This window comes from Martes martes (genome assembly GCF_963455335.1).
Source record: "Martes martes genome assembly, chromosome: 6".
Lineage (NCBI taxonomy): Eukaryota > Metazoa > Chordata > Mammalia > Carnivora > Mustelidae > Martes > Martes martes.
In genome coordinates this window covers 34,358,878-34,430,966 of record NC_137893.1, presented here as the reverse complement: position 1 = coordinate 34,430,966, position 72,089 = coordinate 34,358,878, and the positions used below count along the sequence as shown (strand labels likewise).

General features: G+C 36.3%; 1 protein-coding gene across 1 annotated transcript; it reads left to right on the top strand.

The window, feature by feature from the left end:
* The first annotated feature begins 19,231 nt into the window (after positions 1 to 19,231).
* UFL1 (UFM1 specific ligase 1) lies at positions 19,232 to 52,791 on the top strand. The gene is made up of 19 exons (XM_080806100.1): positions 19,232 to 19,418; positions 20,655 to 20,800; positions 21,769 to 21,797; positions 22,735 to 22,832; positions 23,402 to 23,516; positions 25,297 to 25,427; positions 32,099 to 32,157; positions 34,697 to 34,843; positions 36,105 to 36,280; positions 37,469 to 37,648; positions 39,527 to 39,647; positions 42,118 to 42,234; positions 45,658 to 45,775; positions 46,924 to 47,090; positions 47,171 to 47,301; positions 48,848 to 48,928; positions 49,425 to 49,510; positions 50,046 to 50,226; positions 50,828 to 52,791. The coding sequence occupies exons 1-19, from the start codon at positions 19,342 to 19,344 to the stop codon at positions 51,044 to 51,046; spliced, it is 2,379 nt and encodes a 792-aa protein (XP_080662226.1). The 5' UTR covers positions 19,232 to 19,341; the 3' UTR covers positions 51,047 to 52,791.
* Positions 52,792 to 72,089: the final 19,298 nt, after the last annotated feature.

Sequence of the window (72,089 nt, the reverse complement as noted above, 5' to 3'; positions counted from 1 at the left end):
ATGTCTACGAGATGCTTGGCGAGAAGTTTCTTGGCCCCGATCTCATTTTAGTCAGGCCTAAAATATACCTCATCCTAATTCTCATTGCCTTCCCAAACAGTACAATGTTAAAATAACAAAAGGAAAATATTGGCAACTTATGAAATCTTTAGTAGCAAAATGGAATGTAGCAACTAAGTTAAACAGGGTTCTATATTACCTAATGCTCTTCGTAAACTCCCCCTGAGGGGTACTCAGCGGTTAGCAGCCTCCAGAGGAGACGCACTTGCCAAAGAACTGGGTGAGATGCCAAGGGCACTGGCATCAGACCAGCTCTTGACTTCCTTTGACGATGGGCACTTCCCAGACCAATGTTGGGGATGCCCTTTCTTCTCAGCCTCTGAGTTTCACAATTCTTAAAATTATGCCTTACCTTGTTTACTTTTCCACTTTATTTTACCTTTTATTGTTTCAGATCCTCTTCATTTCTCCTCGTTTTTCTCTTGTTTCAGGATGTCCTGGACCAATGTATTTTTTTTTTCCAATGCGGAACCTGCTGGGAGTAAAATCAACAAGGATCTCTCATCTATACTTAATTTTCCTCACAGCAGGTGCTGTGATACAGCAGCAATTCTAGACAAAAATGTGGTAAGGCTTTTGTTGCTGCTGCCTTGCTAGTTACCAGAAAATCAATAAATGATTAGAGCACTTAACAGAGTGAATGATTCCAGGAGCATTAAAATGATGATGGAGGAAATCACTTAAAATTCATACATGTTCTTGTTCTTTGGCTGTCAAGATTCCAAATTAACATGCATAGTAACCAACCAGTTTCTTAATATACTGTTTAAAAGAGTTTTAAGGTTGATTTTTTGGTTCCATGCTTTGCAAAGAGGAAAACAATTTAGAATTTGTGGCAATCAATATAATCGGATAAAAATAAAGAAATTCAGTAAGAGTTCATTTGTCCAGTATTTGTTCAGGTAAATAAATTTTTTGGATAGCTAATGTTTACTCTTTGTAACATAAAAACTTTAAAATTTATAATCACTTCAACTTCAACAAAAGCTTTCAAAATTCCTATGCACAATTCCTTCCTTCTTGAAATCTGAATATTAAATAGAATTTCATATTTTTCTTGATGCAAGAATTGCAGTTACTCATTTGCCCTTGTTCTAAATATGCCTTTGGTTATAACTGGTTTTTATAGCTTCCATCTTCCCGCGCCTGGCAGAAAATGCCACAACTTCACAAACTGAATATAGCTCAAATTTTCAAGTCCACATTCAGGCACTCAACACTGATCATCAGTCCTTCTCTTGTTAATCTTCCTGTCCTCCCTACAAAATCTAAACTTTTACTCATGACCTCGAGCTTTCGATTCCACTACTCATTCTCACCTCCATCGGTCTTCCTATTACATTGAGAAAATTGAACTACACATCAGTCACGATCTTGTCCCTGCTTAATTCATATTTCAACCTCAGCTTCCCTTCCTCAAGGCATAAATGGGCTCTCTTCCGTCAACCTCTGTTCTCTATTCTTCTGGTGTGTTCAGGATTTCTGTCAACGATTTGCCCTGATTCTTTCCATCTAAATCTGGTTTTGATATTGTCTTAGAAGCATACTTAATTTAAGTCTGTTCCATCTTAATGAAGAATGAAACAAAGCAAAACAAAAACTCCCATGGATGCTGTACCAAATTTCAAATTCTCTTTTTGTTCATACCGATTCTCACTCATGATGGCTTGTTTCTTAGGTGTTTTGTAATTCTGAATTTTGAGCTCTGGTAATCTAAACCAGTGGAAATAATGATAGGATTGGAGTTAAATGTGGACTTTTCTGGAGAGCAATTGTATTTGTTTCTGCCAGATACCCATGACCACATTATTCTAATTCCTAGGATTGGGATTATATAAATCTGAATAACAATTCCACAAGAGGTCAGTGTTGTGTTTTGGAATTCTTAAGAAATTCTTTCTTTTTGCCCTAGCCAGAACCAGAACCAAGGATGAACAAGCGACCCTGTCATGTATCTTTGCTGATGGGAATATTTTCTTTTCTAGCTTAACTTTTTACTGAGAAAATATTCCTTTGAAGGAACTGACTATTGCAATCATTTTGCGCAGGTACAAGGTTTTTGAGCCATGAGAATACAAGCCTCTTTGCATCAGAAAATACCTTCATGCAGCCACAAATCCAGTGTTGGCTTACCACATCAGATTCCTGCTTTTTCTTTATTTATGGACAATGAGGAATTCCCTTATAAATTTTAAAAAGTTTTTGCATTATGTCCAGCACATTTTGTAGTAGGAGATTGAGTCCTCCATAGTGCTAGGAGCAAAAATTCTCAGGTTTCTCGAACAGTAAGATTGAAGTCCTGTCTATCAAGATAATGTCAGACTGAATCGTTGTGATTATAGGGAGCTCCAAAATACAAAGTTTTCTAGACCTACAAAACAAAACGTTTATAACTTATTTCGTTAGAAAAAAGAATCAGTCCAAATTTCCTCACCTTATATTAACGAAAGAGATAAAAACAAAAATCGACCTTGCAACCAACTATGGGAATTATATTTAACACGATTTCTATTTCCAAGAGATGAGGGAAATTTAACCTTAAAAATTTAGGCAAACTGCCTAAGGTTACACAACTATTAAGAAATAAATCTAGGGGTGTTTGGGTGGCTCAGTCGGTTAGGCATCTGACTCTTGGTTTTGGAACAGTTCGTGATCTCATGGGTTGTGAGAAGGAGCCCCAGGCCAGGCTCCACACTCAGCAGGGAATCTGCTTGAGATTATCTCCCTCTGCTCCTCCCCCACTCATATGCGTGTTCTCTCTCCTTTTCTCTCCAAAATAAATAATTAAATCCTAAAAAAAAAAAAAAAAGAAAGAAAGAAAGAAATCTAGGATGCAAACACAGAGCTCTCTTTTTTAAGAGCCCACAATAAACAACAGATTATATTCTCCAAAACTTCTAACAGTGTAGTTATTGAGCAGCCACTATAAAATAACTATATTTGAATAAAAATGAAAAATAAAAGTCACTTATGCGTCACAAGCCTCATAAACAACATTCTGTAGCCTGCCTGTGTATGTGTAGGTCTGAGTGGTCATAAGCGACAGGGCAAATCACAGGAAACTCCATCCATGTAAAACTGAGACAGAGGCTAGACACCCAGTTGAAGTTGCAAAGGAAAGAATTGAAAGATAAGAGAGAAGCCAGAAAACTCTTTAATGTGCTGAAAGTAACTGTCCACCTAGAATTGTACACTATGGTAACTAACCATCAGAGTAAGAGTGAAATAAAAGATATTTGCATTCATTCATTCACACATTTTTTCCCCCAAGGATTATTATTGGACACTTACATTTATCTAGACCTAGCGACATGGTGTTAATGAAAATAAAGTTTTTGCTCTCATGGTTCTGAGTTCAGAAGTCTGAAATGAAGTGCATGGGATAAGAATAAGGATGTCAGCGGGTCTGGTTCCTTCTGGGGTCTCCAGGGGGAATTCTAGGCCTTGCCCCTCAGGCTTTCAGAGGCTGCTGGCATTGCTTCACTCCACTCTGCCCTCTCTCTCACTGCTCTTGCAATCCTTTTATAAGGACTCAGAGATTACATCAGGCCCACCCAGATAATCAAGGGTAATCTTCCCATCTCAATAGCATTAACTTAATTACAACTGCCAAGTTCCTTTGTCATGTAAGGTAATACTGGTTCTGAGGACTAAGATGTGCACATCCTTAAGGCGGACATTATCCATCCTACTACAATACACATGCATTTCTATTGGATTTTACCTTGCAGTACAACTATTAATGTATAAAATATTCATTATGTTCAGCATTAGAAGATAAGCCAATCAGTGTTTCTAAATTGTTGTATCTACTTATACTTCCACCAGCTGTGTTTCACATACACACCAATACTTGGTACCATCAGTCTTAGTTTTAGCTATTCTGGTGGAGGTATATTGTTTTATCATTACCTTAGTTTTCATTTCATGTCATTAGCAATCTCCTAATAATTAATGAGGTAGAGCACATTAGCCCATTTCAAATGTTTAATTGTAATTTAAATACTCTCTTTTGAAGTACCTATTAAGTCTTTTGCTCATTTTCCTGTTGGGTTGTAGTATTTTTCTCACTGATTTGTATAAGTCCTTTATATTTCTTGCATACAAGTTCTGTGTCAGATGTATGTGTTGAAACTATTTTCTAACACCCTGTGTCTCCAAAATCTATTGTTATCCTTGATGAAAGTTTTTGATTTTAATGTACTTCAATTTGTCATGGTTTTCCTTTTGGTTAGTCTTTTGGGGGGAGAATGTATAAGGAATTTTTTCCTACTCCAAAGATGAAAAAAATGTTTCTTTATGGTTTCTCTTACAAACCAACATTTCCAAAATATTTCCCTGGTTGCTTTGTGGGCAGTAGTCTTAAAATGTATTAATTATGTCAATTAGGAGATTGCTAATACAGACTCTTGGTCTCAGTCATTCGTCTGGATTTACTTTTTAGATTTTGCTGAAATTCTTGCTACCACTTTCACATGATAGACATTAAAATGCAGGAAGAAGCAATACAAAAATGGTGTTCTTCCCAGATTTGTCAGCTCCTTCAAATGAGAGCTTTCCCCAAAGCTTCACCCAGAGACAACTGTAACACCTCCTCAACTACTTCATTTGCAAGAGAGGTAAGGAATTGTCATTTTTTAGCTCACTACTATGTCACTTCAGTATAATAGGGTACAATTTTTAACAGAAGAGGAGAGAATGCATCATTGGGAGGTACTTAGCAATATTTACTGAGAGGATAAGAATAGAAGCAGGACGATCAGGTAGCAAGCTGTTCCCATCACCCATCTGAAGAGGACTAGAATGCTGGTGGGAGATGTTGCAAAAGTGGTCAGATTCTGCAGCCATTTTGAAGATCAAATGGGATTTGCTGATGAACAAATAAAGACTATGATAGTTTCACTACTGATGGCTATTTTCAGAGAGTATTTCTAATGGATCTATGTCATAATGAAGGGATTTAAACCAAGAAAGAAGGAGCAGAAGGAAGATGAAACTCGGGGGGGGGGGGGGCGGGGGGGGAGGAATGTTATGGACTAATTGGAGAATAAGATAATGGAATAAACTTTAAAAATTATATAGGTGGAAAAAAATTAAAGTTTTCTAAGATCCTTCTATTATTCAAGAGGAGAGCAGATAAAGGCTATTAGAGAACGGGAGGGAGAAAATTACATGGCCAGGGATAAAGAAGAGAGGAAAGTGCCTTTCAGAAAGACAAACTATTAGGTACAAATAGTCAGAGCTCTACAGGAATCCTGCAGATTTTGAGAGGGACAACAATGTGGCATGTGGCTGGATCCCAGCCTTCATTAAGGGTGCTGAGGAAGATTTGGATATTGCTGGAGCAGTAAATTGGGGACAGGACGTATAGGGTTATTTCAGGAGATTTTTAGGAGTCTGTACTTCATTGTTTTGACCAATGCAGAGCCATTAAGTATTTTTAAAAGCATGTATGGCATGAACCATGCTTTCAAAATAATTATATTTTAATATAAATACGTTATAGAAATGTAAACTGAAATTGGCAAAACAGGTAAGTGACTACTGTAATAATCTAATATATAATGTGACAATCTCTCACCTCCAGGCACTGTGCTATATGAATGTGTGAGTCCAAAAATGAATGACATTGACCTTAAAGCCAGGAAACTCATAAGACAGGTTGCTGGTGTTTGAAAAGAGAATTGAAACAGGTGAAGCATGTCAGAGATTAGAGGCAAAGGATCTTTGGGGTTCGAGAAGTGCTAGAAGATGTCCCTGGTGGTTGGTTTTTCCATACCTTCTAACCACTCCCTAGCACGTGCGTGCACACACAAACACACACACGCACATATATACAATGTCCCTTTCCATTGTCTGGCTGTGTGCCATTGAACAAATGCCATGAGGAAGAAAAACCACTTTGGGTTTAGAACATGATTTCATGCTGTATGCTTAGAGAATTTCACATTTGTTGTTTAAGAAAGCAACATATCACATTTCTGAAACCAAGCTAAACAAATAATTAGTAATACTTTAAGGACTTCAGGGGGTGCCTGGGTGGCTCAGTAGGTTAAAGCCTCTACCTTCGGCTCAGGTCATGATCTCAGGGTCCTGGGATTGAGCCCCTCGTCGGGAATCGCTGCTCAGCAGGGAGCCTACTTCTTCCCTCTCTATCTGCCTGCCTCTCTCCCTGCTTGTGATCTCTCTCTCTCTCTCTCTCTGTCAAATAAATAAATAAATAAAATATTTTTAAAAATACTTTAAGGATTTCTAAACACATTTCTTTTTTGTTATTGTTGTTTTTAAGATTTTATTTATTTCTTTGAGAGAGAGAGAGATCACGAGCAGGCAGAGGGGCAGGTGGAGAGGGAGAAGCAGGCATGATTCCATGAACCTGGGGTCATGACCTGAGCTGTAGGTAGACACTTTAACTGACTGAGATACCCAGGCGCCCCAACATGTTGCTTTCTCTACCAAATTACTCAAAAGAAAACCATCATAGACAGAAGAGAAATGTGTGAAGCCTCCACATCATAGAAGTGAAATGTGTGACTTTTCATACTGTAGCTATAGGGCTGAATCTCAATTCTGTCTCTAGTGTTAGAATCAAGGTCTCAAATAAAACTATGTACCGAGTCTTTTTTCTCTCATATCGCTATCGATTCTAGTGCATATCATTTGCTTGAAAGATGAATGTCTCATATTGCAAAGAACACAGATGTGCCTATCTTTCTCAGTCATAATGATGAACAACTCCAGTAAGCAACTATTTTGTGAATGGGTTTTTATGGGATGCCAACTCATACTGCAAAACTAATTCATCCTTCTGCTAACAACAAACATTCACTCAAATTTCCCCCACCCACCTGCCAGAATAAGTATGATAACACATACAAGATTTTAGATAAACAATGTATTTACCAAGTTCTGAAGCCATGTTCAATCATAGCAATTTTATAGATTTTCATGAAGAAAATCCATTAGACTTTGCTATATTACAGTATATCACAATCTAGAACATTGTACTGTTACAGAATTTCAAAGAAGCAATCTTGTTATGAATGTGGTTTGACCTCAGGAAAAGCAACTGTAAATTTCTAACTTTACTTATAAAACATGCATATCTTGAGGAGTTGGGTATTTCATTACTGACCCTTTGTTTACTGTCTGATTTTTTAAAACTTTATAATGAATACTTCATGAAGTAAAATAAGAGGTTTTACTGTCTGTTGGTAAAAGGTTGGCAAAAATTTTTTAAAAATCTCAATGTTTTCTATTATATTTGGACTTCAGTCTAAATTCTGGGGTCTCTACCAAATTAAAAAAAAAAATCAGATAAGCTTGTGAGGCATTAGTACTTGCAAAATGGATAGTCTTAATTATGCCAACTACTTCACCCTTCCAAGATAATTAGTGTATAAACAACGCTACTTTTGTACTTCATGTCTAAAAGAAAAAAATTTTCCTTGTGATATCCAATCTTAGCCCATCTTTATTGGTTTTCTATGACTGCTATAAGAAATGACTACAAACTTGGTGGCTTCAAACACCAGAAATACATTCTCTCCTTTCCTCATCCTGCTTCCGGCGGCTACAAGCTTTCTTCAGCTTGGGAACATCACATTCCCTTCTCCCTTTCACACATGATTATGGTAAGGGCCCACTCAGGTAATCCAAGATAAACTTTTCCTCTCAAGAGACCTAACTTTATCACATCTTTTGTCATACAAAGTCATATTTATAGGTGCTCTTGGGTGGCTCGATTGGTTAAAACTAACTTGTTTTCGGCTCAGGTCGTGATCTCAGGGTCATGGTCTGATCCCTAAGCTCAGTGGAGAGTCTGCTTGAGATTCATTCACTCCCTCTGCCCCTCCCCACACAGGTGGGCACACTCTCTCCCTCTCTTTCTCTCTCAAATGGATAAATAAATCTTTTTTAAAAATAAAATAAAGTAATATTCATCAATTCCAGGAAATCGACCTGGATATCTTTTGGTGCTATTTTTCAAAAGACCACACATCAACTATCTGTGATTTTATCTCATACTTTTCTGCATGTCTGGAATTTTCTCCCCTTGATTCCCACCCTCCTGCTGCCTCCTCCCTTTCTCTCATCTTTGATTATTTCCCCTTCAATAGTTCCTTCCCCTCATCATATATCCATGCTGTGTTAGTTTGCTAGGGCTGCTATAACAAAGTACCACAGATTGGGTGGCTTAAAAACCAGAAATTTATTTTTCCACAATTCCAGAAGCCAGAAATCTGAGATCAAGGTGGGAGAAGGCTTGGTTTCTGAGGACTCTCTCCTTGGCTTGTAGATGGTTGTCTTCTCTCTCTCTCCTCACATGATTTTCCCTCTGTACATTTCTGTGTCCTAATTTCCTTCTTTAGGAGGACTCCAGTCATATTGGATTAAGGCCCACCCTAACGACTTCATTGTACCCTGATTATATCCTTAAAGACCCTAGCTCCAAAAACAGTCACATTCTGAGGTGCTGGTTTTAGGACTTTCACATATAAATTTGGAGAAAACACATTTCACTCCATGACACAGTCCATTCTTTCCTATTCTGGAAAAAAAACAAGAACATAAAACCCTCCATCTAAAGAAATACTCCCTCAAAGTATCAACTGTATCAAATATTTACTTCCCATCAAATAATCTGTGTTTCTCCACATTTCTTGGCCTTCTTGCTATAAGGTGTAACCTTGGGACTAATTTTGGGGAAGCTGTGCCACAGCTCTAATGGACCAATAGAGGCTTATACTATGAAATGTGGACATAAAAAATAAAAGTAATTTCATTTTAGGGTCACCATCTTCTAAGACCGACAACAAATGAATGATAATGTTAGTTTCACAGAAAGCAGTGTCCGTGATACTCTCAGCTCCACTTTGTTCTCATGTCCTCAGCTTTCATCAATGGAGGCTATAATAAATAGCTTCACAAAATCCACTGTGACGTTTACTGTAGGAAAACTATTTACTATAGCACATCTCCAAAAACCTTTGCTTCCCCTGAGGGTCTCTCTTCAATTTTGGCCAATGATAATCCTGTAATTGACACATTTGTTTTTGTTTTGCTTAAAAGCTGTATTTGGGGGGGCACCTGGGTGGCTCAGTGGGTTAAGCCTCTGCCTTCGGCTCAGGTCATGATCCCAGGGTCCTGGGATCGAGCCCCGCATCGGGCTCTCTGCTCAGTAGGGAGCCTGCTTCCCTTCCTCTCTCTCTGCCTGCCTCTCTGCCTACTTGTGATCTCTCTCTGTCAAATAAATAAATAAAATCTTTAAAAAAAAAAAAGCTGTATTTGGGGTGCAAGTCATACAACTAAAATGTAAGCTCAGTGAAGGTAACAACCAGTGAAGGTCGTTCAGGCATCCCCTACGCCCAGTATAGGTGTTTAATAAGTATGTATTAAATAAATGAATGAGCCAACTTTATAGAGCTATATGGCCTGAATACCTGCAATATTTTTTCCCCAGATCTTGACTTTCTATGTTTACTTATATTGTGGGGGGGGTAATACTTTCTCTAAATTATGAATATAAGTATTGTAAAAGTTATGAAAATCTCTTTAATAAACATTTAGTTGAATGGATTATCTCAGTTGATTATGTTGTTTCCACAGATCTGATACTTTTAAATGATGAAATGCCAAGAACAGCCCTAGCAAGAAATTTCATATATTCATTCTACCTCAGGTCAGCTGTCATCACAGAAGGGGTTGAAGCATCAGTTCTGAAAGGGTCAGTCAGGGACAACTGGTGTCCCTACAATCTTTCAGGGGGTCTGTGAGGTGAAAACCATTTTCAAAATGGTATTAGGTCATTATTTGTCTTTTTCATACTTATTTTTTCCTGAGTGTATAGTGAAGTTTTCCAGAGACTACACGATATGGGATATCATAATAAATTAAGAAGCTTCTATTAAGCTTCAAAATGAAGGACACAATCTGAATATACCCCAACACCAAACATTTATAGTCATTAACCAAAGTTTAAAGTTGTCCTGATTTCCAGAAGTGCTGACTCTGACTTTAAATAAAACTTAGGCTTTCTTCATATCAGCATGACTTTATAGCTTCCTAGTCAGTCAAGGAAGCAGACAGGCAAACCAATCAGTACATAGAGTGCTACAACCCTAAAAGGAATGCGAGTTTCTTTTAACAAATCACAACAGAAAACAATACACTCCCTCATTCATGCTTTATAAACCACTGAAAGCCACACTTCCACCACTTTTAGTTTTGAAGTCTCCCTGCTTATGAATAGTTTGTTTCTTCTCAATAAAATACTCATATCAAATAAAGTTCTCTGAATTTTCTTTTAATAAGCAAAACGTTAAAAAGATTTGGAAAAACATAAAACAATGCCACTCCTCTCACTAAATTTTTTGTTCTACAGATCAATTTTCCAAAAAAATATATTATTTATGTTGTCATTTTATTGTAGTCATTTTCAATAACTCGTTTAGTTCTGCTTTAATTTTAACACAGGAAATATTAATAGTTATAACCCATATACAAAAGCTTTTTGAGAGATCCTCAGACTGTTTAAGACCACAAAAGTTTCCTGAGACCAAACAGTGAGAACAACTAGAGAAAGAATGAACTCTGTCTTTTAAGAAGCTCCTTCCTCTCTGCTGTGGTAAAACAAAACTGAAAGCAAATGCGTCCCCTTTCACTACTTTGGATCCTTAGTCCCAGGAAACACCTATGATATCACAATTAAGTATCACTGTGAGATACAAAAAAGTGCTCAGTAGAATAAGAGGAATATGAGTGACGGCCACACAATTTATAGATTCACAGATATAACCCCAAAGTATGTTTTCTCTTTTTGTTTCCATCCTACGTTTACTCTAAGTCCAAACCAGAATTATTTTTCGCCTGGCTCCCGAGAAATTGGGATCTGTATCTGAATCTCCTGGTGCAATTCCCCGTTCAGAGAGGCATCGACATAATCCACGGGTGATCTTTATATCTCTGATGCCACTGCCCAGAGGTCTTTTTACATCAGGATATTTCTCAGAGGTATGGCCTTGCTCTAGAATGGGGAATATATTTCATAGCAAGTGCCAACTCTGATATATTGTTAGCAGTTGGCTGGAATATTGTTTGAGAAAGATTCTCGGGCATTTCCAGGCTTAGCAAGACAAATGCCGTAATTGATTAGAGGTCTACTGTGGGCACCAAAAGGAAGAGTGTGAGCTTATGAGCTTTGTATTTGCTGACCAAATGAAATCAATTGGAATTGCTATGGTCAAACAGATGTAACCAAGATATTCAGTGTTTAATCCATGTAAAAATTACGTGGGAATGTAGTTACTATGATGAATAACAGTTATCGGCAGCAATAATATCTCTCATAAACAAACTCAACCTGCTTAAAATATGAACACAGATTTTAAGATTCAAAGAAACAAATTAGAGAGAACATAAGAATTACCTTAAAGATTTATAGTAACATAGACTGCACCTATATACCTGAAGACATTTTTACCTCGCACATGAACTAGGATAAATGCCAACTACCCTTGATTTTTGGCACTTTTAGGAGCTTGATCAGAAATTACTTTCAGAAACAATCTCCTCAGAATGGAATTCAAAAAGGTGACTATTAGGAATGCCAGCTGTGGCTCTTAACAACTTCCAAATGTTGTCACTGCTGCTGCTATAATGTGGCATCTGTTACAAGTCCTCAGTTTCTTTATAACATACCCTCTTGGTGTAATTAATGACTAATACGTGGAGGAAGAAGAAGAGGAGGAGGAGAAAATCAAGAGAGAAGGAACAAGAGACAAAGAAGAAAGACAACTGACAGAGAAAGACAAATCCTCTGCGATCTCACTTAAATGTGGAATCTAAAATAAAAACAAACTCATAGATAAAGAGATCAGATAGATCAGATAGATAGAGATCAGATAGTCAGTGGCCAGGGTGAGGTGTTGGAGGTGGGCGAAGTAGGTGAAAGTGGTCAAACGTACCAAGAGGAAGAAGAAAGACTCTCAAGTCATTCCTGGAGATTTGAGCCAGTGTGACTTTTTCCTTGTTTGGCAGGAAACCCAGATACTATATATTTGTTTAGAATGTGTCCCTGTTGACTACTAACTCTACATACCATTCTAGACACCACTGCCTTAGCAGTGACACAAACTGCCCACATATTCCTTTACATCCCATTTGGTTAATAAAATAGAAGAATTTCAGTTCCTTTGAGAGCAACGCCCAAGCACTGACAAGAACACTAACTTGTTCCTTTGCGCATTTGCCTTTGTCATTTTGCCTGGCAGTTATATTGTGCAAAAATGCACACAGGAAAGCAAGTGATGCCTGGAGCTAATAAGTCTGACTCTAAATACAGCACTGTGAAGAAATTGGGGGGTACAAATCCAGAAAAGACTAATATAGAATTTGTTCCCTTGGAAACAAATGAATACTTCATGTTTTGGGAATAAATATATATATTTGCGGAGGAATTTTCACAAAATATGGCTCTAAAATGAAATGACAATAGAGTCACAACAGTAGTGAGGAGTAAGGGGGGGCATAAATTCATAGATAATTTTATGCTTTATAAAGTATTCACATGCATTTGACTCCATAGGTCAGGATATAAAGATTATGTACCAATGATAAAATGATGTGAACCAGAAGAAACACCTGTTATTGCTTTACTGATAAAGATGAAAGGTCACAATGAGCAGAAATTTGCTCTCTCACCCCCCCCAAACAGAACCTACAAATATGAAAAAAAAAATTTTAACCCTCATTTTGGAATGAGGAGAAAAAGAAAAATATAGGAAGGCAAAAGATATTCTAAAATAAGATAGCAAATAGATGGCTTTTTGTAGGATCTTGATAAAGAAAACAGTGATTATTATAAAATAGCATGAGTTCTTTAAGTCTTGAAAAATTTGCTCCCTCTAAGACTGATAAATCTGAATTCTGGAATTCCATAAAAGTTTTATTTTTTAGTCCCTAAAAGCTGTCATTCCATGACTTTCCCCTTAGACAAAAGGAGAAATATGATATTTAAGACAATCACACTCAAAGATACATGTTAACTCTACTTTATAAAATAAATGAATCAGACTTTTAGATGTCCCTAAAGTCCCCTCTAGCTCTAAAATTTTTTGAGTCTAGGATACTAACATACCAGTGTCATCAGCTTATCACAATATATATCCTTATTTCTCTCTTAATCAATTTTATTATTAACTTAAATAAAAGCTTAATTATATTTTTTAAAATATATAAATGACAAGTGATGTCAGAAAGAACAAAGTAAAATGGTATTTAATTTTTTAAATAATCTCAATTGGTTAGAACAGTTTATTCTTCTTGGTATTCTCAAGGCATACCACAAAGCCTGGCAGATAGTCAACCTCAAATACTATTTGTTGAAATAATGGACAAAGGAATGAATGAATCAATCCATCAATCAATCAAAGTTAACAAGGTGAAATTAAGTTTTTTAGGTACAGAGTAGAGTAGACCTAGTTTGATAGCAATTTAGATAAAGATCAGTCAGATAGAGTGCATTACCAGATCCATTTAAGCCAAGAGTCCAATTAACAGAAACATAACATCTAGGGAAATTAATCTCACTGTTATCTGCTCTAGTCAGATTACGTGCAAAATACTACATTCCTCTGGGCATCACCTTCTAAAGGTGATATCGGCAAACTACAGTTCCATAAGAGAGGGTGGCCAGGACATCTAGAGGTCTGGAACTTTAGTCAGGAGACATAATCAAAGGATCTGAGATGCTTAACTTGAAGAACAAAAACAGGAGGGACATGTTGAATATCTGGAGGGTTGTCATGGGAAAGATATATTAGTCACTCTGTGGACCCAAGGAAAGAATGTGGAAGCTACAAAGAAAGAGATCTTGCTTTAGACAAGGAAGGAATTTCTAACTGCTAGATCTGTCCCAAAATGGATTAACATACTTTGCAAAAAAGGGAATACTTCATCACTTTAAATGGTCAAGCAAAAAGTGCATGATCTGCCAGGGCCTCGCAGAGAAATTATTACTGTGGGTGGATATTAGCATGAGTGATCTGAAGAGCCTTTCCTGCCCTATAATGCTGCGATTCTCTGATTCCTGAGTGATTGCTGCCTACCTCTTCAACATCATCATAATCTCTCTCTTCACTGACTTATCTTCTATTCATGCAACATCTGATCAGGTCTCTTTGTTCTTGCTCCAGTTATTTTGTTCATGAGGTATCCTACAATCTGACTTCCATTGCTATCAGAGCAGGAAAAAAATCCCCTCTTAAAAGTCATAACCTCTTTGCTCTACTAGCTAATGGGCTTGCATCTATTTTCATTATTTTTGACTCCGTAGAGGTATTAACTATTCCATCCCCTATACCTTCTTGTTTCCTTTATTGCTAGTTCTTCAGTTTCATCTTTTTCCTGACCTTTTTGCTTTTCTTCCACCCGTAAATTATAGTGGTTTCCTACGGTATTAATGCTTTTTATGTATAAGATTTTACTGCCATTTTTGATGGTGGTATTAAAGTTATTGTTAAGTCCCTGACTACAATAAGATAACATCGGTAACATAATTAACACAATGTCTTTGTAATTTCTCTGCAATGACTTGACAATATACATTTTGCAGTTGTTTCGGTTTATTTTCCTAGTTGGGGTAGAGAAAGCACTTCAAATTTTATTATATACTAGTAAACAGGGGAAAATGCTTCAAATTTTATTAAAAGAAAAGTTTATATTGGAGGGACTTTACAGTATCAAATCTTATATTATCAAAGAAACCATCAATCCACATTATGTTAGAATGTTTTATTAGTCTTTGAATTTAAAATGAGTCTGAGGACTAGATCATGGATCTAGTGTAGCTGAAAAGACCATGAGTCCCTCCCACATAATACATGTCAAAATTTTACTTACGTTTGTAGACACAAGCTGCTAGAAAGGTTTGTTTTTTTTTTTTTTAGAGAACTGAAGCTCTGTTTTCTAAATCTACATGAAGTTTGTTCTTGAAAGGAATCTCTCATCTCTTATTCAGCGGCCACTTGTACTGTTTACCATTACCCTATTCATACATTAGATCACTTAAAGCTCCTCTACTCTGTACCACAATGTTAGCCAACTTTGAAATGGTCCCCATTCAAATTCTTATTCCCCCTTCAAAATAACTGATACTGCTGCAGTTAAGGTATATGGCTGCTAAGTTCAGGTAGTTGTTTTGAGTCTTAGGATCTCAGAGTAAACAAACGTGCATTTATCAAAGGTCGAAGTCAGAGTTGTCCCACAGAACTTCTGGTGAAGGTGAAAATGGTTTTCTATACTGTCCCATAAGATAACTATGAGCTACATATGACTATTACACATTTGAAAGGTAGCTATTGTGACTGAGTAACTAGTTTTTAAATTTTATTTAATATTTTAAACACTATTTTTGAGGGCAACTTTAGGTTCATAGAAAAATTAAAAGGAAGGTATAGAGATTTCCCATATAATCTCCACACTTACACATGTATAGCCTTTCCATTATCAAAATCCCCCACCAGAGAGGAACATTTCTTACAACTTATGAACTTACATTAAGATATCATAATCGCTCAAAGTTCATTGTTTACATCACGACACATTCTTGGTGTCCTACATCCTACTGGTGTGAACATACATATAGTAACACGTGTCCATCATTATAATACCATACAGAGTATTTTCCCTGCCCTAAAAATCCTCACTGCTCTGCCTGTTCATTCCTCCACCCTCCCCAACCCCTGGCAAGCACTGGTCTGTCTACTGTCTCCATAATTTTGCTTTTTCCATAATGTCATAGAGTTGGAATCATACAGTATGTAGCCTTTTCAGATTGGCTTCTTTCACTTAGTTGCATGCATTTAAGGTTCCTCCATGTCTTTTCAGGACTTGATAGCTCATTTCATTTTAGTGCCAAATAATATTACATTGTCTGGATGTATCACTATTCATTTATCCATTCACCTACTGAAGGAAATCTTAGCTGCTTCCAAGTTTTGGCAATTATGAATAAAGATGCCTTAAATATCTGTGTGTAGGTTTTTGCATAGACATAAGTTTTCAACTCATTTGGGTAAATGCTGAGGTGTGCAATTGCCAGATTATACAGTAAGAGTATTTTTAGTTTTGTAAGAAAGCACCAAACTGTCTTTCAAAGTGGCTGTACCATTTTGCATTCCCACCTGCAACAAATGAGAGTTCCTATTGCTTCACATCCTCATCAGCATTTGGCATTGTCAGTTTTCTGGATTTTGGTCAATCTGATAGTTGTGTGATGGTATCTTATTTGTTTGCATTTCTTTGATGACATGATGCAGAACATCTCTTTGTATGTTGTTTTGCTATCTGTATACCTTTTTTTGGTGAGGTGTCTCTTAAGGTCTTTGGCCCATTTTTTAATTGGGTTCCTTGCTTTCTTACTGTTGAGTTTTAGGACTTCATATATTTCGATAACAGTCTTTTATCAGATATATCTTTTGCAACTATTTCCTCCAAGTTTATCTTATATTTTATTCTCTTTACTTTGACTTTTGAAGAGCAGTTTTTAATTTTAATAAAGTCCAGCTTATCCATTCTTGCTTTCATGTGTTGGACCTCTGGTATTGTATCTAAACAGTCATTGATATACCCAAAGTCATCTAAATTTTCTCTAGTTATTTTCTAGGGGCTTTATCATTGCATTCTACATTTAGATCTGTGATCCAAATGTAATTTTTATGAAGGCTGTAAGTTGTGCATCTAGATTCCTTTGTGTGTCTGTGAATGTCCAATTATTCTAGCAACATTTGTTGAAAAAAATCTCTTTTCTCCATTGTATTGCCTTTTTTCCTTTATCAAAGATTAGTTGACTATATTTATGTAGGTCTAGTTCTGGTCCCTCTATTCTGTTTCATTGATGTATTTGCCTATTCTTTCACCAATACCACATTATCTTGATTAGGGTATCTTCATAGTAAGTCTTAAAGTCGGGTACTGCCTGTCCTCCAACTTTTTGCTCTCCTTCAATATTGTATTGGCTATTCTGGTTATTACTTATATAAACTTTACAATAAGTCTGTTGATATCCACCGATTAATTTTGGGGGGATTTTGATTGGGATTGCATTGAATCATAGATCAGAGGAGAACTGACATTTTGACAATATGAGATTCCCTCCCCCCTTGGTCTTCCTACCCATGAACATGGAATACCTTCCCATTTATTTAGTTCTTCTTTGATTTCACTCATCAAAGTTTGTAGTTTTTCTCATATAGATCTTATAGCTATTTCGCTAAATTTATGCCTAAGTATTTCATTTTGAGGGGTGCTAATGTAGTCTACATTGTGTTTTCAATTTCAAATTCTACTTGTTCATTGTTGGCATCATTTTATTTAATTTTAATTAAAATTTAAATAGCTTCATCTTGCTAGTGGCAAGCATTTTAGTCTAGTCTCTAGAAAATACAATCATAAATTATTCCTTTTTTAGAAATTATTGCCTTCTAAGAATAAATGTAAATGTGGTTGCCTGGGTGAGTCAGTTGGTTAAGTGTCTGCCTTCAGCTTAGATCATGAACCTGGAGTCCTGGGACTGAGTCCCATATCAGGCTCCCTGATCAGCAGAGAGTCTACTTCTCCCTCTTCCTCTGCTCCTCCCCTCACTCCAGCTCTCTCTTGCTCACTCTCTCTCTCAGATAAATAAAATCTTAAAAAAAAAAAAAGAATAAATGTTATTATTAAACCAAAGTAAAATGTTGCACCAAAACATTTACACTGATTTATTTATTAAATATATATGAAATATATCAGGCACTATGTACCAGTTGTCATACTAATGCTATGGAACATTGAGGAGTTCAAACTATTTAAAAATGTAGTAAGTAAAAATGAAATGCAGTTTTGCTTGCTATTATAGACACCTGAATAAAGAATTGTGGAGACACTGCATACAAAATAACTATACGAATTTAAAAAGATTTCATTAAAGAGTTTTATTTTAAAAAAGAGTTTTATTTAATTTCATTAAAGTTTTATTTTATTTAATCTGGGACATTATGGAAAAATAACTTACAAAATAAATGGGAGTATGGTGCAGTGAGGAATAGAACAGGCATTCCAGAATGATATGGAGTCCTGAAAGGGTTTGGTGTGTCTAGGCCAGTACTTCACATGTGGTGTGATGCTGCCAAAAAGTAGAATCCAGGCTCATGGAGACTTATATGGTAAGGAAGAAGTTTGAATGCCAAGTGGTCACATGGTACACTATACCTCCCTACTGCATTACAGTGAATACTGAGTACATTTTTTAAAAATTTGCTTTATTAGTTTTATAGGTTGTTTATGGCAAAATCATGTCTGCCTTACCAACCAAGGTATTCCATGGTATCTGATAGAGAATCAGTAAGTCTTTGTTATATGAATGAATGTTTCTGGTTGTTCCGAAGCTTGATACTCTTTGGAACCACACCACTCACTCTCTTCCAAGTTACCTTGACTTCTGTTCCACCTCTTGGTTGGCAATCACATGGCCAGATGGTGTGGCTATTTGGCGGCAGTACTTAGTAACAGGTTTCGTGACTGTGTTCTCTGCATTTTAAATAAAGCTGGGAACCCTACTGGACAAGTACGTTTGTGGCACTGGATCTGAGTCACCCCAAATAAGATACTGAGATTGGAAAAGAACTGAAACAATCCCCCTTCACCAACTCTATAGGGCATGCAGTTAAAAGGAATGACAAATTTTTCTTTTAAAGTGAAGAGTTTGGTATGAAAGTAAAAGGGGACAAGAAATTTACTCCAGATTAAATACCTTTTACTGGTATCTATGCAGGGGAAAGCAAAATAAACGTGCCCTTTGCCTTCTCTATTTCATCCATCACTGTACATACGTATCATCGTATGTTTCTATTTCTTCACTGCTTGATGCAGCCAAACTTCCCCAGAAGAGAAATAGGAAAGAGTAACATTCTAAATCCAGAATGAGATGAAAGCAATCCCCAGCCTTTATGATACCCGAATTAGTCATCTTTACGCAAAAAAAAATTGCGTACCTACCTTCAGTACTGTCTCCCAAAAGCTAAAACCTGTAGCTACACAACACAGGGAACGCCCCGCCCGTGCGAGATAGGCGGGGCTGCGGCTCTTCCGGGCACGCCCCTGCCGGCGCGGACCGCGCGCCCTCGGTGTCTGCGTCGGGGGAGGAGCCTCTTGTCCCTCCGCGCGGCCTGTTCCGCTTCGGCTCCCGCTGCCTCTAGGCTGACGTGTCGGCAGTTCTTCGGCGGCTCGGCGAGTGGGGCCGTGATGGCGGACGCCTGGGAAGAGATCAGGCGGTTGGCGGCTGACTTCCAGCGGGCGCAGTTCGCCGAGGCCACACAGAGGTGCCGACCCTCCCTCTCCGTTACGGAGTCCAAAATAGCCCCTGGCAGCCACGCCGAGATCTGAGGCCGGGGATCCCTGGCTCTGGACCCCGCACCTTCCCACCCTGTGTCACCATTTCTGCCTTCTCCTATCTCCCGTAGCCTGGATTGCAGTTCCAAGTATACTTCTCGGCGGTGAAGCCCGAAAGCTTCTATGCCCCGAACCCCCCAGCCATGCCCAAGCCAAGAGCTGGCGCGCCCCGCCCTCTCGTTGGCCGAGGCTGGTGACTTCTAGCTGTTTTAAGAGTGTCCCTCTGATCCTTATTTACCAGTCAAGTCCCTATGGCATCATGGCCTATTATACATTACCTGACCTAGAATAAGCCGGAGATGAGAGGCTAAGGCCAAAATACAGTACTTAGCGAATGTTATGTTGACTCTTTTGAAACATTTTGCCTTTTTGTGCACCAGAAGAGTTGTGCTAGGCCAGACCCATGGTCCCATCTGTCATTTTTAAGGACTCCTTGGACACTGGCATTTCTTGCAAACCCTCTAACCTTGGGGGGATGTGTTCTGGGCTCCCTAACTGCTTTTTATGTTACAGAACACATACACAGTGTTAACAGAATGCTATCTATCTGTGGACTGTCTCTCACCTTTGATGTTTTTGTGCCTTCTGGGGCCTGAAGACCTTAAATCCTTTAATACGGTATTTTGTAGCTCTGAGAGCAAACTAGGGCAAGTACTTAAGTGCTTGGATAACAGTTGCCATCATGGTTTTCCTAGGCCATATCCTGCCTACGGACCAATAGTAGTAGAGAAACAATCACACACTTAATTTAAAAGAAAATTCTGGTTTTTTTTTTTTTTTTTAATTGACCTTAAGCTGTAAATTGAACTTAAAAGAGCAGGATTTTTTCCTATCTAAATTATATATCCTCACTTTTCTATTCAGATTTGAAGAGTAGAAGCCGGTCCAGAGGAGGGAGCAAACTTGAAATTCTGTAATAGAATGGTTTGTACCAATTAGGTACATGATTTAAGTTTATGTAAACCTGCTTGCTCCCAAGAATTGTTGTTGTTTTTTTTTAACTTACCTAATCAGTATGGTTATTACTAGTAAGAGATACAGATTTTGTAATATAGAACCTAGTGACTATTCAAACTTTTTTTTTTTAAAAGCCCGTTTTCATGCATTGTTAATTTTGTTAAGCATAAATGTATCAAGTGCATTTTAAAATTTCTTGTGTCTCTCAGGTTGTCAGAGCGGAACTGCATTGAGATTGTGAATAAACTGATTGCTCAAAAACAGCTAGAAGTAGTTCACACACTTGATGGGAAGGAATATATTACACCAGCTCAAATTAGTAAAGAAATGAGAGATGAGCTACATGTCCGAGGTGGTAAGTAATTCCTTACTTTTCTTCTCTGGTTATTTGGAAGAGAAAAAACAACTTAAAACATAGATAATAAATTATTTGGAGGGTATAGGACCACCCAATTATATTATTATTATAATAATATTATTTTTAGGAGTTATATTTCCTATAGGTGAATTAATCAACTTTTTCCATTCACAGTTCATGAGTTTATTGCATGACTCAGGGGAGGTTACTTAGCTATCTATTATCAGGTGGTAATTATGAAAGGAGAACAGAGATTTTAAAGGATTATAGATTGTTGAAACATGGGGCTATACTACCACACTCTTTTTAAAAACTTACTTTATGTATTTGGAAATTAGCAAGCAGTATGGTGCTACACCTGTTGTAGGAAACGCTATTACAAGCACATGAAGTTTTTGTCTTTTTAAAATTTGAACAAACTACTGAGCTAATTTGAATACTATTTGATTAAAATAGAAGCAACTATGAAAACAACTCTTCAGTAGATGTTATCAGAAATACCCTTGGTGCTGATTCATTTTCCAGCATAATATTAATAAAATATTAGCTATAATTTGGAATACTTAGCAGATTTTCTTTTGCCAATAGGTGGAAATGTACTCATTCCAAAAATTTTTTAAAAGTTCATCTGAATTTAGTTGTATCCCTTTGGTCACAGTAGATAAATTGTGATGAGAGGTAAATCTTAAGTCTATAGGTCTGGCCAACTTGTGTATCAGTTGATGTTTGTTACTGGCCTGATGTGACAGATAAAACTTCAAAAATAAATTATTGCCTGTGCCTTCAGCCATAAGTAATAATTCAGCTAATGGTTTGTATTTGAAAACATTAATTATTGTGGCTTTATGTCCTTTGTAGAAGGAGGACTTCAACTGCCCATAATGTAAATCTGTTGACATTTACAGTTTTGGGCTTGTGTGTACTTACATGTAAATATGACATTAATAAATGTCTTTTCTTTAAAGGTCGAGTGAACATTGTTGATCTGCAACAGGTAAATTTTAAATTTATAAAATTTTTTCCTTTCTCAAGTTTTTGATAGTGTGACTTAAATATTCATTAATGCTGGTATCGTATTTGTATAATGTTTGTGAAGAAATAGTTTTATAGTCCTCAGTAATAAATTTAATCAATTTAATAAGTTCTAATATATTGAATGATTTAATAAATTCTTCTTTCTGGGGCGCCTGGGTGGCTCAGTGGGTTAAAGCCTCTGCTTTAGGCTCAGGTCATGATCCCAGGGTCCTGGGATCGAGCCCCACATCCGGCTCTCTGCTCTGCAGAGAGCCTGCTTCCTCCTCTCTCTCCCTGCCTGCCTCTCTTGTCTACTTGTAATCTCTGTCAGTCAAATAAATAAATAAAATCTTAAAAAATAAATAAATAAATAAATAATAAATTCTTCTTTCTCAGTTACTTGCTTATTCTTTACCAGATAAATTCATAGTTGTCATTTTATGTAGTCATAAAGTTAATGTAATTTGGAGAGGAAAATAATTTTCATGTTTATATGCTTTTAGTATATGAAAGGAGTAGAGAAATATTTTTAAAAGTAGAAGATATTTCTAGAAAATATAAGTGTTCATGTCATTAGCAAGGTACACTATATACAAGAGGCTGGAAAATCTTGTGTAAGTGGTGCCTGTTGTATGAAAATACAGCTTCTTAATGCAAACTTTCCTAGCAAGTGAAAATATATTGTTCAGAAATGAAAGTTAGTAAGCAATAAGCTTCTAATTTTTTATTTGACTGAGACTTTTTCACAATATTTCAAATTAATTTGAAATTCATCTAAGAGAAAGTAAGTTTCTAAGAAGATAGTTCTAATAGTAACTGTATTTATAGTTCTAATATGTAATATTATAGTTCTAATATGTAACAAACTCAAGAAACAATATGAACTTATCATTAACAGAATTTTATTTATTTTCCAGGTAATTAATGTGGATCTGACTCATATTGAAAGTAGAATTGGTGACATTATAAAATCAGAAAAACATGTTCAGTTAGTGTTGGGACAACTGATAGATGAGTAAGTACAGTATTTAAGAGCACTTTTTTGTATTTCTTTATTTTTTTTTCATGTTTAAAGTTAGAACAGTTTAGTGTTTAAATTTAAATAATTTAGTGTTTAAATTTAGAACAGTTGTGACCAGTTTGGCATTTTGTTTAGAACTCTCATAGTGCTGATTCTCATTATTAGGATCATTGTACTTAATAAATACTTGATTGTATGGAGTACTTGGAAATAATAAAAAGTTAGATTTTTTTTCCTGTTATCTTAAAGCAGCACAAAACATAACTTTTATGATCTTTCCTATACGATCTTAACTCCGAAAGCAAAACATTCTTCCAAAAATATTAATGAAAAATGACTGAAGGAATTTACATTGTTAAAAAAAAAACCCCAGCACTTATCATTTGATTGACCTTACATATTTACATGGATAAGAAAAAAATAATCTTGAAAATATGAGTCATGAATCAAGTTTACCTAAACATACCCTATTCACTATTTTGTTGGCATATTTTATTGCACAGAAATTAAACATAAAAGAGGAAAATCATTACTTGTAATTTTTTTTTTTTTTTAACTATTAGGAACTATTTGGATCGGTTAGCAGAAGAGGTAAATGATAAATTGCAAGAAAGTGGTCAGGTCACCATATCAGAGCTGTGTAAAACCTATGATCTTCCTGGAAACTTTCTGACACAGGTATTTTTTCTTAATAGTATAATATCTTTTCAGATAAATAAAGAATTTTAATTGGAAGAAAAAAACTAGATTTTCTTATCATTACTTAATTTTTTGCAAGTATTTGACTATTGCTGTTGTAGCAGTTTATTTTGGGAATACTTCTGAACATTTATGGCTCTGATGAGATAATTTAGAAATGATTATTTCTTTGTTCTTAAAGTAGTTTGGTATTTTAGAATTACAGACATTTATTTTGTACAATGGAAAGTGCATGGGCTTTGGAGTTAAACACACTTTGATTTGAATTCGTTTATGCCACTGTTTAGTTATTTAGTGTTAGGAAAATTATTTCAACTCTTTGGTGCTTCAATTTACATATCTTTGAAATGAGAATAATTAGCTTTTTCATAGACTTAGTAAGGTTATACACATGGTGTATCTAGTGCGATGTCTGGAACAATGGAGGTACTCAATAAATGATTATTTTGTTTTGTATTTACTGGAATAAGAGAAAAGCCAAATCTCTTCTTAGGTATATATCACTTTAAGAAAATTCAGCTTACAAAATTATACAAACCATAATTGCATGAGACTAATTTATAATACAAACAGATTTACTCACCCATTTTGAGAGAGTGATTTCCTATTATGGCATCTAAAATACCATTTGAATACAGACCTATTTTATATAGCATTTCAGGAGCCTAAGTTCTATTTTAAGTGAGCAAATATATTTTAATCACAAAAGGTCAAAAATACATTTTTAAAACACATTTTAAGAGTATCAGAACAGACCCAGATGATTTCTTAGAAAACTGTACTGTTGACACATTCTGGAAATGTGTATGTTTTCTTAACATTTTTCAGTTCTACTTTTTCTGAATATCACAGGCAGTATTCTAAAAGCTCATTAAGAAATTGTTGAAATGCATTTTTCTATATCAGAAAAGTATCAGCTACTCCCCTGAGTAGTTCTAACTCATCTTGGGATGTGAAATATGTCCAGACTTATTTCAGATGTACCTGACCCCAGCCCTAGTCCTAGAAATACTCTCGGGATTACCAGGGAATCATGTTATCTGCTAGTATAGATCTCTGGGCACAGATAAACTTGTTAATATTTGCGTCAGAGAAGAGAACTTTTTAGGTCTTAATGTTTGCGTAGGTTTCAGAATCTTGGAATTACATTTATTTTACTCAGTGCTCAAAGCTCCAGATAGGGTCTTCTTGAAGACCCATGTATATATGTTGGCTGCCTTTATGTTTTAGGCTGCCTACATCTAGAAAATTGGTTAAGCAGTCACTTTTATTTTACATAAGAAATAGTCCTTTTTGGGACACCTGGGTGGCTCAGTGGGTTAAGCCGCTGCCTTCAGCTCAGGTCATGATCCCAGGGTCCTGGGATCGAGTCCTGTATTGGGCTTCTTGCTTGGCAGGGAGCCTGCTTCTCCCTCTCTGCCTCGGCCTGCTTGTGCGCTCGTGCGCTCGCTCTCTCTCTGATAAATAAATTTTTTAAAAATCTTAAAAAAAAAAAATAGCCCTTCTTAGCAAGTAGCAAAGCCTTTTAAGATACCAGCTATTTGACTCACTGAATTCTTGGTTTTGCTCTGACATGAAGTTTCCTAGATCCTAAATCTTCATTTTAGCTTATAGAGCCTCTGAATTTGTGTTTGTTGAAATTTTCAGTCATATGGGTAATACAACATCAACTAGCAGCATGACTTTATTAAGACTATACAATTATATATGTATAAGTTTGTTCTTTCAAATTAATGAAAATTTGCATCTTTACCCCCAGGCACTAACTCAGCGACTAGGTAGAATTATTAATGGACACATTGATCTTGATAACAGAGGAGTAATATTTACTGAAGCTTTCGTAGCTCGACATAAAGCACGCATCCGTGGACTCTTCAGTGCCATTACCCGGTAAGCCTATTTCATTTTTTTAAGCCTGTTTTAAAATAGGTATATTTTTACATATCTTTGGCCACGGTTTGCTTTTTTTTTTCCCCTATGAGCTTTTTCTCTTTTCTTTCTTTTTTTTTTTTTGTTTTTTAATTAAAATCTCATTCAGGACTCTAATTTTTTAGACATATAGAAGGATTGGTTCCTTCTGTGAAACAGGAATGGGGATTCCAGAGCCCTAGAATGTAGCCAGACTCTCTCCAACCCACATCTCTTTCCACTGCCCATGTTAATCACCCTCATAACCCCAGATGTGGGTCTACAGAACAACTAGAGGAGTATATGAAGTCATCCTGGGATCATGGAAGGAGCATGCCGTTTAAAGTCAGAAGTCCTCGGGCCCTAGCTCTATAATACAGTAACCATGTGAGCTGCAGCAGATGAGTCTGCTTATCTAACTCCTAAGTTAGATAACTAACTCCTCAGTTACCTAACTCCTTTGAACCTCAGATGGAACTAGATGATTTTAGACTAAATGCCATCCTATTATTCATTGTTTTGAATATAATTATTCATTGTTAATGAATAACAATGTTCATTTCAAAATCACTTGAACTTTTCTAAAATAAGAATTTCTGAAAATGGGGGCTCCTGGGTGGCTTAGTTGGTTAAGCGTCTGCCTTCAGCTCAGATCATGATCCCAAAATCCCAGGATCAAGCCCCACACTGGGCTCCCTGCTCAGCAGGGGTCTGCTTCTCCCTCTGCCCTTCACCCTACTCATGCCCTCTCTCTTGCTCTTGCTCTCTCTCAAATAAATAAAATCTTCAAAAAAAAAAAAAATTCTGAAATGTGTGGACCCTGAGTGACTCTCCAGTATGGAGGACATTCTCAATTATGTCCCCTCTCTTGTGACATTAACTATCTCAGTGGCTTTTGGGTCCAAATTTCTCCCATTTTAAAACAATCAAACCTCTCTCAACCCCATATTCCACTCTGTCTACCACCTTGTTTGTCCCTTTCCTTAAAGTAAACCATCTCAAGAGTTGATGTCTTCTCAGCTCACCCATCTGGCCTTTACCAGTTTAAAAAGTAATGATGTCAATATCATGAACTTTAATGGATACTTTCTGACATTGTTTTCCTTGACTTGGCAGCAGCATTTAACTTCAGTTAAGTCTTAAAATGTTCCTCTCCTTTTTGTTTTTGTTTTTAACATAACATTTTACTGCATTCTTCTTACCTCCTTTGGTTGTACCTTATAAGTCACCTTTTCTGGGTATTCCTCCTTTCCTAGCCTTTAAAGTTTTGTTTCAGGCCATCTTTTATTCTTAGTCTAGCACTGTCTTCCTAGGTGACTTTATCTTTCTTTTAAATTTCAGACTCATATTACCCACACAGATCTCTACTGAAATGTTTTATAAGTCCTCTAATTCAGCATATTTAAACATATTTAAAATAACTCATTGTCCCTGAGCCCCACCCTACCCCACCTGAATTTATTCTTCCACTTTTGTTTCCATTTTACTAGTATATGTTATTAATCCAGTTGGTTTTGCCACGGTCCTGGGAGTCATCCTTTACACCATTCTTTGTTTCACTTTCCCCTTTTCCAGAACACAAAGGCTTTTGAATTCTGTGTTCTAAATATTTATGTATCTTTATTTATGTGACATGACCATTCTTCCCACTTCAGTCCATTTTTTTAGCTGGACTATTATAGTAGCTTTCTAACCAGTCTCACTTCCTCTACTCTTACTACTTTCTGGGACATTATTCTTTTGTCCTTCAGCAAATCAAAAGCATTTATTGAGCACCTAATATGTGCAAGGCACTGGTATAAAAGACTAGGTTAGAGAAGAAAGTTTGCAAGTTAATGCAACCATTTTCTTTTTTCCTTTTTTTTTTTTTAATCATCTCACAATTACAGAAAAATTGCAAGAGAACCTTTTTTCTTCTGTCCATTTGAGAGGAAGTTCCTTCCTAACATGTATCCCATCATCACAGATACATTAGTCTGTGTCCTACAGACAAGGGCTTTGTCCTATATAACCACATAACTATAATACAAACATCAGAATATTGACATTGATACATTCCTTCTGTCTAGTCCTCAGAGTTCATTCACATTTTACCAGTTTCCAATAATGTCCTCTACTGTAAAAGGACCCAGTTCAGAATCACATATTGCATTTAATTGTCATGTCTCCTTAGTCACCTTCAATCTGGAACACTTAAACATGGTCTCTTTTTTACTTTCATAACCTTGACACTTTTGTTAATACTATAGGCCAGTTATTTTATAAAATGCTCAGTTTTTCTTGTCTGCTGTTTTTTTCATGCTGATGTTCAGGTTATGCATCTTTGACAGGAATGTAACCAAAGTGATTCTGTGTTCTTGTTATTGAATCCTAGCAGGGAGTAGACAGTTTAGATTTTTCTAGTTACTGATGGTATGCAGCGTAACTTCTTAGTAAGGAGATATCTGTTAGACTTGCCGTAAAGCTACTTGTTTTTCCTTTATAATTAAGTATTTGTGGGGAGGGCAGTTTGAGATCTTATAAGTACCTTTTTTTTTTTTTTTTTTTTCTTTAAGATTTTATTTATTTATTTGTCAGAGAAAGAGAGAGAGAGTGAGCACAGGCAGACAGAGTGGCAGAGGGAGAAGCAGGCTCCCTGCGGAGCAAGGAGCCCGATGCGGGACTCGATCCCAGGACGCCGGGATCATGACCCGAGCCGAAGGCAGCTGCTTAACCAACTGAGCCACCCAGGCGTCCCAGTACCTTTTTTTTTTAATTAAACTTTCAGTTTATTCATTTGTTTAAATCAGTATGGACTCATGGCTCCCTATTTTTTTATCCATTGGATTAAAATCTATTATTATCATTATTTAGATACTTTTAAATTGGCTCTGATTTAGCTATTGGCTCACCCTTCACGCTGACTTCTGTGTCCTTTTAATATGACCCCATCATTCTTGGAGCACGTCTCTTCTTTCGGGTACAACAAGAAGTTGTAAGCTCAGCTCATACTTTCCTTGCCCCAAACCTAGAATCAGCCATTTCCTTAAGGAACCCTACCTGGTTCTTTTTAGTTGAGTATACTATTTAGAAACCAAGATCTGGACACTTAAATTGGTTATTGCTATTTGGTTGTCACTGCTCCCAAGCCCTCTCAGCAGACAAGTTAGGGAATACACAGACACATTAGTATACACCCCTCTATTTGCCTATATTTTTGTATTTTTTATCAAAAACCATGAGTTCACACTGATACTTCCAGTTCCCTTCCAAGCACCTAGTTAGTTTTGTCCTAGTTTTCTCCTTTTCCATATTTGCAGCTCCCTTCTCTGGCCCTCAGAAACCTAGTTCCCATTATCCTTAATATATACTTGGCCCTTGAACAACACAGAGGTTAGGGTCACCAACCCCCACACTGCAGTTGAAAATCTGGGAATAACTTTTGACTCCCCCAGAATTTAACTACTAACAGCCTACTGTTTACCAGAAGCCTTACCAGTGACAAATAGTAGAATAATGCATCTTTTGTATGTTATATGAATTATATACCATATTTTTACAATAAAGTAAGCTGGAGAAAAGAAAATAATAAGAATATCGTAAGAAAGATGGGACACCTGGGTGGCTCAGTCAGTTAAGCATCTGCTTGGGTCATGATCCTGGGGTCTTGGGATCCAGTCCCATGTCATCGGGCTCCCTCCTCAGCAGGGAGTCTCCTTCTCCCTTTTCCTCTGCCCATCCCCCCCACTCGTGCTCACTCACTCTGTCTCTCAAATAAATAAATAAAATCTTAAAAAAAAAAAAACCAGGAATATCATAAGAAAAAGAAAATACATTTTCAGTGCTGTACTATATATATATTTTAAAAATCTACATATAGGGGCGCCTGAATAGCACAGCTGGTTTTAAGCATCTGACTCTTGGTTTCCACTCAGATCATGATCTCAGGGTCGTAAGATCGAGCCGAGCACCAGGCTCCATGCTCAGTCAGGTTGGACTTTCTCTCCCTCTGCCCCTCTACCCTGTACTCATGCACTCTCTTACTCTTTTTCTCTCCAATGAATAAATAAATATTAAAAAAAGAAAATCTACATATAAAGTAGACCCATGCAGTTCAAATCCACATTGTTCAAGGGTCAGCTAAATTTGCTTATTTGAGTGATTCCCCTTTATGTAACTGATACCCCATTGCTGCTGCAGCTCTCATCCCCATGTGGATGCCCTCCTTTGTCCACATAGGCTCTGACAGCCTGTGCCCTCCTGAATCAAGAAACTGGTTACAGTAGTTGTTTCTGGAGAACTGTGTAGCTGAGTGATGAGAATGAAGGGGGATTCAGTTTCGTACCTTTTTTGTACTGTGTGTGTTTATTACTTGATCAAAAAACAAGAACAAAACATAATTTCCTATTGACAGTTTTTTTTTCTTTGACTAATTATTGTAGTGAGTGTAGTTACCATCAGGTTTGGCAAATAATATTTTTTCTGACTCACAGTAGCCCTGAAGAGGTATTACTAAAGCGTGAGGGCAAAACAAATTCTGAGCCTCAAAGGATTTTGCTAGGCTGTGTGGCTTCCAAATAGTTCCATTTATTGTTCCACATCATCATATTTGTCTCTTAAATGTAAGGAGCCCCCCATCCCCACCACTTTTCTGGTCTAACTTTAGAGAAATCACCTTCATCTCTGGTTTTAAAAGGGTTTAGATCATTGTTATAGGTAGCCAGAAAGAAGAACGGGAAATACTTAGAACAGGGACATATATAGGTATACTAAACTACACTGTATTCCAAATTGAAATAAAAATTCAACAGCCAAGTTTTACTGTACAAAAGAAGCTAGAAATTTTGTGCAGTTCAATTACATGTTTACTGAAAACCCACAATAAGTTATATACGCAGAAATTTTAAGTCCTTCAAGGAGCTCTCCACATTTTTGTAGGGATGTGTTCAGATAGACGGGAACAGAAAACAAAAAACAACATGAGAAGGTTGTAATAATTATAATATAAGTAGAGAGCAAACTTCAAGCACCTAAATGGACCTGATTGGTTTGGGGGCTCTAGATAATTTAGCTGAAATAGTAGGATAAATTAACTTAGTAAAAAACAAATAATCTGCATGAAAATTTGGTAAAAATAATAATTTAGCCAAAATTCCTAAGCATAGGAGTTTTAAATATCAATTCATATTCAGACAAATGTTTCTGCTCTCCCAAGTTTTTTATAGAGAAAATTCATAACATCTTAAATAATCAATTGAGTACTTGGAATAACTTAAAAGTCTCTTAGTTATATGCATAAAAATAAAAGCATAGACTATAAACCTAAACCAGAAAACAAGCATAACTGGCTTAAAATGAATAGGGAAAAAAAATATAGTCATAAAAAGAAAGTCTGTGTTGTTTTCTTTATAATTTCCCTTACTTAAAAAAAAAAAAAAGGTAATTGGGGTGCCTGGGTGGCTCAGTGGTTAAAAGCCACTGCCTTCAGCTCAGGTCATGATCCCAGAGTCCTGGGATTGAGCTCTGCAACTGGGCTCTCTGCTCAGCAGGGAGCCTGCTTCCTCCTCTCTCTCTGCCTGCCTCTCTGCCTACTTGTGATCTCTGTCAAATAAATAAATAAAATCTTTAAAAAAAAAGATAATTATTATAAAAGAAAAGCATTCACAGGGATCTACCCCCCAAAATGAAGAGATATGTCCACACAAAGGCATGGAAAAAAAAATGTTTGTAGCAGCACTATTCATAATAGCCCCAAACTGGAAACAATCCAAATGTCCATCATCTGATGGATAAATAAACAAAATGTGGTATCTCCATACAGGGAATGCTATTCAGCAATAAAAAGGAGTGAATACTGATTCAGGCTTCATCATGCATGAACCTCAAAATGATGCTAAGTGAAAAAAGCCAGACATAAGAGACCATATATTGATTCCATTTCTATGAAATTTCCAGAAGGGCAAGTATGTAGTTGCAGAAAGCAGATCAGTGGTTCTCTAGGACTAGGGGTAGAGCAAGAATTAACTACAAACATCTGTGCAGGAATTATTTGGGTGATGGAAATATTCTAGACTTGAGAGCTATAGTAATGGTTCCTCAACTTCACAAATTTATTAAGATGCTTGAATTGTATGTAAATTATGCCTCATTAAAGCTGGGGTTTTTGTTTTTGTTTTTGTTTTTTTTAAGCAGTCACTATAGAAAATAGTGATAAACAAAAAGGAGCATTTTAAGTGGCTCCCTTCCAGTCATCCACCTAATCTGGGAGAATATCATTCCAGATTCCTTTCACTACATATATAATTTCACTTTTCTTCAAAAACAGAATCAGATAACATTCACCTGGCTATTCCTAGGTGGAGAAAGAGCCTCCCAGAGAGAAACACTAGAATAAAGAAAAACATAAAATAAAAGCTGATCAGATATCACTAAATCTGAGATGGGAGTTTGGTGAGAAAGTGAATTGATCCTGGATTGTGAATACAAATCAATTCTCCTAGAATTTCAGTAGTGTAATTCTGATTAATGTTGTAAAATCTGGTGTTATTTTTGCCTTTATTTTTCTTTTAAATTAATTGGTGTTTTCCATAAACTAGTTATCCTAGTTATTTTTATAATTCATAAATATGTGTAACTCTAGAATGAATAAGGTCTTTTTCTTTCTTTCCATAAAGGCCTACAGCAGTAAATTCTCTCATTTCAAAATATGGATTTCAAGAGCAGCTGCTTTACTGTGAGTTTGCTTTAAATTATATGTCACTTAATTAGCTGCTAAATAGACTATTAAAGTGAAACTTAACTAATTTTTCACATTTTGACTTATTTTAACCTTAAAACTTATATAACTAAAATATTTCTCGTTGAAAAGCTTCTCTATACCAATTTTCATGTATATATCTGTTATATCCACCAAACATTTAGTGTTGGCTACCCCAGAGGAATAGAATGAAAAACAAACTCTGTGTGTGTGTGTGTGTGTGTGTGTGTGTGTGTGTAAAATACTGCTATGCATATATATTTATAGAGAGATATTTTAAATTGTAGGGTTTAGAATAATTTTCACTTTGTTTCTTACAGATTCTTGCTACATTTTCTAACATGAAAGTAAATAGTGTCTGTCTAAAAAATTTTTACAGAGGTGCTAGGCTGGTTCAGTCAGTGGAGCATGTGGCTCTTGATTTCAGGGTCATGAGTTCAAGCCCCACATTGGGCATAGAGCTTAGTTAATTAATAAGTAAGTAAATAAAATATTTTAAGAAATAAAAACATTTTACAAAGAGGATAATACCAGTAAAAATATGTTCTTAGCATTTAAACAACATGATAGTATCTCCAAAATAGTCTTGATTCATTACCTATATTATGTGTGTGTTTGTGAAGCTGTTACCAGGTTTTGAGGGTCTTTTTAAAAAGTCTTGGTGGAATAAAACAGTTTTAAAAACAGTGACTTAATCTTTTGGCTCAGATATCTGTGCAAATAGAAGAATTAAAATGAAGGATAGAAAAGAAATTCACGTTTAAAACCAAAAGTTAGTTTTAATTCCTTATATTTTTCAGAATATGGAGTTAAATTTTTTTGTTTAATAGATTTAAAATTAAAAACGTAACATATATTAGAACCTATGAATTGGCGATTGGTGGGATTTCATGTAGTTTTTCAAGTAATAATTGATAACTTGATAACTTTTAATTTAGCACAGATTTGTGCTGTACTGTCAAGAAATTTATTTGTTGCAGTCTGTTGAAAAATCTAGACTTTTCTAATGTATCCTAATTTACTCAGCACCAAAATTTTGTAACTCATATAAGCTAATTTTTATTTCTGGTAAAGGCTGATTTTCATAAACATTTCTTTGCCAGTCATGTATTGACTGTGCTTTCTAATTTGCTTAGAAATAACTCCTTCCTATCTGCTTTTGTCTTTTTCAGGGTATTTTGGTATTTAAACAATGAAATGTTTAGTTAAATATTATGGTTTAAATAAAAAAGCATGTATTTTATGTTAACAGCAGTACTATCCAGATCTCAGATTGGCGTTAGCCTTTTGATGATGATGAGGGTGATTAATGATGATGATGTGTGGTGGTGGTGGTGATATTTAGTTAAAATTTACTGCGTGCTTATCATATGCCAGCTACTATTCCAAGCACTTGACTTGAATACAACAATTCTTGGAGACACTTGCTATTATCCCTATTTCATGGCTGAGAAAATGGAAACATAAGTAAAATGACTTGCCCAGTTTTTGTCAGGGAATAGGTGACAGAGTTGAGATTTGGAATTAAAGGGTGTCCAAATCTAAATCCATCCTTTTAACCCAAGCATTATACTTCTCTTACATGTGTTGCAATTTAAACAGTAGAAATAAAATGACATAAAAAAAAAGTAGAAATATAATAACATAAAAATTTTCATTGCTTGGGGTGCATGGGTGGCTCAGTAGTTGAGCATCTGCCTCCGGCTCGGGTCATGATCCCACGGTCCTGGGATCGAGCCCCACATCGGGTTCCCTGCTTGGTGGGAAGCCTGCTTCTTCCTCTCCCTCTGCTTGTGTTCCCTCTCTCACTGTGTTTGTCTCTGTCTAATTAATTAATTAATTAATTAAATCTTTAAAAATTAAAAAAAAATTTTTTTCATGGCTTTATTTCACACAGTTGATTCTAATGTGATCCAGGTGTCTTAAATGTTCTAAATATGAGAAAACTGAATTTGGAAACACTTAGTGATTGCATATTATCTATTCTCAAAGTGTTTAGTCATCCACTTTCAAACATATAAATAATGGCATTTTTTCCCCCAAAATTGCTCTTAACTAAAAAATTCAATGTTAGGGGCACCTCGGTGGCTCAGTGGGTTAAGCCTCTGCCTTTCACTCAGGCCATGATCTCAGGGTTCTGGGATCGAGCCCCGCATCAGGCTCTCTGCTCAGTGGGGAGCCTGCTTCCCCTCCCCCTCTCTCTGCCTGCCTCTTTGCCTACTTGTGATCTCTGTCAAATAAATAAATAAAATCTTAAAAAAAAATTCAGTGTTAATATTAACCAGTTTAAGTTACAAGTTCAGTACTTTTAGCTAGTTGCCAGAATTTCCTAAATTTGTGACCTGAATATTCTCATAAATGGCAGGAAAGTTTTGTCTAAAATATAATGTCTTCATTTATACAATTAAACTTTAAAATTGCTTTTTTAAAGGAGAATAACTAAATTGTGAAATAGTATTTTACTCTTTGACATTTATACCTGCTCTGATTTATTTGTATTTGGTCTTGTTTTAAGCTGTGCTTGAGGAACTCGTTAATAGTGGACGTTTACGAGGCACTGTGGTTGGTGGGAGACAGGATAAGGCGGTGTTCGTCCCTGACATTTACTCCAGAACACAGAGTACTTGGGTGGATTCCTTTCTCAGGCAGAATGGCTATCTAGGTAACTATTTCTTTTTGTCTTTGAAACTAAAATTTCTTTCTTATATTGTACACGTTCTTAAAAAGTATTTTATTAGTCCTGGGAGTACACACATGCTCTGCTATTGACAAAAGATTATAATGGTTCTCTGTGAATGTAAAAGTAGCCGAATTGCAGATTTTTGTTGGTTTTGGAACTGAGTTTAATTTCATAGTTACTGAACAGTTGTAATATGGGAAGGCCAAAACTGGTATTGATTGTTACTAGTGTTCCAGTGATGTGATACTATTACAACTTCAAGTATATTTTAAGTCACGAAAAATAATCTTATTTTATTATATCTTATATTTTATGAAGCTGCCCAATTATTCAGATACATAATCTTAGAAATACTTTATCGGCTATCAGCTTTACAGTGTGCATTTTTATTAGTCACTCACTTCCTCAGAAACGCTGAAGCTATTTTCACTCCTTTTCCTGAGGTTCTGTCATTTGGGTAAAGTAGATTGACTGAACTTAATCATTAAAACAATTAGCATATGTGTATTATTATAATATTCATATACGTATGTATGTGTAGCTCACTTAGTTTGATCAGTTTCATAACCCAAGTCAAATCATGTAGAAATTAGTTGCTTTCTCAGTAATAAACCTGTAAGATACTAATGGTTCAAGCAATTTAAATCTACACTAGAATACTGGGTTTCACTTAATGTTTTCTTCACTTTCTGTTATGTACCTTTCAGTTTCTTCAACCATGGACTTGGATTAGAACTTTGTTATAATTAATTTTCTTAAATAGATTATTTGGGGGCAGAGAGTATAATAGATACCTCCAATAGCCTTAATGGCTGTAAATTTAAGTCTTTTTTTTTTTTTAACTTTTGTTTATATGCTAAGTCTAGTTTAAATTAAACTAGGGAATTACTTTGTCTTAAGTTGTCTGATACCTTTAGTTAACTGTAATAAGCAAAATAAATTCTCCTTTTTGTTTCTGTAAATTATTACATTCTCCTTCACCCCCATTTCTACTTTTTTGATCTGTAGTTCTCATGTTTCCCTTTGACCCCTCAATTGGAGAGGGTGTGACATAGCTGGGATTGAGGAAGTATTTGAACTAATTTTTCTACAGCTATGTTTAGTAATAAAAATTTGGAAGTGCATTCACAAAGAATAAATATTGGTAGAACTTATTTTTTCTAGGATTTCTAAAAGATGGGAATGATTGACAATTTTGTTCTAATGTATTCTATTCCATATTCTATTTGTGATGTATTTTTAGAATTTGATGCTTTGTCCAGACTTGGAATCCCAGATGCTGTGAGTTACATAAAGAAAAGATATAAGACGACACAACTCTTGTTTTTGAAAGCAGCTTGTGTTGGTCAAGGACTTGTGGATCAGGTGGAAGCATCAGTAGAGGAAGCCATCAGCTCTGGAACATGGGTTGATATTGCAGTATGTTTTATCTTCTTCTTGTTAATTTTTCTTTAAACCAATGATAACTGATATTCACTAGTATGTGGTCATTTTAATAATTAGGATACATAAAGATAGTCTTGGCTTTGTAGCCAAATTCTAGCAGACATCGTTATGGCAAAAACTATCTTAATTATGCTTAAAGACTTTTAGCTTTTGAGGTAGAATGACCTTTTAGATATGGATAGTCAACATCCAGAATTCCATAAATTTCAAAACAAGTAAGCAAACAATATAATACTCATAACAGTCTTGCCCTTGATACTGATGAGATTTCTCACAATCTTATCCAAGTATTTACAAGTTTATTGGCATTAGCCACTTAGAGTATTTGTGTATCCTTTATCCATTCATTAATCTTTGCTCATGTATTAACATGACCTGCTTTAGCCCTGTTAGTGTTTTTACTTCAGTGTTCAGTATTGACCTGCCTTTATTATGCCAAAGAGAAAAGTACAGGTGAAGAGAAAGAAACAAGAGGCCATCCCATTATTACTAGGCAGGGCCCAGATTGTCTTTATAAAGTAAAAAATTACTTTTTGGATACACAAGTTTCCAGAGGTTCCAGATTTTGGTGTTCCATTCATTCATTTAACAAATTTTAAGTATCATCTGTGTGCCAGGAACCATTTACTTGCTAGGAATGTGGTGCCCACACAAGTTTCCTAGGTGGAGATAGTTAATGAAAATGGTAATTTCAGATAGTCCAAAGAGCTAAGAAGTCTATTTTGTAGGTAAAGTTGTCAGGACTTGATGATGGATTGTTTATGGCTTTATGAGAGGAACTGAGTGTGACAAATAGGTTTGGGGCCTGATAACTGCATGGAGAACAGTACCATTAATTGAGATGGGGGAACAATTGAGAAAGGTGGGTGGGAGCTAGGTGTTGGTGGGTAGGCGACTGCAATCAGTGTCGTTCTGGACATGTGGAATTTGAGATGCCTGTTAGGCATAAGAGCAGAGATGTTAGGGAGACAGAGGGCATATGACTCCAGAGCTCAGAGTGATAATGAAAGCAGAAATACAATTTGGGAGGTTATCAGCATAGAGATGGTTCTGAAGGCTCTTAGACTTAATGAGATCACCTAGGGAGGGCATATATGTAACAAATGGTTTATCTGTATGTTATTGTATTTATACTTGTTTTCACTTTGTTTCTGCTTCTAGCCTCTGTTACCCAGTTCTTTATCAGTTGAAGATGCTGCCATGTTGCTTCAGCAGGTGATGAGAGCATTCAGCAAGCAGGCTTCAGCTGTAGTTTTTAGTGACACTGTTGTAGTCAGTGAAAAATTCATAAATAACTGCACAGAACTCTTCAGTGAACTGATGCACCAGAAAGCTGAAAAGGTAAGCCAGATTTCCTTTCTCCTACTAATCTTAATAGGATTTTCATGTTAGAATCATCTGACATTTTTTGAAAAATGGAGTAAGCAGCATACACCCGAAAGTGAACACTGTGTTTCATGCATCATTTCCTTTTAATGCATCATTCCTTTTTACTTCTTCTCGATTTGTTTTTCCTCTTCTTCACTCCCATCAGGACATACAAGTTAGAATTTAGGAAGCTGATTATATAATTTTATATTTTTATAAAATTTATAAATTTTATAATTATGATTATTACATTTATAATTTTATAATTTATAATAATTTTATAAATTGAAATCATATAAATGAAATTATACATTTCACAGTTAAGTTACCTAAGGGTATTGGTCCAACATTGAAATCCACAAAAATTGTATCTGTGGATTATATGTACAAGTATTACAGTATAGCTATCAATCACTATACTATTTATTTACTAAATCAGGTAGAGCCTTATTTATTTTACCTATTTAGGATGCACAAATGGGATAACTTACTGAGGAAAGAAATTGTTGATACTATCAAAAATTGATTAGTTCCTGAGAGCAAGTGCTATCATAGTTTCTAGAAGCAGAGGTCCAGTCAGGTCTGCTTTAATGACTATTCAATTCATGTTTCTAGTTAGCAACCCCATCTACTTATAAAGCCTGCTCACGGATAGGCAGAACAAGCCTATTTATCTTAGACTGTTAATAAATCCATGAGAGCTTATTAAGTATGTAAATAATTTGTATTCATCTCTCTTCCTTTTAAGCTCTTTAACAGTTTAAAAAAGAGATAATTTTCTGTCTTGCCTGCAAAGCAGCAGAGTAAAAGTGTGTAAGATTGTTGCCAATACACCTGAGTTCCATTCTCACCTTGTTTACTGTTTGACTTTGAACAAATAGACCTCCAGTTTCCACATCTTCAAAGGAAGGATGATGATGTCTCTTTTCTCCTTTCTAAAGATAAATTTAAATAAAGAAGAGATGTATACCAAAAGTCTAGTACATATTTTCTCCCAAGTCACTAAATGGCTACATTATTTTTATTTGCACTAAGATAAAAACGTGGTCATCAGTTTTCATTCTTTGTGCTCCTCCTTCCAACTACAAAAATAACTTTGAGGAAAAAAAAAAAAGTGATTCTGCTGTTTGAACTGTCAACATTCTAAACATTTTTCTTTAGGAAACCAAAAGGGAAATACCATTTTTTAAATTTAATTTTTATTTTTTTATAAACATATAATGTATTTTTATCCCCAGGGGGGGAAATACCATTTTTAACATAAAAATATACTTTTTTCATTGCAGATTTAGAACCCTGTCCCATGCTGAAAAAACAGTTTCTGAACATGGAAATAGTTCATTAGTCTTAACATAAATTTTTAAAAAGCAGAGATCAGGAATGAGTCTGGAGGAAAAAACAGATTATATGATTAAGTGTACAACTCATCCTACATGCTCGTTCTGTTAGGTTGGAGGATAGAGATTTTGTAATCTCAGGTACCCAAGTGGCACTGGACTTGGGAGCCTCAAAGAGAAAAAGAGCAAGGTCACCCAGTAAGCAGTGGTAGAGAAGCCAAATCAGCTAAAGAGGATTGCATCTGTTGTATGATCAGTTTTTCGGGAACCAGACAGGATTTTTTATTTTTTGATCACAGATTCAAAAAGTCAAGAGCAGCAAGGGAAGAGACTGATCTTTGGCAAGGAGAAATAGTCTCAGAGTGGCAACTGTTGGACCAGGCTCTATAGTTCTTAGCAATGAGATCAAACAAGAATAATTAGGATGAATAATAATAATTGAGTATGTAACTATTTTATGTTTTCTGTAATGCCATATATTTTTGCTTACCAAGAAAAGCATGTTTTATTTCAGGAAATGAAAAATAATCCTGTTCATTTAATCACTGAAGAAGACCTGAAACAGGTCTCCATTTTAGAAAGCATTAATACAAGTAAAAAGGATAAGAAAGATGAACGAAGGAGAAAAGCAACAGGTAATAAGTTATTATTAACCAAGAAGATTCAAAGATGAGTTTTGTTTATTTATTGCAGTGAACTCTACATTTATTATACCCTTTTATTTGGTTGATTTATTTTTAATTGCTAATATTAGCCAAATCTTTTGCTAATGAATTAACTTTTGATTATGACAATGGAAATATTAGTGATTACTTATTCTTTTTATTTTTTTATGAAAACTAAGTCAATTTCATGACCTGGCCCATGTCCCATTGTTTGCCCCCTCACTGTCTATGTTCCAGACCCGTAGCGTTTTTTCCCCCCCAGATTTGGCAAGTTTGTGCTTACCTGAAAGCCTTTGCACTAGCTATTCCCTCTACCGGAATGTTCTCTCTCAAACTTCAGGTAACAGATTTCTTGTCATTCAGAGCTCATCTTTAAATGTCAGTTCCTCATAGAGGCCTCCCGCACCACCTGGAATTGTAGACACAATCATTCTCCATATATTATCTTCCAGTCTTTTTGTATTGCTTTTATCACTGTCTTGTGTTTTATTGTTGGGAAACCTTGTACATCTTGTTTATTGTTTCCTAGTTCTTAGAGCACCTGTTGGTGTATTTTAGGTGTTCTATAAATATTCATTAAATTATTGAATTTCCTAAGGACATCTCATTTCTTTCTTTTTTGTTCTTTTTGGTAATTAAGAGTCACTGGAAATGATTTGAGGTAGCACTGGTATACTAGTAACTTGCATTTGGAAATTAATTTGTTTTCCACACTTTCTATAGTAGGAACAGTTTTATTAGTGCTCTATCAGGGTTAAAGAAACTAGATATTCAACATGTTTCATTAATACGGCTGTATTGGATATGTGTTATAAAAACTTCATTTTTTAAAAATTTTATTTATTTGTTTGTTTGACAGAGAGAGAGATCACAAGTAGGCAGAAATGCAGGCAGAGAGAGAAGAGGAAGCAGGCTCCCTGCTGAGCAGAGAGCCTGATGTGGGGCTTGATCCCAGGACCCCGAGATTATGACTCGAGCTGAAGGCAGAGGCTTAACCCACTGAGCCACCCAGGCACCCCCAAAACTTCATTTTTATTTGTTGTGGAAATTCACTCCTATATCTCTGAGATTGCTTCTTTCCTCTTCAAACACATTTTTCTACAAAATCTTTTGATTTTGATACTTTGAAATTCCTCTCTATTTTTCTGGGAAGATTACTCCAATAAATCATAGTACTGTTCACAGCCATGCATATTTTATCATATGATTTGAAGATATACTTATAAATTCACCTTAATCAGTTGGTTGCACTTATGTCAGAATAACTAGTCTATTTTATTTCCTTCTAAAAATTCAGAGTCATCTGGTCATCATCTCAATTATAGTACTATTATATTGTAATAGTTTAGGTATAGTGCATGGAATAATGTCAAATATAAATGTCTTCCCTATAAGAAATTTATTGCCGTAGGTCTGCTTTTGAAAATTGTATTTTTCTATCATAAAAGCAAGGGAAAATAAATTAATAGAACTTAAAATTATAGGACATGATAAAATTTAAAGGAATTGTACTTAGAATTTAGAAAAAGATCTGTAGTTATATGTCATTTTACTTTATTGAAAAATGAATCTTTTATGAAGTGTATTATTATTTTTCATGTTTCAATCCATTTCTAGATAAGTATTCTATTTTGTTGAATAGATACTTTAAATATAAATATGTAATAGCAGAGAAATACCTCAATAACATTACTTTTATATACAGTGTTTTAGTTTGTCTCATAATGTGTATTTTTTTAGTCTTTAGCCAATAGGTGATTGATAACTATATTTCTCTACTCATCTAATTTAATATTTGTGGTAAGCATTTATCGAACACCTTTTAATGTGTCAAGCATTGCTTTAACCCCAAGGATACAAACATTAGTGACACATGCTCCCTGTTCTCAAAAATTCATTATCTCATTGGGTGGTGGGAGACTCAGGATGTCTCCTGTAAACAAGAATAATAATCTTTCAACCAGAAAGACAAAACTGAGGGTAATTAAACTTGTGAAGTACTGTAATGGGATATTAATGAAGCTGTAGTAACAAAGATGGCAAATGAGGGCACATTTCTTTTGGGGAAGGGAGAAGAACCAGTAAAGGAATGGGTTTGGCCAAGGAAAAGTCAGACAAAGCTATAGAAAAGAGTATTTTTAGAGAAGGAAGAAGAGACTGGAAGAGATAGCCTTTAGAGCTGGTAAGCTATCTAAGTGAGTTGCTCAAATTCAAGAGATTTCACATTTTATTAATTTTTTATTGACCATACTACAAACTTCCATTATAACTAAAAAAAAAAAAAAAAAAAAAAAACCCTCCCACCTTAAATAGCAGCTAAAAGTTTAATTATTTGGCTTTTATTGTTTTGCTGTAAAGTTAAATATGACAATGTAGTGTCATCGTATTCTAAAAATGGTTATTTAGTTAGCTAATACTAACTAATACCCTTTTCCACCAGAGGGCAGTGGAAGTGTGAGAGGAGGTGGTGGCGGCAATGCCAGAGAGTACAAAATCAAAAAAATCAAGAAGAAAGGAAGGAAAGAAGAGGATAGTGATGATGAGTCATCTCACACTGGTATGTAGCTTTATTTTACTCCTCTTTTTTATGTGTGTGATTTTGTAAACAGTTTTCTTAAGATGTATATTATTAGATGTATATGCTAATGCAAGAAGACGTTGCTTTGCCCAGTGAGTGGACACGAATTTCAGTTACCACAGCTTAGTTGCTGACCCCAGCCCCCCAACAACACGGTTCATATTTTAGTTACCAGGGTGTACTAACAGTGAGTAATTGCATAAAGTACAGACATAGCTGCTGGCTCCTCAATCCATTGATCAGCACATAAATAATACATGTGCATCATGAGCTATGACAGTCGCATCACTTATTTCAAAGTCTGATCACTGTGTGTCTCTTCTTCACTTTATGCACAGACAACAAACCATGTAGTTATGTTACCTCCTTGTCTCCCAGTGATGAATCCATATGACATTTTGCAAAATGGATAATCAAAAGGGAATTAGCCAACAAAGATGAAAATGCAGCCAAGGAATGAAAAGTGATAACACTGGAAATAAAATATGAATCATGAATAAATGGTGCTCAAGAAGAACTAGCTGATTGTGGGAATGTTGGCATTGCCACTGTTCAGGAGACTAGGTATGCAGCCACAGGAGCTCGGCAAAGGCACACTTATTGGAGTAAATGGGGGAAGTGGTTTTGACAGAAAGGATGAAAATGTCTTAGAGGATGTGAAGTTGGCAGAAAACTTCATATTAAAGGAATTCTCAGAGATGTTTCACAACATTGAAAGGGGAACGGATAAAATGCTATGAGCTGATCCAGAGTTAAGAAAGGAGTATGACATCTTGCCAAGGCATAGAAAAGATGCTTGCTCTGTATTTTAAGTTATAGCCTTAGAAGAAGGCAAGCTCTGTTCAGACTATTTTTGATAAGTTTTTCATGAAGAAATAAAATACTTTGTTGCCCAGTGTTTCTGATAAGCTAAATTACAGTATACTAAATTATAAGTATTGGTTTTCTTTTTCATTTCCCTCTACATTTATAACCAACACATAAGAGCTCTTAATGTTTTCACAGACATTTTTAAAAAATCACGGAACAATCATAAGTTTTCCCATTGTTTGATGAGAAGACCTTGCACAGTTTCAGCTTACACAGTCATTTTTATGCTTTCCCACTGCCCTACAAAACAAATTACAATATTTTATTAAAAAGTGGATTTCTGCATATTCAAGTAGGAAACATTGATTTTATGTTAATTGGTTGATTGCTTCTAACAGGAGAATTAAGTATATCCATCTCCCTTTTTGGAGACTTGTTAGCATTTGGCACAGTTAAGTTAGCAAGGGATATGTTAGTTTTTCTAAGTAAAATTATGATTCTTTTATGTTTGTGTTTTAAATAAATTTACTTAACAAAACTGAAAAGAGAAAAAAACTTGAAATGATGATAATTTGAAATTTCTTATTTTACCTCTTCCACAGAGCTCGTTATGTATGGGCTAGCGCTGGGAGGTGTAGGTATCAGGTGACATGGCTTCAGCAGTTAATGTGCTACTACTCATCATAGCATCATTGCCTAAGAGCTATCTTTAAAATATTCTAACATAGGTAAAAATAGCTACTGTTCTCAGCATGTATAAAACAATATTAATTAAAACTTGAAGCTACTAGCCCTGTTCTTATTTTAAATAGTATTAAGACTGTCCTATGTGGGTTTTAATTTTTCATTGATAAATGAATTTTTCTATTCCTAAGATGTACAAGGGGTGGGAGAAAAGGGGCATTTCATAAAATACTTCTCTAATATCTGTAGCCGTAAGTAATTGTTAAATGAGGCATGTGATACTCCTTTTATGCACAAATTATGGAGAGGGGCTATAAAGGTAGTAAAACCATTCTACCTAAAAAGATATAATTTCAGTGCCTTTGAAAGGGGATTGTGTTATAATCTCTGAAATGGGGGATATAATTAGGTTCTCAGCTAAAATACAGGATCAACTCAGTGTGAAAGATTACTAGATGAAAATATAATTTAATAACTTGTAAAATGCATGCAGGAAACAAACAGAGAAAGCAGAAACTATGTGATGCGAAAGATCAGGAATGGAGGATAGCAGATCTCAAAAAGAAAGGATAGTGAATCTGTTCTAACATATCCATCTGTTTTAAAGCTGTGATGGCAACTTACTTAGAAGTGAAGAGTGATTTTTGAGCTAGTTTTAATTTTTTTTATTTTACTATTTTTTATGTCTAAGTTTTTACAATAACCAAATTTAGCTGGAAATAATCACTTTTATATTTTTACAACATTAATAATAGAAATATCATTAGCTTTCTTTGCAACCCATGCTTATCTAAGTCGGTGTGAAGGCATGACAATTCCACACTTAACAATTATTTCCATTATAGTAGCTGCATACAAATTTCCCCTGGCATAGAATTATTTTTTTTTAAGATTTTATTTATTTATTTGACAGACAGAGATCACAAGTAGGCAGAGAGGTAGACAGAGGAAGGGAAGCAGGCTCCCTGCTGAGCAGAGAGCCCGATGCGGGACTGGATACCAGGACCCTGGGATCATGACCTGAGCTGAAGGCAGAGGCTTTAACCCACTGAGCCACACAGGCATGGTGTACAAAAATACAAAGAATTATTTTTGTAAGAAGAAAAATAAATGATGAGTATAAAACTATGATATTTCTTCATCTTTGCCTTTCCCAAAGGACAATTTTTAGCTTAATTCTACTGGAGTTGAGTTCATATGATTATAAAGACTTTTCCTGAAGATCTTCTACAAATTGTAAGGATGATTTGATTTTTAGTAACTATTCATTTTTATAAAGAAGGAAATTCTGCTCAGTATATAGTGTTCAACAAAGAGAAATTATCTTTTTCTTAAAAGATTTTTTTTCCATCCAGTTGATTGTTTTGATTTGCCACGATTTGCATCATCCAATTTAGATCGGGAAAATCATCTTTATTATTTTTTGACTGACATTAAAACAGTCATTAAATAAAGTTAAAAAAAAAAATTTTTTTTATGGGATGCCTGGGTGGCTCAGTTGGTTAAGCAGCTGCCTTCGGCTCAGGTCATGATCCCAGCCTCCTGGGATCGAGTCCCACATCGGGCTCCTTGCTCAGCAGGGAGCCTGCTTCTCCCTCTGCCTGCCACTCTGTCTGCTTGTGCTCACTCTCGCTCCTCTCTCTCTCTCTGATAAATAAATAAATCTTTAAAAAAAAAAAAAAAAAAAGTTAAAAAAAAATTTTTTTTAAAGTTAGAAAATTATTACTCATAAGAAATGCCACTATTTTAAAAATTGTTTTCATTGGGTACTGCTGTCACTGGCAATGTCGGAGTCTTTATGGTAGGCAGTGAATGAATTACCATCTTAGTAAATACGTTAATGAACCTTGTTTGCTTTTAGGGTGCTTTATGTTTTGTTCTTTTTCCTGTTACGCATTTCTACTACAGGAAAGAAGAAGCCAGAGATCACTTTTATGTTCCAGGATGAAATTGAAGATGTTTTGAGAAAACACATACAAGATGCCCCTGAGGAATTTATTTCTGAACTTGCTGAGTACTTAATAAAGTAAGTATAAAAACATTTTTTTTCTGTTTTATGATAGAAATTCAATAAGTTATTAAATAAAATTTTGACCCAACATCATGGAAAATATAGATTTTAGGTCTTTACTTTTCAAAGCTTAGAATTTAATCCAGCCACCAAATTCCAGATTTTGTTTGCCTATAGAGGCTGTTCAGTTTAACAAACATGTAAGTGCTTTGGGTGAGGCAGTGTGGGAAATAAAAGGCAAGGAGGCATCCTCTGTCGTTGATGTTTCAGTCCTAGTTGGGAGAAAAACACCAACACCAGTCACTGGCTGCTCTCTGACATAGCCTGAAAAGTAACAACTAAAGAACGAAAAGACCTTTATCTATCTAGACTTGACAGAGAGTACGCAGTACACTTTTAGGGAGAAATAAAGTAACAAACTGTTTTCAGAGAACAAATTTAGACAGCACCAGCTTATAATTGAGCCAGGCTAAATTTATTTTTATACAGAAGTAAAAGAAATTGTGTATAATTTGACCATTACTAACTAACATGATTTTCCCATCAAGTTAGTTCCAGTGTGTAAGCATTGATAAATGCAGTCCAGGAGCCCAGTGCATCTAACTTTGAATTTAAAAATACAGCTTTTGTAGTTTTTTTTTCTTTTCACTGAATATTTTTGATGCATGAATACAGTACATAATCATATTTTTCATATGTAAAAAGATAGTTACTACTAACCATTTGCCATTACTTAAAATAATCTATTCTGAAGTTGTTGAGCATAAAAAGTTTTTTAAAAAAAGTTTTGAATATATTATCTTTTTTAGAATTTTAGAAATTGAGAATTTATTATTCCAGTGTGTGGAATATGTCCCATTCTCCAAATTAACTTTTAAAAACTACTTTGGACTGAATTTGAATTAAAGCTTTTGTTACTGCTATTCTTGCTGTCTTTAGTGCAGTAATTTTGAGTACTTTAAAACTGAGAAAAATAATGCATTTAAGTTATTTAAGTCTTAGGATTAGAGGACAAATTCTTATGAACTATTGTCCAAATTAATCTTATTTATTTAGAAAATCTAGAGGTATTTTCTTAAGGCTTATTTCCATAGAAGCAAAATTTCTTATATGCATAAACCCAGTACATTTTAATAAACTAAATATATTTATCTTGTGCACAGACCTCTTAATAAAACTTATCTTGAGGTGGTACGTTCAGTGTTCATGTCTTCAACTTCTTCTGCCTCTGGAACTGGTAGAAAGCGCACCATCAAGGACTTGCAAGAAGAGGTTTCAAACCTATACAATAATATTCGGCTATTTGAAAAAGGGGTGAAGTTCTTTACAGGTATACTTAATATTGCTGTTTCATTGATCTTCATAATTGTTCCTGGACATTCATTTTAATAAAGCACCTTCATTTTTCAGATGATACACAAGCTGCTCTTACAAAGCACTTGCTGAAGACAGTATGTACTGATATCACTAACCTCATTTTCAACTTCTTGGCTTCGGATTTAATGATGGCAGTAGACGATCCTGCAGCCATTACAAGTGAAGTATGATAGTGATTTTTTTGTATTCTTGATGCATTATGTTTTGAAATAAAAGCATATTTTATTTTCTCACATAAGAAATAGTCTAAAGGAAAGTAAAATAAAGTAAAGGGTTTTTAAGAAAAAAAAATCAGATTTTTAGTTTAAATTGATGATATAACCAGTCTGTTGAAAATAATGCTTAATTACTTTGGAATCAACACTTATTTTTTTCCTACTTTTTGTTATGTCACATCCGTTTTTCTAGCTGAGTTGCCAATCCCTTGACTGTTTTCTGGCCAGATTCCGTAATTTCGCAGTCATTTCTGAGTAGTGACACCATCTCATTTCAATATTTAGATGAATTGCAGTTTTTTGTTAAAATGCTAATCTCAAACTAAAGTCAAAGTTCATTTCTTCCTCTCTCAAAATGTAAGGTAGAGCTATGGCTCCCAGTTGCTTAGAGAAGGAAGGGTGTGATCTGTCCCTACGACTCCTCCTCCTCCTCTTCTCTATCCCTATAGATCCACTTAAAGTTGGAGATTTAGGAAAAATGAAGGAGGCAAAAGTGTTTCATAGGAGTGACTGCTTATCATTGGTTATCATGTAGGTCCAATGCTGTGGCCTTATGTGTCTCTTGCCCCACAGGTGGTGTAGGTTGTTTTGGGGCTGTTTTTTAGCATGTGACTCCCCCTTTAGCAAGGACCTTCCCCTAAACCTCCAAACAGAGACACATTTATTTCTCCCTCCTACCCCAGCACAGTACTATACCCCTTCCCTCCTTCAGCCTGAGCAGTGACTCTCCAACTGCCTGGACAATTCCATATATCCTGCCTCTGTGCCAACCTCTGCTGTGGGAAACACATGGGTTCCTGTCCCATGCCCTTCGGGGACTACAGAAGAACTGGTGTGGCATGTGGCAGGGAGTCAGTAGGTCTCCCTCGTCTTCAAGATTCACTGTTAACTTTCAGCCAACCCATTCCACTAGGCCTCCACCAGAAATTTCACACTTCATAGGGCCATCAGACTCTGGTCAAGAATGCCATCAGATTTCACAAGACACATCTATGTGGAGAGGGATGCTGAAAAGATTCCACCCACCATAGAGTATAACAGCCAGCTAGCCATGGAGCAAGTTCTCTAGTGTATAGGCATTCTGGAACTTAGGAGTGGGAACCCCCTCATCTGGCATTAGGGAAGAACATTCTTCCCACCCCACTGGAAAATGGAGGGAGTAGCCTCTTAACCCCAAATTCTCTTTTCCCCAAAAGATGAATGCTTTTCTCTCTCTCCCTCCCCTCCCCATCTTTCTCTTCCGCTTCTGGGCCAAAAGGGAGGAGTAGGGCTATACCTAGCTTGATTGGCTGACTGGCTGTTGGCTAGCTCTCCAATTTTAGAATGTTTTTTAGCATATTTTTGTCCCTAGTTTGAAAGCTGAAATTCACAAACAAGGATAAATTCCATTCCGCATTCTATTATAGTAATAAATATGCTTTGTTTTCTTTTGTTTGATCTTCTATCTACCACATGTCAAAGTCACAATCCCAAGAGAACTTTTTTCCCTTTATAGGTAAGGAAAAAAATTTTAAGTAAATTATCAGAAGAAACCAAAGTAGCTCTCACAAAACTCCATAGCTCTCTGAATGAAAAGGTAAGTAAAGTTTGATTCTGTTTAGATAATGAGACTAGAACTTGTGATCTTTGAGTAGATTTTTATCAGAATAAATATAAACTCAATTTCTTCTAGAGGTAAAGGGGGAGAACAGGCTGGGAACATTTTATCCTAAATCATAATTTCAAGTTCAATAACAAAATCACCTTTTAAAAAATAGTATTTAGGGGGGCGCCTGGGTGGCTCAGTGGGTTAAAGCCTCTGCCTTCGGCTCAGGTCATGATCCCAGGGTCCTGGGATCAAGCCCCGCATCAGGCTCTCTGCTCAGCGGGGAGCCTGCTTTCCCTTCTCTCTCTGCCTGCCTGTCTGCCTACTTGTGACTGTCAAATATCTGTCAAATAAATAAATAAATAAATAAAATCTTTTTAAAAAAGAATTGTATTTAGGATGTAAAATTACAAAACCATTTAGTGACTATATTTCTTTAGGCAACCTGTTAATAAAAGTAAATCGCTGTATTAAATACCTGTTTCAGAGCATAGAAGACTTTCTTTCTTGTCTGGATTCTGCAGCAGAAGCTTGCGATATTATGGTGAAAAGAGGAGACAAAAAAAGGGAAAGGTAACATTGAATTAATCTGTATTATTAATAAATTCTTAGATGTGTGATATTTCATGTCCGAAGTTGGAATTTGACTCTCTGAATCTTGCACAAAGAACCCTTGTTTCCAAACTGCTGCATACCGTCCAGCATATTCAATACATAGGTGGCCCTCTCTGACCAGTATCAGTAAGGTAGCAAGGCTCCTTAATCCCAAGCCTGGGAACTTTATACCAGCTTTGAGACCTTCTTTACAGGAAATCTTACTTACTTACTTACAGTGCACTTCTGTTTGATCCCCAGCAACTCAAAATAAAAAGTACACTTTGAGGATCCCAGCAATATCGTTTTCTCTGTTGTGTTCTAGTATATTAGTTTATCCACAGCATTTAGGGTTACGTGTCTATATTTCATATTTAAAATGTCCCTGAAGATGTTTATAGAGCTAGATAATTAAACTAGAGAAGCTAAAAATGAATACAGAAGGGAAGAACTAAAATTGGTGAGAGCTTGTTAACACATGAGAATGTGTTTTTGTGATTTTATTTTTGTTTAGGCAGATACTGTTCCAGCATCGGCAAGCACTGGCTGAACAGCTAAAAGTCACGGAAGACCCTGCTCTTATTCTGCACCTCACAGCAGTCCTTCTGTTTCAGTTCTCGACCCACAGCATGCTCCATGCACCTGGAAGATGTGTCCCACAGATCATTGCTTTTCTTAATAGTAAAATTCCAGAGGTATTACATTTTCCATGCACTTGAAACTTTTAAAGCTTTTAGATTCTGAAAATTTTGAATGGATAGGTATAAATCATCATGAACAATAAGACACAAAACATATTAATATGACTCCCTGTTCTAAGAATGTGAACAGTGAATTAGAAGATTGATCTTTAAAAACTCAGCATAGCTCAAGAATCTTTTGGGGATTCTATAAGATCTATGGTAAAAAGAAGTCTTCCATTTCAGCTTATGCAAATTTAACCTGTTCTTCAAGGACCAGTTCTAAAAGTCTTATCCTGCACAAATTCTTCTGAGAAATTTCTCAGCTAAAAGGAATCTGGCTTCTTTGAACTTCCATATCACTTTGACTTAATCTCTAGTTAATAGAATTTAGCTGAGTCAATTTACATTAAAATGATGCGTATACATGTTTGATCACCCCTAACCTGTCAACTCCTTGCCTGCAAGGACCTTACTAGTTTGAGCTTTCTACTTACTTGGCCAGTGATTTGTAAAGATGAAGACCTTCACTGTGTATTGGTTGAACAAATCCAGTTTGTTCCATAGAAAATTAAGTCATGTTTGTTAATCTTTCTTCTCTTTTCTCTTTTCACAGGATCAGCATACTCTTTTGGTAAAGTATCAAGGTTTAGTTGTAAAGCATTTAGTTAGTCAAAATAAGAAGACTGGACAGGGAGATGATCCCTTGAGTGATGAATTAGACAAAGAACAACAAGATATCACCAACACTACGCGTAAAGAGCTTCAAGAACTTTCTTCATCCATTAAAGACCTTGTTCTCAAGTCCAGGAAATCATCTGTGACAGAAGAGTAATGATCTTGATTTACTTTTGTCATATAGTAAACATTTTTCCCGAAGTTTAAAGTGAGTGGTTACCAAAAAATATTCACTTCACAACCCTCGATTCCCCCTATAACACCCCCACAACACACACACAATTCAGTTTAAAGAGGAATGTCGTCGTATTCAGTGTAAATCTTAGAAAAATGTGAAATTTTTGTAAATTGGGTTCAACCATGGAAGACTTCTTTTTCACATGATAATTCTAAGAATTACCATTTCAGGTTTATTTTATTTTCAGATGCTGAATGAAGAATAAATTTTCTGAAATCTTTGATCTAGAAAAGGACTCATGCATTGTGTTGTTAAATATCAAGTGACATTCTTACATTTATATACATATTAGGCAGCACCTTAAAATGTGGTCTTTTTTTTTAAGGAAAAGAAAACCCTTTGGTGTCAGAATAAAAATCATGGATTTTAAAATTAATAGAGAGTGCTTCAAACCTAAAATACAGAAATTTACAAAAACTTTTTAAATTACTAGGCCCTTGCTTTTATTTCTGGCAGATAGAGGGCCTCCCAGATCCCCCACAAGAGTGAACTTTTATGCGGTTGGGGATATCTTTAAAGGTGCAGAATACCAGAGGGGCCCATGCACTGCTGTGGTCTTTTCTAACACAAGATGCTAACAAGTGAGAGAAAAAAGTTGCTTCTTAAAGAGGTATAAGTCACATTTTAACATTAGAATAACTAAAAATGTAATACAAGTATTTTTCTTTAACCCAGTTTGCATTTCTAAATGTCCTTTTTTTTAATAACAGTAGTCACTCTGGCACCTAATTCTTTGTTATGGGAGGATCCATAAGTGCACTGAAGTCATTAGGACTTTATTTTTTTTCCAAAAATGAAAATCCTTATAAGAAAATAGGTATTCTTATTTTCTAAAGATTATTAGTAGTTAAAAGTAACAAATAGTTCCTTGGAGTAATAATTTCAAGCAAGTGAGATTTAAGCAACAATTTATTATATATCAAAAAGAAATTTATTTTGAATAGAATAGTAAGTTAAATCTCAAGTATCAAGAAAGTACTATTTTATGTAATTCCTTATATGGTATGTGTTTCAAAATGTTTGACTACAAATATCAGTCTACTTCTAATTCCAAAGTATTAATACTGAGTGAAAGAAATTGATATAATTGCTAACTAAGCATTATTATTAAAGTTGATAGGAATGTAACATAAATTTAAAAATGTTTTTCCATTGGTAATTTTCTATTAATGTATTTTCATATGGGCAAAGGAAGAAAAATGACAAATCCTCTGTGACCACAGATTTCAGTTAGTTTTGTTTATTCTGTTTTCAAAATACTAAATACCCAGTCTAATGTTTTATTCAGTCTTAAAGAACTTTCTCAATTATGTTTCAGCAGATACCAAAGTAATCCACATTTGTGTCAAACTAGATCATAGACAATGAAGCAAATGAAATCATTCTGACTTTATTAATTTGTAGGAATAAAAATAGGAGAGACAACCAAGCAAATAAAAAGAAAACCATTCTGTCCTGTTCACATTCATTTTTTTTCATTCATCAAAATGGTTCATATTTTTCCACAGTAAATAAGAGTTTTTATTGTTTTTGAAAAAAATCTAGCTGATTTTGTATGTAAAATTCTAATTTCGATAAAATAATTCTTAAATGGTTATCTACTATGATCTTGGTAGGCAGATTTAAGGATGTTATTAAAAATAAAGTTTTCTGTTTCTATTAAATTTTGTGGTACTTTGAAGCTTTCGTTATTTTAATTACTAGAATGCATTGTGTGTGTGTTATATGTGGTGTATTTACATTTTAAAATTCTGATACTGAACATTTTTCAAAGTTTTTATTAAATTTTTCTTATGCAAAAATAGTTCCATAGGCCTCAGTATCTCATTCCTTGAATGTTTACCATTCATGAACCATTTCACCTTAGTAAATCATTTTCAGTTAGCTGAATTTCAGCAAATGTGCAGCTGTACTCTCCTATCTGCTACTTCCTACTATTGCAGATACAATAGAGATACCTGAATAATGTGTTCATGTTTCATGTCTCCAGACCATGTGTTTCTGAAGAGTCAAGGGAAACCCACTTCTGGTCATCAGAAGAATTCAGTGAACAGTGGCATATCTTATCAAAATCAGTGAATTTTCAGAAAAGACATTAATACTGGATCAGAGTAATAAGTGTAGAAGTTGCTTAAACTGAATACAGAACCATCTTGAATTCTTTAGAGAATATATTTTAGTCAGACCATAAAGCGCCAAAGATGAGGTCAAAGTGCAACCGTGATAGTACAGCGTATAGATTGAGAAGGAGCAGTTCATTCCTTCCCCAGAAACGCTACTCAACCCAGGGCCAGATGGGACTTTATTTCTATCAAGGACTAGCATGTGAGTTGGGTAAAGGGTGGGGTCAATGGAAGGTTTGCTTTCTTTGACAAATACCAATGAAGCCTTTATCCCAGTGTATATGGGAGATGAAAGAGATACATAGATAAACTCCTCTGGGATGTATGTTTTCCACAGAAATCTGGGACCACTATGAAAGTGGCCATTAAAATGGCCTAAGGATTCACACAAGTTGTTCTACCTTGAAGACCACACTAAAAAAATAGATAGAACCCAAGAGAGACTTACTCCAAACCATCGAAAAAAGAAACCCTTGACTTTCAGGCTTTCAGAAATAACAGTGTTTATTTCATTTACATCACCAAACAAGAGGGAATGATTACTTTGGATATGTATTAAATTTTTATAAGTTCCCAGTGTTGTGTTTTACTTGTTTTACCAGCCTTGCCTCTATTTGTACCTCTATTTCCCTTCATTGATTAGTAGCAAGACTTAACCTTGATGTGTGTTTAAAGAGCAGGAAGGAAGGGATTATGTTGTGTGATAGAAGAAAGGGAGACATGGTAAACTTAAATCCTTGGTGCAACAATCTCCTGAATACAGATATGACTGCCAAGTACTAGAAGTACCAATGTACGTCTTAAAAATACACCTTGTTTTCAAGGAGATGGCAAGAATCAACAACTGTAGTTCAATATAGCGTTTTGAGAGAAGTAAGCAGAGGGAGATGTGGGGGAAGAAACGAAAGTCAAATGTCTTTGACAGCGGGAGGGAACTAAACAGACTAGAGATCACCTCCTGAACTGAGTCCTGAAAGAAAAAAGGAGGACTAGCCTTGGGAAAACGGGAAGGGAAAGCAGGCAGGCGTTTCTGGGACAGAAGAGATCTGGAAGTACTAAAACATGAACTAACATGAAATAGACATTTTGGAAACCCTAAGTGTGAGAAATATGAAAAATGGTCTGGGGAAGTAGGGTAAGAGGAAGCTGAAGAGACCAGAGAGAGATCCTGAAATTCCTTATATGTACACTAAGCAAGAAAGTTTAGCCATTTTCCTGAAAATAAGGGGAACCTTTTTGAGATCTGTCTTTTAGAAAGACCACCCATTCTGAAAGGCAGTTTGATACTTACCAAAATCCTTTAAAATATAGTATTTGTGAAATCAGTGTCTCTCCTATCTGAAAAGTAATATGGGGACTTAGTGTGTAGGAGTCTTTTTCCCAGCCTGTAGTCAAAGAGGAGCATGGACAACCTGTCTTACACAGAAAGGAGGTTGTCTTCTTGGCTCTGAAATATTAGTGTTTATTCAGATGACAGTCCACCAAAATGAAACCAAGCAAACAAACAAAAACACCTTTCTCTGACTAGTCAAGCTAAAACAAAGTTCCCAAAGGTTTTCTCTTATATTTCTTGCCATTCAATGTGAAGAAGAAAAAGTGCTTAGTCAAATTGCTTTCCTACTGAGCTTGTCTACTCACCTAAAATGTACCTGTACCTTAACTCTATCACGTAGACTTATAGATTGCTTGGAGGCAGGACACATAGTGAGTATAGAATACATAGTGGTTTAAATAGTATCTAATGAATGTAAATGAACTTAAAATGAGTGTTCTGTATTTTTCTCCTTCCCCATTTCTTACTGAAATCTAAGTCCTTGTGATTCATACATTATAAACGCTCAGGGTAAGTTTTGGTATTGGAGAAAACAAATCAGAGAGACAGAAGTGCACTATTCCACAATATATTTCATGTGTTTCATTATTTTGCAGTCTTAATTCATAACCACTTTAAAATGTTTGATTTGGAAGATCATTCACAGTATGTTAAGTAGAAAAGGATGCAGAACTATATATATAATGTGGCCTTGGTTTTCTAATTAAATATACTGTATAAACATTTGCATAAGTACATTTACATAAACATTTCCTTGTATAGTTCTATGCATGCATACAAAATGTTCTAAAGAGATTTGGGTTGTGACTCTCTCAGATTGCAAGTCATTTTAAACTTTATTTGTTTCAAATCTTAATCCAGGTTTTCTGCAAGAAGCATGTATTTTATAATTTGATAAACTGATAAATTTAAAATATTGTTTTACAGTGATGTAGAGAAATGACAGGAGGGGATACCGACCATTTTAAGACTGATACAGTAATCCAAGGGAGAAAAGTGAGGACCAGAATGCAGGGATGATGACAAACTTGAGGGGGAGATTTAACGAAGTAGAACCAGCAGAAGTTGGGGATGGGGATAAGTAATGGGGCTGGTGCAGAATAAGGGAGGATGGTCTAAGATGATGGCTTGGATGATTGTGTCATGCCCTGAGGGGGAACTCCAGTAAACTAGCAGGTTTGGAGTGGGGAGAAGATGAGATGATTTATTAGGGACTTTTCAGTTTGAGGTGCATGAGGACCTGTAGACAAAGACAGACAACAGCCAACAGGAGACAGGTCTGAAACCTTAGAGAGTGATAACAAGTGAGAATACAGGTTTGGGAGTCATATAATCGCTAATGGTTTCCATCAGGAGTGCCATGGAGAGTGTACAGAGAAGCCTGCTGACCTGAGGAGGAAGCTCCAGGGAAGGGTGAGATGAATAAAGGGAGAGGATGCTGAGGGTGGTAAGAACAAGGAGGAAATCAGGAGCACGTAACTTAGGGAAACCAAGGGCAAATTTCAAAAAGAAATAGGGCCAAAGATGAGAAATTTCAGGTAAGGTTAAAGACAGCACCCTTTAAAGTGCTCCTTAAGACCTTTTATAAACTTAATGAAGCTATTTTGGTGGAGCGGTTCAAGGGGAAGACTTCATGCAACTGTCTGAGGAGGAACCAGAAGGATCAGAAGTTTTGTTTTTTGTTTTTTAAAGATTTTATTTATTTGACAGACAGAGATCACAAGTAGGCAGAGAGGCAGGCAGAGAGAGAGGGGAGGAAGCAGACTCCCCGCTGAGCAGAGAGCCCAATGCGGGGCTCGATCCCAGGACCCTGGGATCATGACCTGAGCCGAAGGCAGAGGCTTTAACCCACTGAGCCACCCAGGTGCCCCAGGATCAGAAGTTTTATCAGTGAATATAGATCACCCTCTCGGGAAGCATAGGAGTAAACAAAGGATGATGGCCCCATAATTAGGTGGGAACATATGCAATTTTATATCTCCAAGACTCCACTTCCTCACTCTGAAAAGGATAAAAGTAATTCCTGGCTAGCAGTAGTGTCATGAGGGTTAAAATCTATTACTAGTTGAATGTATTTGTGTTCTCTCACTGAATCGATTTGTTGTCGCTGCTTGCCATGTTTTTTTTTTTTTTCATGTTTTCATTTTCATATCTTAATCATCGAATTCAAGTGAATAGCAATGCACACACTTGACTGGCTTTGCATTTCCCTAACTCAAGTTTTTTTATTGTATCTACCTGAGTTCGATCTCAGAGAATGTTAGTATGTAATTCCGTTAGCACTTAGAACAAGAACAGTTTTTGTCTGGGAATAAATGGGATGAAGGCAGAATACTTCTCCTCTCACCCCACCTTATAAAACAAAGAAATGGCCTCAAGTAGAGATTCTAGGAACAAACATTATTTGCTTTATGGATCAAATTGACCCACGGAAAGTTCCTGTCCTGGATTAGTTCAATATTCAACCATTTCTTTAGATTCAACTCTCGAAATCTCTATCCACCTTTTTTTTTTTTTTAAGATTTATTTATTGGTTGGGGGGGGTGGAGAGGGAGTGTACACGCACACAAGCAGGGGGAGCAGCAGGCAGAGGGAGAAGCAGGGCTTGATCCTGAGGTCCTGGGGTCATGACCTGAGGTCATGACCTGAGCCAAAGTCAGAAGCTTAACCGAGTGAGCCTCCCAGGGATCCCAATCCACTTTTCCTCATTTTTTAATCAAAGATTTCAAAAGACCAGACAAGTCTCTGTTTAAATGAAGTCACACAGCCATGCCGTGACATAACAATTGTTGCCAGGTCATAGAGCAATAGGCGAAAGCAAGGAATGGTGAGTCCACAGTGAGGTTCAGGGAGCAGGTAACGACCTATAGTTATTCTAGTCAAATCCAAAGCTCTAAGTTCTCAAATTTCCTATGAACGCAGTGATAGAGGCCATACCCCAAGGTTTCTCTCTCAAGCAACCAAAAATTCTGCAGGTAAGAACATGGGGCCTCATCTCTTTCCAGATAGTTCAACAGAAAAGCTCTGTAATGCAACCATTTCTAACCTAAAAGATAGGTTCAGAGAGTCATCAGAAAACAGGACAAAACAAAATTTTTTTAAAAAAATATATTAATCAAGGAAAAAGAAAATACATCATCCTTTTGGAAATTTTTAAAAATTTAAATATGCCCTTAATTTAGCCTAAGCAGTGGAAATTTCTTGTGTATGTATGTGAGTTGTCTGTATATACACTTGTATTTTAAACTTTTGGGGGTTTATCCAGATATTCCAAGTACTAATTTTGGCAGGATTTCCCTTTAAGAATATCCTGCAGAGAATTTGTTCCTCACAATTTGACGTAAAAATTGACAGGGAGTGCTTTTTCAGTCCAGTAGGAGTCAGCTATGTGCACATCACAAGACTTGGAGGAAACCAACTCACTTTCCTATTTCCTTCTACAAAGCTGAAAAAGCTGCAGTGGAGAGGGACCCTCAGATAGCTCTGGTGGTCCATTCTGTTCCTTTTGGAGTTGACATTTGAAAGTGTTGGAGGACAAAAATCATCATCATACATTCTCCTTTCATACTCTTTAAATCACAGGAAAAGGCAGCCTTGAGAAAAAGTAAGTTCTGTTTTCTTTTCCGTAATATTTCCTTTGTAGTTTTTTTTTATGTGGTATTTCAGCTTTAGTTGTTTTTTTGTTTTTTGTTTTTTTAAGTATGAGAGATTCTTATAAACTTTCTAGGGACTGCTTATGAGAAAATGCTTACTTGGCAAGTAAATGCGTATCTTGAAGTTTCTTAGAAACTCTTCAAAAGCCAGTTGAGCCAACAGTTGTCAAATTTCATAAGATGAGCTTTTCAGATGTCTCATTTCAATAATATGCATGCGGAGGTTACCCAGTGGTCAGAGAACTCTTCGGAGTTGTCGCCTCTGTTCTGAAAGTGGTCTTTATACATGGGAGTATGTATAGCTTTGTTGCCGTGAAAAGGAGATGGCAGGATTCTGGGGATTTACTTGGCTTAACTTATTTGAATGACTAACTTTATTACTGTGGTTATTTTATGGCTGGGTTTATATATCCAGAGCACAATTCAAAGTCATTTACAGATTTTAAATGTTAGTGAGATTCCTGCTATTTTCAAGAAAAATCTGCCTACTTTCCAGATGCAGGCTTAAACACCATTCCTAATGTGAGGTTTTCAAAGATTGAACTGAAATGTCTGTGTGTCTGGCCCACACAAATATATAATCCAGTACAGGAATCGAAAGCATTGCTTCCTGAAGCAAACGGTTACTGCAGCAAAAGCATGCATCCCACATGTGTTTACGCTTTCTCACCAGTATATAGTCAGACTCCCTTCAGAGTCTGTCAGCCATTTGAAAAACCAAATGCAAACCCTCAACTGTCAGTCTGGGTTTCAGAAAGGTGGAAACTAAAAAGAATCATTAATAAAATGTGTAATCCTGATAAATAAAATGTAAGAAAATCCTCAAGTCATTTTAGCTGTCATTTCACATCCATAATATCGTCATGTATAAATTCTAGCGTTTTCATTAGCGAAGGCTATAGATGAATATTTAACACAAACACTGCAAAAATGTTTTATACACGGTATTTCTTACCATATTTGTTATGATATATGCCTGAAGCCATACTCCGAATCATTTGATGGGGAAGGTAAACACCCACGTCTATCTTCCACACTTGCTCTATTTCTTTCCATATGTTATCATTAGTTGCCAGTTCTGAGTCTGTTCTACCTAACCAAGAGGGGCACATTTGCGTCTTAATGTCACATCACCTCACTGACAAGTTTACCTCTTATTTTTATTATACTTGCCAACAACATTTTGAATAAAGGTGGATTAATTTGCCTTCCTTAGGCAAGCCTAGTAACTTTCTACTGTAATGTTGAAAATAAATGTTCATCTAGAACACGTTGGAAAAGCTCTGATTTGTTTTTTATGTTTTCAATCTAGGAAACATGATTTCTTTAGAATTGAAAACCAAATCCTTGGGTTCGCATGGGGAGTTCTAAGTCAGATATCAGTTCAACAAACTTGTATTTCTGTGCTCCCGTAATTGTCTTTTTCCTCTGTGATTGTCATAATTTTTCTTGGTTACCTTTTGATGCCCTGGAAATGATCAGCTTGGGCATTTATTTGTCTCCCCTGATGACAGGGGCCCTTAAGAATCTGACAGAATCAGGGGTGCCTGGGTGGCTCAGCGGGTTGAGCCTCTGCCTTCGACTCACGTCATGATCCCAGGGTCCTGGGATCGAGCCCCGCATCGGGCTCTCTGCTCAGCGGGGAGCCTGCTTCCCCTCCTCTCTCTGCCTGCCTCTCTGCCTACTTGTGATCTCTCTCCCTCTGTCAAAAATAAGTAAATAAAATCTTAAAAAAAAATAAGAATCTGACAGAATCAGTGTACTCTCTTCTAAAAACAAACAAACAAAAAAGGCTTATTGCAAATAGATTTTTCAGTGACATTTCCGGGGTTGACAGACCCCTGAAATCTGTCCTTGAGTATTCTTGGAGGTCCTGATTATGAACCACTGTTTTCTGTGAAGCCAGAAACTTCAGCTTTAGACGTACATTGGTGCCAGTGGGTTCACCAAAATCTTCAGAAGTCTTCGGGTGGAAGAACACCTAAACTGTCTCTTTAAACTGTCCTCACCTGAAGACAGGTAAGGCTAAGGCAAGGATTTCAGTTTAAGGGTTAATTTTTAAAGCAGGTGCTCAGTTAATTCATGGCCATACTTGTCCTGAACAGCGGGTCACGGAAATAAAAGCGGAGTATTCAAGTAGCAGAACAGTTCCTTTTGTGGAGAACAAGGCTTAGGATGGAAGGGGAATAGGATTAACCCACTGAGGACCCCGGAATGTGGAATAGATGACTGTAGAGATGTCTTCCTCTTTCTCTGACCATCCTCCTAAATCTCCATACCTACCTATTGGTACACTGGAACCTAAAAGGGAAAAGCCAAACCAGTGCCCTAACGGGGCATAACTTACCCTTCAGGGCTCACCGTCTTCAACCTTCCCTTCTTTACTGGCTCCCTCCATCAGCACTTAAACATGCTCAAATTTTCCGTCTTAAAATGCCTCTCCTTCGTTACTGAGGTCTTACACTTCCCCTCTCCCTCAGCTTCATAGATCAAGCTCTGGAAAATTTGTCTACACTTTTTTATAATCTCTACTTCCTGAGTCACAGTTCTCAATCTATTGAAGTCTGGCTTTCGTCCTCACCAGTTTTCCCCAGTTCTCATGAAGGTCATCAATCACTAGTGTATTGTTAAATCCAGAAGACATTTCTCATTATCTAGTCAGGGTCTCAAATCAATTTCACCCTCTTCTCCACTTTCCCCACCTTGAGACACTCTTTACCCAGGGCTTCCATGATACCAAACTCACGGTTCTCTCCCACTAAGACCACTCTTCTTGGTCTGTTTTGCAGGTTCCCCTTCTTCTCCCTGTATGCTGGACTCCTTTTCTCTTCCTGGGCAATTTCACTGCTTCAGTTATCATCCATTCTATAGGCGAATCCAAAAATCTAGATCTGAGATATCTTTTCTGAACTATAGACCTATGTGTTCAAATGTCTGCTGAAAACACAACTGAGTAGAGCAGGCTTGGGGCCTGGTGAGTACAATGGGGAAGGAGGGAAGGGACATCAGGAACAATGAGGACTTTCTTTAAGACCCCTTCCAATATGCCCAAGTAATTTATATTGTTTCCCTGTCATTTATATGTTTCCAATGCTCTCTTTAGTCCTGGCTAAACAACTCTACTTGGATACCCCAAAGTCTCAAATCTCATGATTTAATCTAAAAGTAAATTCATCATTTCCCTCTCCTACTCCCCTCCCTACTTTGCTAAAGTATACTCTTACATGGTAAATGATAGCATGATGAAACCGGTTGCCCAAGCCAGAAATTTGGGGGAACTCCTCCCTCCCTCAATTCATGTATCCTTGGAGACCCAAAGAATCTCCAAGTTCATTCATTCACCTACGCCTCTCCTCTGACACTACCACCACACTCCTTGAGGCTGCCATCTTCTTTCACTCGGTCAACAGCAGCCCTTTCACTGGTCTCCCTGCCTCCAGAATTGTCCTCTTCTACTACATTCTCCATACCGAAGCCAGAACAACTGACCTAAAACAATTGGTCTAAAAACACATTTAATTCTGCCAACCTCTTTCTTCACACTTTTCCCTAATACTCCACTGACCTTAAGATAATGTCCAGATTCCTTCTCAAGGTTAAAGAGAAACAACAGAGTCTAGGGGATTACCGCAGATCTCTTCAAACATTAAGGTGCTCGGGTAGGACCTGGTCTTTGTTAAAATGCAGATTCTGGTTCTGTGGGTCTGGATTGATGCCTGAATTTTTACATGTCTAACAAGATTTCCAGGTGAAGCTAATGATACTCGTTGAAGGACCATGCTTCTCATGCTAGATTGGCTGGAGCTCAAGTCTTAGGTGTGTCACTCACTTGGTCAAAGAACTTGAAGAAATCACTTAGCCTCTGTATGTCTCCTTTGCCTTGTATTTAAAATGGGGATCATGATGGTATACCTTTTTCTTAGGTTTGTTATGAGGAATAAACATGTTATATTAAAATTATTTGCTGCAGTGCCTAGCACAGAGTGTTAAGTGCTACTTACTGTCATTAGTCAAGACCTTCAATAACTTAGCCTCTCCATTCTTCTCCAAACCAGTTTTTACTATGGCACTGATGTGTGTGCGTGCGTGCACACACACACACACACTATTGCTCACTCATATCAAATGACCTTTAGAAAATTAAGAATAGAGCAAATGCCTCTTTTCTGTCAAGTTCCCATAAGCACTTTTTGGCAGAGCCCTCTGCACACAGCCCTAACTCAACTCAGTCCCCCTCTTCTTAATTTAGATCTCAGCTCAGATGATGTATCTTCCAGGAAGTACTTACAGACCATGCTCCATCTGAGTCCACACTTCCTACCACTTTTGAGTATCCTCACATCACCAGTGTACCCTCTGGTCTCAGATTATCTCATTTGTTTATCTGTATCTCCTATAAGACTATCTGTCCCATTAGAGTAAAGGACTGCAGCAATTACTGTTGACTTTCTAGCATCTCACACTCTTTTGCAGGTTGCAGGGATCAGTAAAGAATGAGTGCATTTTTTTTTAAAGATTTTACTTATTTATTTGACAGACAGAGATCACAAGTAAGCAGAGAGTCAGGCAGAGAGAGAGGGGGAAGCAGGCTCCCGGCTGAGCAGAGAGCCCGATGCAGGGCTCGATCCCAGGACCCTGAGATCATGACCTGAGCTGCAGGCAGTGGCTTAATCCACTGAGCCACCCAGGCGCCCCAAGAATGAGTGCATTTTATAGATGCATTTCCGAAGACCTGTAAAGTGAGAAATGGAGATAGGGAACAGAGAGCTTTAAAATCTGGTTTGAGAAAAGGGAAATATCGGGTGTACCCCTCCAAATGCTCTCGGTCGGACTGTTAACACAATGGAAAGGAAAAAAAAATTCAAATTCATAAAATAAATAAATAAGGCTAGTAAGTCAATGAAATGGTGATCGTGTGATACAGAGAAGAGAGTCAAGACTTTGAAGTCCGGTCCATGTTGAGTCCCCTGTGAACTCAGGCAGATGAGTTTGCCTCCCTGCCTTAATGATGGAATAGAAACACCTATCTTGTAGAATTTTGTATTAGAGCAAAGTAATTTTTAATTTTTATTTCTTCTCAAATTCTTCTGCTACAATTCTGTTGCTACTAGCAAAGATTTGAGATATTGCTTTCCTTGTTTATTCTGCCAGAGCAGATTCACCAAATGGATCCCGAGTTTTATTTTTCAGTAGATCACTTTGATGTATCAGATTCTCTCCTCATGTTATTTAACAATACACTTTCTGAGGTTATTTGCAATTTAATCACAATTATAGCACTGAAGATGGTGCAGAACAGGCTTCTGGGATTCCCGTCTCCCAGCTTGATCCTGTTCTCTTTAATGATTCCTTTTCCTTATTTCCTTCCTAAATAAGACAATTTAATTAACATGGTCATGTATCTCCTAGCATGTTTTAAAAAAATACTAATCATTTTTTTTTACAGAGCCAAAAAGTCATACATAAAGGTAATGCATTCATTCATATATTCACTCATTCATTCATCAAGCAGACCAAGCCAGCATAGCACCTACAGAGAAACTAGTCAACCGTTCAGTTTTCTGTAGAGCGTGAATCTCTGCGTTATGATGATGACCATTTCCTGAGTCTCCTTTGAACAAAGAATGGTCTAGCATACATTTTGACCAAACTCAGTATAGAACTCTCAGTATAGAACTCACAATGCTTCAGTTTTGTGGAAAATTGTGTCTTAACATTAAGACCAACACTTCTTTAGCAGATTCGTGGGTATAATTTGCATGGAGGGAAAAATAAAGCATCTGACACCAAGCTGTCATGCTACCTAAATGAAGTAAGATTTAATTTTTAAAAATGATTTCTGGTCCTATAATTACATTCACTCTATTAATCTGTTCTCTTGAATACTTTTAGAGTTATACTATCACATAAGATTCTAATCTTTGAAAGTTTTTTTTTAATTAAACAACTGTACTCTTAACTTTGTTCAATATTTTATTTTTCTTATTATCAAGGGATACATTGTACAATTTCTATAGAGTACTGGCCAGTAAAAATGTTTTTAAAAATCCATAACTTCAATCAAGAGGGCTAGCATTTGAGTGTATTTTCTTCTAAACTTGTTTTCTACTCTCTAATGGTACTTACGTGGTTGAGATCACACTAATTATTCACTTCATACTCTTTTTCTTACTTAAAGCAATATCAGAACCATTTTGCCACATCATTAAATACTTTTCCAAACACCATATTAGTGACTTCTAGTATTATTTTAAAGTCATTTGGTAAATAATTTCATATTCTTTTAAGCAGCCTGTAGAAGTCCTTTTCAAATCCTAAACTTAGACACAATTTAGCAGTTAACAAAATAGAACTAAAAAACACAAAATATGCTTTGAAACTTTACATCAGGGATCAGTAAACATTCTTTGTAAAGAGCCAGACAATAAATATAGAGATTACTTAAAATAAAAATAAAATCTTAAAAAAAAATAAAGTAGCCACAGACTGTATATAAATGGAAGTGTGGCCATGTTCCAATAAAACTTTATTTATGGGCACAAATTTAAATTTCCTATCATTTCACACGTCAAAACATTGTATTCTTCTTTTGGATTTATGTGTTTTTTTCTTCATTTAAAAACGTAAAAGCTATGTTTAGGTCAAAGGCCATACAGACACAGCAATGGCTAGATTTTGGTCCTTGGGTTTAAGAAGGCAACCTCTAATCTGAAGCCTGGTTCCAAGAACTTTGGCTTCACCAGGTTTGAGAAGCTTCTGTGAGAACATGCATAGATAAATGTTCTTAAGAAGAGGTAAGTAGCTTTCATTAGATGCGAAACAAATTCTTAAACTAAAATGTTTAAAAATCATGTTTCAGATAATATACATGAAAACACTTTGTGAATTGTAAGTCATTTTTTTAAAGATTTTATTCATATATTTGAGAGAGAGAGAGCATGTAGAAGTCGGGGGGGGGAGGCTCAGAGGGACAGGGAGAAGCAGGCATCTCAACCATAAATCATTTATTAAAACACATATTGGTATTTCACTTACGACGTTATTCAATTAAACCCCAAATGACCTGAAAAAATTGATCAATAGAAATAAATGTATGCCATTGTCAAAATTGCACCTAGGAAACTGATACTTGAAATCCAAAAACCTTATAAACTAGAACTTAAAGAGAAAATAGTTAAGTCACATTCCCAAACACACTAAAAGGAAGAATTAACAGTTACTCTGATCGAGGTAATTAGAATATTTATTGTTTCATTTATTTTTTGGCTGAGCAAAGAGCTTAAAAATAATGCTAATTATTCTTTCATTTTGTTTTTAAGTTTTAAACCACAAAGTTAGCATAACCAGAAAAATCCCAATTTTCAACATCCTGGTTAATAAAAGCTGGTATATGTATTCCTGTCTCTCTCTCCTCCCTTTCCCCCACATATACATATACGTAGTTCAAGAAAGAAACTGAAGAATAAAACCACCTTTATTGCAACATATGTGTGGATTTGAAAGCGCCACTTAATCATGTATCTCTACTTTTCAAGTTTTAAGACAACTGAGAAGTAGACACAGGTGTCATATGTGAATCAACTTATCAATTTTATTGTTACTAAAGCTCAATTGGAAAAGGTTTCCTTCCAAAGACTGCCCCTCCCAGGCCAGGGCAGGAAGAGCCCATGGGCTCCCACAGTGACAGTGGCCTTCATGGGGCTGAGCTGAGTGGCTGCCTTGGGCTGTGTCTAGGGAGGAGAGCAGAATGGAAGCCTGTGCACTGGCAATTTCCATCAGAGTGATGGGGAAGAGAGTGCGTTACCCTCACTCACAAAGGAGAGGCCCCCTTTGCCCGGGTACTTATCAGTTAAGTCACTCAAGTGTGAAAGAATCAGAGAGCCCAGAGATCTGGCGGGGTGGGGTGGGGAAATTTTATCCACATAATTTCAAAAGAAAAAGTCCTGTTTCTGAGGACTTTGAAACCTGAGGAAATGAGAGCTCTCATATGATTTTTTTCCCTTTCATGATTTTTAATTCAAAGAAGCATTCCTGGCTTCTTAAAAGTTTAAGTCATCGAGGTGACTTGCGGAAATGCTGAGTCAGAGATTTTTAGTTAAAAGTGTATGTCAAAGACCTCCTTTTACAAAGTGTGGTCTTCAGTTGAAAGAGCGAAACAGTAGGCTAAATATATTTGTGGCAATGTATAGCTGAGTTTTTAAAGCTCTGACATGTAAAAATATTTAGTTTCTAAATGACTTTTTTCTTATCCAACTATGGTCGAAATCCTGCCCTGCAGCTGTGGTCTTTAAAGGGGCTGTCATAGTGCTCCCTGGTTTGTCTCCCACACCCATCGCCATGCTCCCACGTCACCTCCACAGCCCCGTGGACTCCTTACTGCCTAGGAACCTTCCTCCACCTTTTCCTAGGGACTAGCCTTTCTCAACCTTCATGATGCAGCTCTGGAAGAAGCTTTTCTTAAAGTTTTCTAGAAATTTCCTGAAATTTCCAGAGCACCCCATGTGTTTGTTCAAGTATTTCTGCATGTCATCTCTCCTTTCTGTCCTCATTCCTTCCATCTGCAATATTTACTGAGTACTCAGCATATGGTGGTATGATGCCAGACACCAGGAGTCTAGTGGGAACAAAGCATCTGTCCCACCTGAAGTTTACTGTTGAGTACGAGAGATGATGAACTAGAGCGAAGGCCAACTGTTTGTGAGGAGTACTGAGAGCCATGAGAACGTAAGAGTCAGATTCCTCATACGGTAGAAGGTCAGAGTAAAGAAATTTTCTGTGAGTCTCTCTCCCACTCCAGGACGGAAGCTTTTCACAGGGAAGACCTGTTTTACCTTCACTGCCAAGCACCATGGATGGCCCAAGCTGGCACTCCAGAGCTCTTTGTGAAACCCACAGACCTAAAGTACACTGTGTTCAGAGAGCTGTTGGATATCGTTGGGTGTAAAAGTGAAAAAAAACCAGATTATGAAAGATCTGGAATGCTATGCTAACGAGGTTGGATTATGAAGGTCACAGAAAGTAGCATGACTCAAACACAAGTCATCCAAAGACTCTGGGTTGGCCTCTATTTATAAAACGGGAGGAAAGTGGCTCTTTGGCTCTAAACCTTTAAGATTCTGTGGCCAAACAACTGACTTCTTTCTTCCTGCATTCATTCAACACATATTTGAGCCAAGCTCTGTGTTAGATGCCAGGGACACAGCCCTGAACCAGGCAGGAAAGTTCTCTGCCCCTGTGTGTGTGTGTGACACATTGACATGCCTTAAAAATTCACACACTGAGTGAGGCTTTGGGTGAAAATGAAAATAATACTAAATCATAACCAATATTTGTCAGCTAATACTATGAACATGTGGTTTCCAAGGGAATGATAACAGATTTTCCTATTTACTTTCTCTCCAAAATTAGCACGAGCAACCTGAGATCAACACATCATGTAGGTGTAAGCCACAGTTGCCCAGTGAGGCTGTGAGCATTTTGACTGTGGTCATTTCCCTTTGATAGATGCTGAGAACCAACTTTGTCTAAATCTCTAAGACTGGGAACAGATAAAAATTAAATTAAAGCTGGTTTTAGGGGCTCCTGGGTGGCTCAGTGGGTTAAGCCTCTGCCTTTGGCTCAGGTCATGATCTCAGGGTCCTGGGATCGAGCCCCGCATCAGGCTCTCTGCTCAGCCTGCTTCCTCCTCCCCCTCTGCCTGCCTCTCCCCCTACTTGTGATCTCTCTCTCTCTGTCAAATAAAAAAAAAAGAAAAAAATCTTTTAAAAAAAGCTGGTTTTAAATATCACCATACAACCACTCAAGTGGTCACCCCCTCTATCACCAACAAATTTTAAACTGTCGAGAGGGTAATTTGAAAGTATTGATTAGTGTTATCACCAAAGAAAAGGATATAAATCTGCCTTGTGTCTTTTTAAATCACATTCTTGTAGGAAGAAGATTATTTTGCTTCAGGCAAAAATACTGGAAAAATTAGTTAACATCAACTTCCACCACCCGCCCCCCCCATGCTCAACCCAAACACTTCCACACACGCCACACAGCACACATACCCACGCGTATTCACATACACACAAATATACAAGCCACACATACACACACATCGCTACCTCGTTGTTTTGTTTTGTTTTGTTTTGTTTAGATGAGGATCCAGAAAATAAAACCAAATGTGGTTTTGGATTTTTCGTCCCAACTCCAGAGTAAATCAGCAATAGCTATAATGAACCAAAACCCAAGAGAAATTGAATTGCCTTGAATGTTGGAGGGGACATGTACTTGCTTTTGAGGATAATTGGTTTGTTTTCTACAGCTAATGGCAGCTCGGCTTGAGCGACAGAATGAACCTCTCTGCTTACACATGGGAGGTTGTCACCTGGTCAGTAATTCAAACCTCAAGTGCCAGATACAAGTAAGGAGAGATTTCACTTTTCTTCACCTTTGGGAAAAAATCACAGCAGTAACCAAGGCCGTCCCTCCATACGAGCTTTTATATACATGAAATGGCTTCCATCGCCAGCCAGAAATCGGAAGTCCAGTGGAAGCTTTTCCAGGAACCACTTTGTCAGCTTTAAAAAAACAATGTGCCAGCCCGGACTTCAGTTTTTCTCACTTATTAGAGGAGAGGAACAAACCAGGGAATTTCAAGAACCCCTCCTAGCTCCTAGATTTAGTGGTTCTGTCAAAATGGGACTGGATCAGAAGCATGCTTTTACAGGGAAGGACAAATATCAAAAGGACTGGGGCACTAAGAGGTTTTATCTCTAAATATCTTACTGTACCCAGAGGGGATTCCTTTTCCTGAGTTTCCCAAAATTCTCTTCTGGGATCACCCTCCTCCCTTCTTTCTCTCCCTCCTCCCCCTCCTAGATCTAATGGTCAAGTTTTTTGTTTGTTGGTTTGTTGGTTTTTTTGGGTAAACTATTATAGCAAAGACTGGTTGTGCAACTAATTTATTGGGGGGTGGAAGTTAATACTTTCTTTGTCCTTGAGAAAACAAGGTCACATAGAGCAGAGCTGAGAAACAAATTGTGAAAAATTACCAAAATGGTGGTAAATGTAAGATTCTTTAAGTGGGTCACTAAACTGGCAATCAATTTTGGCCGATCTTAAAGAAAATTCTTCATATTGATTTAACAACCTCGTCCTGTATAGGTCACTCATTACAAAGTAGTAATCTAGTCTAAAAAGAAACTTGTTAAGATTCATGCAAATGACAGATGTGGTAATAAAATAGTTGGTGATATTTTAAAAAACTCATTCTGATTAGCAATGTGGGTATTTTCTATTAAGTGCCTACAAAATATTATTTGGAAGATATATTCCATTTTTCCTAATTTTTCTGGAAAGTAACTATGAGTATTACCTTTTGAATTTAGTTTCCATATCCATAAAATGAGTTGAAACTAATCTATCTCTTCTAGGCCTTATATTCTATGATTAGGAACAAGTGAAAATATATTTAGTCTTTTGATTTGTGTTAAGATTTTATTTAATTTTTAAAATAGACACATGCCTTTGGAACAAAATTCAAAAGGTACAAGGGGCTATATAGACAGTGAAAAGTAAATTTCACTATACTGTGAAAAGTACATCTTTCCTGTATTCATCACACTGCATCTTGTGGTTTCTCCAAGAATGACTCCAAGTTTATTTGTTTTGTGAGTGTGTGTTTTGAGAGAGAGAGAGAGATGGGGCATGGAGGGGGGAAGAGAGCCAGGGGGAGAAAGAAAATCCTAAGCAAGCTCCATGCCCAAAACTGAGCCTGGCCACACAGGCTCAGTCACATGACCCTGAGATCATGACCCTGAGATCATGACCTGAGCTGAAATCTGAAGTCAAAAGCCAGATGCTTAAATGACTGAATCACCCTGGTTCCCTGACTCTAAGTATTTTTTAAGTGAAATGTTAGTTGCTAAGAAGCCAAGATTGGCTTTGATCAATACCACATATTACAACTCTACTAGGATAACAAATTGTAAATATTCTTAAAATTTTGTCATTGTCCACCTATAATTATTCTCATTCCTATATGCTTTCCTCCTCAGCAATGTTTATACTTGCATATACTTGCATGATTGTTTTTAAGACATATTGATATGTATTATCTCATTTGCTCTAAAGCACCATTTATGGACATCATTTACAATATACCACTTTGCAAGGCAAAATATAAATGCTATTTTTTTTATCATATAGGTACTTTAGCATTGTCAAAATACCAAAAATTAGAATGTTAATAATTGAGTGGTTTTATAAAATGTTACTGTTATCTGTCCCCCAAAATCAACTGAAAGATAAGAATTTGGTGATGGGGTACTTGGCTGGCTCAGTCAGTTAAGCATCTGCCTTTGGCTCAGGTCATGATCCCAGGGCCCTGGGATCAAGCTCTGAGTCAGGCTTTCTGGTCAGCAGGGAGTCTGCTTCTCCCTGTCCCTCCCTCTCTCTTGCTCTCTCTCTCAAATAAATAAATAATGTTTTTTAAAAATTTAATTAATTAATTAATTAATTTGGTGATAGTTTAGAAATGTCATGCATATGACAAGGGATGCATATGTCTTAACACCAGGCCTTAGTAACAGGCTGCTGGGCTTCACAGAAGTGCTTGGGACTCTGTCCTCCCCAGGTCTGTAAAGGACCAGGCAGAGTTCCTCTCATCTAAGGTCCAGCACTCCCCTCCCAGCCATAGGCTCTGTAGGAGTCAAAAAGCTGCAGGTATCACTAATTTTGAACACAGAACAAAAAGATCCAAAGAGACAGCAAATACCTACTCCATGCCTACAATCATCTGCAAAACTGCTGGTAGACATGCAAAGAGATAGGACCCTTGTTATCCTTTAATTTGGCCTCTTAGTTCCAAGCTAAAAAGAGAGTATCTGGAGCCTCCCCTCCGGAAATCAAGGAAAAGGTACTTGATGAGCACTTCTAGTTGCTGAGGAATCATGTGATATTCTGCCCCCTCCAACAGAAGATTCTAAGACTGGAGGTGTTACAGCTTATTTTCCTGATCTTGAGCCATCATCACTTTCAATTACGTAGAAATCCTTTAACAATTACCATCAGTTTTATCCAAGACATTCTGAAAGATCACCCACCAAGTATGGGGCATCACTAGGCTTCAAATAGAGTGCAGAAATGAGTAAGACACAGTGGTTGCCCTCAGTGAATTTATATTATGGTTATAAGAAATACAACAAACCTCCAGAACATTTATCATACAAGGTAGAATATAAACAGTATCTAAGAAAAACAAAAAGGGCATTCATCAAACATTCCTAATACAATTTATAAATGTGCCTTTATATACCTTAAAATTCAGAAATGTCTGCAGCTATAAGTTCAAGGTGAAATAGAACTTGTTGACAGGCTGCCCTTGTTTCAGAAGGTTCAAAAAGGAACTCTTCTTTCAGCATTGTGCTTTATGAATTTGAAGATCATAAACCAACAGAAGCTATAATGCACATTAATGCCAGGATATATGAACACCAATATATTGTATGGTTAGACTTGGCTTATTCTCAGGAAAGAATTATGTGATTATCATGAAATCTTATTTATTGCTCTTAGTTGAATGGCTAAAAGTTCTTTCTAACTAATTTGTTTAAATGGAATTGTCATTTAGGTAAGTCATGGATTTAAAAAACTACTTTATAGGCTTTATTGGATAAAGAATACATCTATCATTTTATATTGCCCACCTTCCAAATAAAGAACACCCTTACTTTTCTTGGATAATTTCTAATACTGTTTTATCAGAATAGAGATAGTTTATTTCTTATATTTAAAAACATATTTGTTTAAAAGAAAATAATAGGAAGTATTTTTTTTGTTTGGTTCTCCTATATTATAAGGAGTAT

Coding starts and splice junctions, on each gene's coding strand:
- UFL1 (XM_080806100.1), top strand. CDS start 19,342: ATGGCGGACGCCTGGGAAGAGATCAGGCGGTTGGCGGCTGACTTCCAG. Junction 47,091..47,170: donor AGGGGTGAAGTTCTTTACAG/GTATACTTAATA, acceptor TTCATTTTTCAG/ATGATACACAAGCTGCTCTT. Junction 50,227..50,827: donor TTAATAGTAAAATTCCAGAG/GTATTACATTTT, acceptor CTCTTTTCACAG/GATCAGCATACTCTTTTGGT.